Raw genomic sequence first — 72,089 nt, 5'->3', positions numbered from 1 at the left:
TGCAATTTGAGGAAGTTGATACTCATATCCAATCCCTGACTGGACCATGTCCCCTGTACCACACAGTGACTGAGGTGGGCACCAGATCTGAAAAGACTTACATCTGTTGTTAGAACGACCCACTCAGATTCCTTTAGACCAGTGTTTTTCAACTCTGATGTTGCTGGACTACAACTCACATTATCCTCAGCCAGCTTAGCCAATGGTCAGGGATGATGGGAGCTGTAATCCAATAACTTCTGGGGACCCAAATTTGAAGAACAATGCTCTAGACTGACCCTCATAGTCAGATCCTGAGGGACTAACCACCACTTGAGTTCTGCTTTCACATGGGGAGGAACTTCCACCAACAACCATCACGTCTGGAGAAACCGGTCCTGTTAAGGAAGAAGCAGCTGCTGAAGCACCCTGGAGCAGAACCAGGCCCACAATACTGTGTCGTAGGCAGACACCATCAGACTCTGAACGTTAGCCAGGACCATGAGATCAACAGTCCTCAGAGACAGTACCTGAGAAAGGAGATGGAAGATGAGTCTCTGCCCTGTGCTGTGACATACGCATGCAGAACTGCAGCTTATTCAGGAGAACGCCCAGATCGATAACACCCAGAGGACATTCTTTTCCTCGTTCACTACAAAACCTAGACTCCTCAGTCAACCCAAGGTATGATGTCTTTCCAACACTGGGACTCCAACAGGGCCCATCCAGGATGTTGTCCAGGTAAGGATGAATGCAAACTCTCATGGTGTGGACAAATGCAACCAGAGCCACTAACACCTTTGTGAATACCCTCAGTGCTGAAAAAGGCTGAAAGGCAACACCCAATACTGGTAGTGTCTGCTTCTGTACAAGAACTGGAGGAAGGCCGGGTTGGGATAAGAAGATATGCCTTGGAAAGGTCTATGGAGACCATGCAGTCTCCTTTTCTTAGTGCCACGACTATGATTTGAGCGTCTCCATCTTGGTGTTTCTTGGATAACCACTTATTGACCCGTTTGAAGTCTAAGATGGCTCTGATGTCACTGATACTTTTTGCATTAAGAAAAAGATTGAATAAATGCCTGATTTCCTCTGCGAAGGTAAAACTAGCTCGATGATGTAAGTACAACTAGCTCGATGATGTTTATCTCCAATAGGTGGTGGATCACTAGCAGGAAGTTTTCATATTTGCCAGGTTCCTGATGGGGTGTGTGGAAACAAAACAGTTCTGGGGAAACTTGGCTCAGCCCTTAGACACGGTGTCTAGCACCCATCTGTCTAAAGTGATCCATTCCCACAGATGAGCAAATGGTAATAGCCTGGTAAGTCCATTCTGTCTTACAAGTCATGATGAGAGATCCTTCTTCATTCCCTTTTGGAACTTTATAGAAGGGAAGGGAATGCCCCCAGGTCTAGAAGTGGAGTCATGATCTCCACCTCTGTCTTGTCGCCTTCTTTGAGGCTTGTAAGAGGAAAAACCTCTGAATTTGTTAAGTATCAGTAAAAGACAAAAAAAACTGACTACAGTGCCACCTACAGTCCTCTCTGCACCCTGAAGGCAGGGCTTTTTTCTTAATCCCTGGTGTATCAGATGTGGTTCCAAGGCATCACCAAACAACTTCCCCCCCCAAAGGAAAGAGCATTAAGGCACACCTGAGAAGCAATGTCCTCCACCCACTCATCACCCACTCATGAAGCCTGACATTCCACTGAACTACAGTGGAAGAAGCTACAGAACATGGCACAAACTATACTGCATCCATAGAAGCACCAGTAGAAAGAGTGGCCATTTTCTTAATAAACTTGGGCATGTTAGCCCTGGCACCCATTTCCTTCGTCCACATGAATAACACCCAGGAAAACACCAAGGAAGTGGCCAAGGCTCTAAAGGCCGGACCATCAGCCTCAAAACCCATTCTCAGAGCACCCTGTGATGTTCCTATATATTAGTGTATATATGGTAAGTGCTGGTTGTTTAGAGTATACATGGTAAGTAGTAAAAGAGGAGGGGGAGTGAATAGGCAATAGAATGCTTGATGATTGGCTGAATGTTTAAAATGGCTGACAGTATAAATGAAAGGATGACAGGTAAATCTGGGTGAATGTGAGGTGGTGAATTGTGGAATCTGGGGGGAGAAGAGAAAGAGTGGATTGCTTGGTGGGGTTTAGAGAGTTGTTTACCAGGAGGGAGGTGGAGTTCGGATTAGTATTGAGTAAAACCATATGCTTATGTGCCTTAAGAAGAAATCTTGTTAATCTTGTTAGCTTTGTTATCTTTAATAAATACTTAATTTGGTTTACCAAAGGCCTGATCCTTGGCTGGGGTTTCACAGACCAGAAGGGAGGGTAAGGTAATGACCAAGGCTGAAGGGGAACTGTAACAAATGGTGGCAGCGGTGAAGAGAATAACAATACCAGTATTCAGAGTCTCTGGGAATACTAGTATTGGGACGTGACTGGTGGTTGCCTAGCAGGGGGATCTGTTGAGATCTGTGCTAGAGCGGATAGGTAAACCATAAGAGAGTGCGGTCCAGACTGGTGGAGTCCCTGGTGGTGCCTAGAGACGGGCAGTAACCACGAGCAGGTAGGAACCTGACAGGGAGAGCCAGGGAAGGACGCATCACACACCCCCCCAATGTGTTTATCACATGGGTCTTTGTGGTCCTGCTCCCCATCAGAGAAAATCACAGAAGGACAAGCAAGGGCAACCGCCAGAGGATCTGCCACTGGAAAGCAAAGGCAGTTCAAAATCTGTTCTGCAAAAATGTAATGCTTGTTTGGCCATTTGGTTAGGCCAGAGCTTGGAAAAGTTACTTTTTTGAACTACAACTCCCATTTATTATTTTTATTTATTTAATTACGCTTTTAAACCGCCCTATAGCAACGAGCTCTCAGGGCGGTGTACAGCAAGATAAAGCCAGTGGGGCTGATGGGAGTTGTAGTTCAAAAAAGTAACTTTTCCAAGCTCTGGGTTAGGCACCTCAGGCTTATTAGGAGCAGCCCAGTTTGCATCCCATACCACATCAAAAGCCTGCAGAAAAGGAACTGTGACAGGGTTCATGTCAATCAATGGAAAAGCCTTCTTGTCCCCAACTGAACCCGAAGTGAAAGGAATCTCAGAACCCCCATCTGCTTCTGTAAACTGTAGCACCATGTCTGCCTTCACTAACAGGGAATGGAACACCTCAAAGGAGAACAACCTGGGTTGTGGCTGAACCGACTCTTCACCATAGCTTGCACCGTAGCTCTGCATCCTTGCCCACCATATCAGGGGGGGCATCAGAATCAGAGAGGATCCCCAGGTACCACAGTGGGTTGCTTTGCCCTCACCTCCCCAATGAGGGTAGGTGTCTGAACCTGCTACAAATCAAGGCACCGGAGACTCATGAACAACCATAGGCTCCTCCCTTGCCTGCTTAGAACAGGATATCAATCGCACAACAGAAACCTCCCTTATGGATTGAGCAGAAGAAAAGGAAGATATTGCAGAGCCGCTAGATCTGCAGAACCCCCCCCCCTTCCTGTGTCTCTCTGAGCTGGACCTGTGTCCTCTCTTTCATTTGTGAAAGTGCTTCCCCTTATGTTTTTGTACGAAACACAAATAGGTTCCTTAATCTCTGAAGAAATGTAACCTTGTATCCACAACATAAACTTTGGGAGCACGGATTGAGAGGGGAAATTCAAATGATCACGTAAAGAGTACTCACCCCCACACACCCACTGGCAACACCGGGAGCAGGTGAGCAAAACTGTTGCATGTCTGCCAAGGTCATCAGAGACAGAGGCATTGCCATCAGACACATTTCCCACTCGAGCAGAGTCATGGCAAGAGATGCCAGGCAGCGGGAGAAGCCATACTGGTAGATGTGTCACAATCCCTGCACACCACAAAAAGTATGGGAAAAACACATGCTGAGTCTCTGCCCTCAAAACCTCAGTTCAACCACCTGAGCAAGCACCATAGCACTAATAACACAGAATGGGAGGGACAGCACTGCCATGATCTCACAGCATGGCCTGCCAAGCCAATCCCTCCACAATTCCAAGGGAGCAAAAAAGACTGCTCCTGAGGCAGAAAATTGGCAGCCCTGCTTCACAGGGGGCATGAGAACAAGACAGGTGCTCAGTAAAGTAGAAGCATGGCCCAGGAGACACTGACAAAATGGCAGCCCCACTTCACAAGAGGAATCAGGACTGGCCAGGCGGGCAGACTATAATGTGGCTGAGGAAGGCAGTAGAAAATGGCGGCCCAACCTCACAAAGGGGAATGGAACAAACCCAGTTACTCCTCCATATTACCACTGAAGCAACCATTCTTGCACTTTAAAAGCACCTAGAAAGTACACTTCTTTTCCCCAGCCCACAGTAATGAAGTAGTGACCAGGAAAATAGGAGAAAGGTACTGGGAAATGAAGGGGAAAACCAGAGTGGGAGAAAAAAGGTGAAAGAAACTAGGAATGAAAAGGGCAGGAACTGATGTGAGGAAAATGCCAAGATGAAGAGGCAGGTAAAAAACCCCTACACAAATCAGACAAACTCAGTATCAAAGGCAGTCAAGCAACTGGCAACCACGGATCAAAGAAGCTAACAACTAAGGGGAAGAGGAGACAAAAATAACAAGCAAAAGGCAGAAAAACATCAGAGTTTGAACAGAGAGTGAAAAAGACCCCACCATCACAGACTGTAGGTGGGCCACTCTTGAGAGCAGGACTTCTTCCCCTTGGAGAGGAGGTAAAAGGCTTTGAAAACCCTGCCTGTCAAGTCCAGTAGGAGGAGTCATCCCAAATGAGATCATCCATCTCTATCTGGAAAACACAGGATTCCCTGGTTTAGATGGTCTACACATGCATGGTGATGGAAACAAGGGACTATGCACGCAAGCCCAAAGCTTGCCTCTGACCTCATCATGCACAGAAGCAGGAGACAGAGATAACATCTAAATAGGTCCACAGTCTCAAGTCTCTCCGTTCCTTATGTAAAGGTTCAATACGTGCACTATCCCTTATAAATGACAGCAGGAGTACAGACCTCTGTAAGTAAAGACAGGATAAGTATGCTTCAAAGAGGCATGGTTCTATTTCCACTCAGATGCAGAACAGGCAGCCAGACTGACAGTATTGCAATGAGGTAGGGAAGGCAGTTTTATTTCCCACTAATCCTAACTGGCAAGCTATGCCTTTAATATATTTTTTAAAACTAATAGTACAAAAATGGATACAATTAGAACAGCAACTTCTAAACTTTTGTGTAGTACCTAAACAGGAGAGCATTAGTAGAAATCTGCAGCCATTTACAATAAAGCATTAAATAGGGCATATCTTAACAGCAAATTCCATAAACCACAGAATGTGTGACATACGGGGCTTTAGCAGGTCACTACAGTAATTTTGTTTACTCTCAGCATAGTAAATTTCAGTCAATACACATTTTTCAATTTAATGGCAGACAGAGCAAGATGATTAAATATAACTTTTCTAAAACAAAAGTAATTACATGTTTGATAAGTGCCAAGTGCCTTGAATACAGTCAGTATATTATTATATTACTTTGCCAAAATCACAAACACAGTTAACACTAATATTTAGAACAAGATTGTGAGATTAACAACATTCAGCATTTTTCATGCTTTCATAAAATGAGATATTACACTAATCTTATTTGGCAATGTGCTTTGGATTTTTATTATGTAACAAAAACAGTCAAGTTTTTCAACATCTTCTCAATATTCTGTTACATTTAAATAATTTCTTAATATTTTAAACGTGGTGACTTCAAAGCCAGACCTATCAGAAGCTCCTTCCCTTCTGCAATTAGCTTCCTAAAGTGATGATCATTATAACTCCAGATATTTTAAATATGAGCTGACTGACAAAGAAGAAGTTCTCCTCCAGCTGACAATTTATACATGTGAAAGAGATCGTCAATACACATTCAAATCTACAGAAAGTTTTTAAGTGATCTTCATGACCTTATAAAAAGTTCCATCATCCATCTGAATGCTGATGCATGCTACATCCAAAATGATAATTTCTAGTTATTCCAAGCAGGTTAATGGAACTTATCCTTTGCTACAGATATCAATACAAGAAATGTACTTCAAAAGCTGCCTAGTGTTATACTATGTTTTGGCTGCCTAGAGTTTGCAATGTACTAGGCAAAGAAAAAAAATGTAGCGAGCATGCTAGTAAATGTTTACTCTTTAGCCAGGATAAAAGATTTCTACAATACCTTTGAATATTGTGGTTTTCCTTCTTCATAATGTATCTCCAGATAATCAGAGGATAATAAATCACTACAAAGAAATGAAAGTATACACAGTTTTTAAAACAGTAGTACTAAAAAAACGTGCATGTGCTCAACCTGATTATCTTTCCATTTAATATTTTAACATAATTCATCCTGGAAGTGTGAATCTAAAATAATGAAGAATATTTGCCTTGGCTATTATCACTGTCAATCTGCTATATCGTATAGATCTATAGTTTTTATTTTAATTTCTGTGAAATTTAAAATTAGGTTATTTGACTATGATGCTATTTTAGCTTTACATTATTGAACTAACACCCAACTAAACCATTTAATTGAAGAACTACATGTATACAGTAAATGTTATGAACAATAGCAAAAAAGAATAGTACAACTTTCGTAAGCCACCTTTCTGTTTTTCAGTGCTTAAGACAACAAATTAAAAGCAATAACACAGTACAACTATGAAACCTATACACCAAATCAGAAGACAGAAGTAGATAAAACAATTTAAAAAGTTAAATGAAGCAGTGAAACACCTTCAACCCAGTGAACTAAAAGCCTACCAGAAAGAAAAGTCTTAATGAAGAGGCAGAAGGCCACCAGAGGGCAGCTGATATCAGCACAGAAAGTAAAAGGAATGACGATGCTATGAAAAAGGCTGGTGGATACCAGATAGGAAAACACAAACTAGTAGATGAATTGAATTGTGAAAATGAACGGTATAATGATCTCTAACTGAACATGAACATCAGTCACAAGGCAGACATGGAAGAACAAGACTAGTGCCAGGCAGAATATTGAGAAAGTGGATAGAGAAAAGTTCTTCTCCCTCTCTCATAATACTAGAACTCGTGGACATTCAAAGAAGCTGAATGTTGGAAGATTCAGGACAGACAAAAGGAAGTACTTCTTTACTCAGCGCATAGTTAAACTATGGAATTTGCTCCCACAAGATGCAGTAATGGCCACCAGCTTGGATGGCTTTAAAAGAAGATTAGACAAATTCATGGAGGACAGGGCTATCAATGGCTACTAGCCGTGAAGGCTGTGCTCTGCCACCCTAGTCAGAGGCAGCATGCTTCTGAAAACCAGTTGCCGGAAGCCTCAGGAGGGGAGAGTGTTCTTGCACTCGGGTCCTGCTTGCGGGCTTCCCCCAGGCACCTGGTTGGCCGCTGTGAGAACAGGATGCTGGACTAGATGGGCCACTGGCCTGATCCAGCAGGCTCTTCTTATGTTCTTATGTTCTTAATATAATGGAAGTAAGGTCAGCAGTGGGAGTCAAATATCCCCCACACGCGCAAAAAAAAAAAGACACTGGAAATGGCACAGAAATCAGAGATGCAGCTCTATGCTCCAAAGGAAGCAGGGCATTGCTCCTTAAAGGAATTATTTGCCACCATAATTCTACATACAAGACAATTTGTTATTTTCTTAATAAAATTTATATACTTTTTTTAAAATGTCATGAAAATATTGACAAGGAGTATGAATCCCACAGGAACCAAAACAGCTGTTGAAAAGAGAAGAAAAAAGAATGAAGGATAGGACTGAAGAATTGTTGTAGTTCAGCAATCTTCCCATTACAAAGAAAAGGAAACATGATCAGAGTCTTTGGTTTACACCAGAGATCACCAACCTTTTGGGGACCATGGGCACAACTGCAAACCGGATAAATTGTTGTGGGCACCACACATATACCACAACCTGTTCAATTGGCTACAAGTGAATGTTTTTTTCAAGCCTAATCTCGGGGGGGTGATGCCAGGGAAGGCCTGTGAAGAAGCATGTGCCCCACTGGCAACTGAAAAAGCATGTGCCCGGTTGGCAACTCCTGGTTTATACAATTTAGTTACAACATGACAGGCTATATCCAGCTAAAACATATAAAGACTTAAGTGTAGGCTTCATACTAAAGATCTCAGCAGACGAGGGGATGGGGCTTGTGTGCACATCCATGCCCCTCCCCACTTTTAGTCTGAACACCTGCAGAGAACTCAGGAGGAATTGGGATCAGGCTCTGAAGAAAGAAGTGAATAACACTTAACAGCCATTATGCATTTTCCTTCTGCAATGTAATAGATATTATTACCAACTTTGGGGATTATGTAGAGAGCAGCAAATAGATGTGGTCCAATAGATCGGTCACACCACTTGGAAGTGGAAGGCATGAGGTGAAGATCTGATCCCTGTGTTTTTAGGCACCCTCTTCTACATCTTCTAATATCAGTTACCCATATAAAAAATAAAATGTCCTGTGCTGGCAGCACAACAATACAAGTCAAGAGTTGCCGAAGTACTGAGAGCTCTGAGAGAGCAACTTCCTTGAAGAAAGGCCAAAAGCGGGGGGACATGGCTTGCTGTGCAGCAAGCTGGCCACAGAGCTCCTTAGTTCTGCTCTCCAGTAAGGCCTTTAGTATCAAATAACAGTAATTTTTGAGTGACTTATCTTACAAAACATTGCCAAAGTACCAAGAGCTGAGTGAGCAACTTCTTTCACAAAAGGGCAAAAGTGGGGGACATGGCTTGCTGTGGAGCAAGATGTCCACATAGCTCTTTAGTTCCGCTCTCCAATAAGGCCTTTACTATCAAATAACAGTAATTTTTGAATGAATTAAATCTTACAAATCATTGAGCTCTCAAGGAATTCAGCCTGGCACCAGCAGAAAGCCTTGGAAGACATCAAAACAGTTTCCGATCAACAACACTGACATGGCGCCCAGCGGGAACAGAAATGGTAAGAACCTGAAATCGACAAACAGATCTGATGGTAGTAAACTTACAGTAGGGTCCAGAATCAATTGCTGTGCAATGCGCTTGCAGACAATCTGAAAGCAGCCCTGGCCCCAATCAGACACTAAAAGAGCTACAGTCTCAAATGCAGGACATAGTTACAATGGCTAATGAAGCAGCAGAACTGGGAATCAAACACAAGTCTCGTATAGAGAAGCTAAAAATGGCAACGTGAGATTTGTGCCTACATATGGAGAAGCAAGGGAATTTGGGGCACAGGGCCAATATTTGGATCAAGGGGATCCCTCAGTTGGAGGTGTCAAGAACGCTTGAACGTAATATGGCTCTTGTGAACAGAACTGTGGGATTTCATCTTGTCCAGAAATGAGGCCTCTGTGTGAGAGCAAAGATTTTGCCATTTCATTTCCCAGCTGCAGCTAATTAGAAGGCCAGAGGAGAACACCTGCTTATCTGTTAAGAGCCTGATACCCAAGGTCAGCCTGGCCTGGGAATGGTGGGGTTACGTGCTAGTTAGGCACAAAGACTAGAAGTATTACATCATGAGAAAGCCCCCTGATTGGCTAATTAGTTCTGGACTGTTACTAGGGGCTTTTCCATAAGTATAGGAGTGACATCTTTAGCCTTTGTTCCCCTGGGTTCCATCTTGCCTGTAGGTAGGTACCTGTGTGGGTTCTATGCCATTTACTACCCAAGCTGTGCTTCTCTGATGAGATGTGGGATTTTACAACTACCTTTTCTGTAAGTAGAGAATAGGTTAGTTAGTTTTCTTGTTTTGTTTTTGTGACTGAACTCTCTGTCTGTATTTTTACCTGGCCTCTTCTGGGTATGGGTTTTAAGGAACCATTTTGCTGCTATTAATTGTGCACTTATGAAAATGAAATGGACTGCCTTCAAGTCAATTCCAACTTATGAGCAACCCTATGAATAGGGTTTTCATGGTAAGTGGTATTCAGAGGGGGTTTTCCATTGCCTTCCTCTGAGGCTGAGAGGCAGTGACTGGCCCAAGGTCACCCAGTGTGCTTCATGGCTGTGTGGGGATTCGAACCCTGGTCTCCCAGGTCATAGTTCAGCACCTTAACCACTATATTTTATTCAATAAAGCTACTTATTTACCAGTGTGTGTTTATTGCAGGGGGAACTTGGCTCTGAATGTGGTACCTTGGCCACTGACCACAGACTACCGTGTATTTGGGTTTGCCTGAGGCTCCAGAACAAGGAGTGCCCTTCTAGCTCTTGTCCTTTGGAATCCCTAGCAGGTTTACTTCTGGGCTCTGGGTTTTCCCTTGATTCAGAGTGGTTACCAGTTTAAGGGGTGATGGTAGTCTACCTACCTACCTTGCAGGGTTGTTGTTGGATTACTTACACCTTGACAAAGGGAGATATTTTGCCACGATCAATTCCCATGGGTGGGAAGTTGAGTCCTGGGACTGCACAGAGTGCCAGGCTGGAGGCACTGGTGCATGACAGGAGGAAGGGGAGACCAAGCAGCTTTCATCATCCAATGGTTTAAAGATTTTGGAACAGGCTGTGAACTATCTAAAAGGGACTATCTAAAGAGAATGCAACTATAGAACACCAGGCTTGAAAGCTCAAAATGGAAGGAAGGCCCATGATCTTGTGGTAAGATTTGATTGGTGCAATCTGAAGTGTAGAGTGTATCAAGCTCTTCGCAATTTTACAGAAATTAAGTACCAAGACTTTCAAATTCAGATATATCAAAGCTAGGTTTGCCAATTCTCCAGTTTTCACCCAGAGACTCCAATTTTGGAGGGGACTTCTCTGGGTCTCCAGGTAAGGCACCCCAATCTCTGGGCTCTTAGCTTTCATTTAAAAAAAAATAGTTTCTAGGTGGTCTGGTTCAAGAGATATACACCAAAATATCAGCCCCCCACAACTTCTATTAGTACTGGCTGTTCAAATCCCTTTCAGGTTTTTAGCCAATAAGTGAAGTCAGGGTTGTGATTGACAAGGGATTTGTTGATCTCCAGGCAATAACTAAACCCCACTGCAAGTTCTGAACACAGTTTCCTTTTCCTGCTTGTCTGCGCATCAGGAATTCAGTAAATGTATAGCTTTTAGCAATATAAAGAGTACTTTATCTATGCAGGAGATTTGAATACATTGGGACTTGCTTCTGAGTAAACATGTATATGATTACACTAGAACAGAAGATCACGGCAGGATCTTGGTAGGCATGCACAGTAAACAACTTCCGTTATGATTATAATAAAAATGTAAATATAGGTTTTTTAATTACTTGCAAAAAATAGCACATTATACATTTTATCTTTCAAATATATTTTGAACAGAAATTTTTAAAAGTGTATATGCTGCAGCTTATGGTGCCATTACAATGTGTTATACTTTTCTAATTATAAGGAGTGAAACAAGTTTAAATTTTCCTGGACTGTTGAAGAGGGCAGTTTATTTGTCTTATTCATAACCTGTTTTGAAAGCTTTCCCAATATGAAATTTTAATCCTATACTCACTCTTCTGGGAGCAAAGTTGCAATACTAATTCCACATACCCGGGAGTAAACTCCATTGAATTCAGTAGGACTGAATAGACATGGTTAAGATTGTGCTGTAAATCAGTGGGACTTTTGAGTGAACATAGCAAAGGATTGTGTTGTATATCTTTCTCTCCCCCACCAATCCTTTTCTTTTTAAGCAATTAGGCGGGGCTTATTTAGGTGTCACTGCTTTTATTTGGTAGGAAACTAATGTTGATTTTTAAAAAAAAATCTTCAGTGACCAACTGGTTTTGACAAACTATTATATGGGGTGTATGTATTTTTACATCTCTAGTGTGTGTGTATATGGAATCTTTCCAACAACCCTATGAGGTAGGGTTGGAAAAGAAGGTAGCTCACAACAAGAAATAAATCTATTTAAAATCCAATAACCATAAAACAAGTATAAAATAGTTGCAAAATAGCATAAAGTAGCATGATTCTGAATTTTGGGTTGGGTGAGTGAAGTTCCTTATCACTGAATTGCAGTCCAGTGTATGCTTCCCTGTTTGAGTAAGCCCCACTGAATACATTGGGAATTGCTTCTGAGTAAACATGCATAGCATTGCACTATAAATATCTTGACAGGTTGTGTAAATAATAAATATCTTTAACAGCCATGCTTATATAAATATTTATGTCTCGTTATGTATCTGATTTCACACTATGTACATTATTATTTCCTCGACATTTTAAGTTATTCCTTGGGGTGGTCCTGGTCCCTCTCTGTTGTTTTCACCCTGAGGGGCAGAATAGGCTGAGAGAGGGTGAGTAGCCCATGGTCACCCAGTTAACGTCATACCTTATTTCTATTTTAAAATTTAATTAAAATGATTTATATGTAGGCAAAGTTTATCAAGTAATGTAGATCCACAAAATACATTTAAAACACATCAAACTCACATTTAAAGTGTATGACTTCCCCTAAAGAATCCTGGGAAGTGTAGTTTCCCTCTCACAGTCATAATTCTCACCACCTGTAACAAACAGTTCCCATGACTTTGTGGTGGGATTCATGCACTTCAAATGTGTGTTGAATGTGCTTTAAATGCATGGTGTGGGTCTGCCCTAGTATGCTATGCATATATTAGTGAATTGAAAAGAAAAAAAATGAAAACTTTTTTAAACCGGGGAAGGGCTGTAGCTCAGAGCTAGGGCAAATGCTTTGCATGCAAAGGCCCAATATTCAATCTCTGGAAAAGACTATTGCCTGGAATCCTGGAGTGCCAATGCTAGTCCATGTCATTAGTACTGAGCTAGAAGGTACCAAATGGCCTGACTCGGAGGAAAGACACCCAAGGGCCACAGTGACTCTAAAATTTATTTATGTGTTACTTACAACATTTATATAATGCTTTATTTTAAAAAACCTCAAAGCGGTTTACAGAAGGAATTAAAACAATAAAATTATTGGCAACAACCATTAAAAACAGGTATTTAAAAACATTCAAACTAATAAAACCAACCAACAGATAAAAAGCTTCATAGCTTCCACATGCCTAGGTAGGTTTACCTAAACAAAAAATGTTTTTATCAGGTGTGAAAATGAGTACAGTGAAGGTACCTGCCTAATGCCAATAGGTAGGGAGTTCCAAAGTGTAGATGCTGCCACACTAAAGGACTGATTTCTTACAAAAGCTGAACAAGTACTATGTGTCACCTGTAACATGGAAAGCACATTTTGAACTTGACCTGGTAGCAAATCGGCAACCAGTGCAGATTTCAGAGCAGAGATATTATATGCTGATAGGGTGTCACTCTTGTCAGCAATTGCGCTGCAGCATTCTGCACTAACTGCAGTCCCCGGGTCAGGTTGTGCTTTATGGAGATTTCTGTGACCTTGACTGCCAGGATTGTTTACTTTTGATTTTTGGTTAGGAACCCTGACTGGTTGTGGGATGCTGAGTTTTCTGCCTTACTCATAGAATCTTGTTGTGGTTGGTATGGTATTGCATTTAAGAAATCATCACTGTCTTTTGTTTTTCTTTTTCTGTTTGCATTTCAGTTACCTCTGACCTCGCTCCCTTACATCCACAAAAGCAACAACAGTGGTTCCATGCACTCAGCTCAACCCCCTTAAACCCACTGATGATGCACCTTGTTGGTTGCATGATGGTTTCTTTCTTGCCCAATAGTGGTAAAAGAATTCACATACTGGGAAGTGTGACTTCAACTGCTGTTGTTCCCAAGCTACTGCCTGTGATGCTAGACCAAACAATGAGTGTTTTCTCTCTGTCAATTATTACTCACTGGAATTGTGTTAGCTGTCAAACTGAGTTTATACCAGCCCAAAGGGTACGCAAGAAAGGACAGAGAATCTTCTTCCACTTATTCATTTCTCAAACCTCTCTCTGCAGTGAAGGATCAAGTCTGTAAAGAGGTTTGGAGCAGCCACATTAAAAGGCAGGGGCAGAGAATTCCAGGCAAGGGGTTGTCAACCCTGCTTTGATATCATTATCTTTGCAGAGGATCCATAGACAAGCCTTACCAACAGCACAATCCTAACAATATCTACTCAGAAGTAAGTCCTGTTGAGTTCTATGGGGCTTAGTCTCTTAGTGTGTTTAGAATTGCAGTCTTCAGGGGCATCCATCTTTACTCCTGAGTGCTCCCATCTAACATCTCCACAACACTAGGCTTTTTTCCTACAATGTCCTTCTGGTGACTGGTCTGGCCTGAGGGCACTTAAACCCTTCTTGCCAAAAGAAAGTAGGCTAGATTAAATGTTTCCTACTCAGGCTCCATCTTTTAGCTAAGATTTCTTCATTTCCAATCAGAGAAATGTTTTTGTTTGAATTGTATGCGCCAAGCAACTGTGGTTGATGCTTAATGTATCATGCTTAATGACATCAATCGGGCCTGCCCCTGTGACATCACTAGGGCCCACCCTTGAAATCTCAGGGTTTGGGATGCAATTGCTGCACCACAACCCTCTCTTGCAGGTCCAGCCTCCAAGAGGTCTTCTGTAGCTTTAAAAGTTGTGCGGGGGGAAGGGAGAATTTAACCTTGTGGTTTTTCCCATTACAGTGTTGAGAAAACCTGCACTCGGCTGAATGTTCTCCTTTTAAAGATACAGAGTCATTCTCAGGCCCTGAGCCTGGCAACCCTGTATAGGATATAATTAGGCAAGATAAGGTCTGGTTGCAGCTGTACCAATTTGTGGGCGGGAGGGGGGAGAGAAAAAAATATGACCCTTTATAGTACAAAGATGCATCAATCTGGTTAAGGTAAGTAAAATGTGGTGCAATCCAGTACTTGTCTACTCAGAAGTAAGTCCCATTGGGTTTAATGGGACTTACTCCCAGACGAGTATGTATTGTGTACACACTGACCTGGGAGTAAGTCCTGTTGAACCCAATAAAGCTTACTTCTGAGTAGACATGTATTGCATTGCAGCCTTAGTTTCCTTTTCCCCCATTTTAATTCTGCCTTCTGTATTTTCTACCTATTCTCTACCTATTCTGGAATTAAATTAATATGTTAACAAAATGCTTTCTGTGATCATTATAACTAAAATATTTTTTTATCACTTGCAGTGTAAAACTGAGAAAGTGCAGTGGAACATGTACCCTGAGTAGGAGGACTTTTATTAATGGAGACCCATGCTTCCTGCTCATCACATTGGCAATCAAGTCAAAACCAACATATAAGGAACAGATTAGTGTTAATGACATTAGGTAAGTGTACTTTATGACTTACAATTCTTTCCTGCCAACCTTCAAGTTGAAGATGCTGAAGGGGATACACTAAAATAATGCACAACAATGTACAAATAGAAGAAGATGCTGTTAGTTTTTATTTTGGCATCTCCAACTTTGAGAGCAAACCTAAGGTACCAGCCACTATAAATCACCTTGTTAGGAAATGTTCAGTAAGCACACGTGTACAGTTCCAACATGCAACCTTGACACCCTTTTTACAATCTTTTGTCATTGTCACTCGAATACATTGTAGAATTTGGGCACCCAAGAGTTAGCCAGGAAAGCAAAGGTAAACCCAGTGTTCATTTAATTGTATGAAGAGGGAATTAGCATACATATCTGAACATGTGTTAATTGACAGAAACAGAACTTAATAGTGTTGTGCACACCCTTAATTTTGGGGGTGTGAGACTTCCAGGGGTTCCTGCACTTACCCTGGGTTTGTTTTCCTTTGAATGAAGGTCAGTGGAGACTGTGTTGTCTTTAGGAGATATGGTTTTATTTACCATAAAATTGAAAGACTCACAGCATTAACAACCCAACATATCTTGCTACCACATTAGGTGTCTTGGGGAGTCCCACAAAGCCATTGCCTTGGGATTCAGTATATAGAACAGGGCAAGCCTTTGTGTCTCTCCAGTTCTCAAGTACAGTTCAGACTAAAACAAAAATCTACCTCCAGGAGGGTGAGATCACTCATCTGTCAGAGTCCATATAGCAACAGTACCACTGTCAACCACATCTGTAGACATGTACATCGACCACTCAACAGTCCCATTAACTCACAAAGTGAGTGGTTTGGCCAAAACAATTAACAAGTTGGTATAACCTGTTCAGCTGCTGTATCTCTACTACAAACTGCATCACTATAAATTCAAAATCACAGGCTGAAGGGGAGAAAAATACATAATCAGTACCAAGAATAGTATACTAACAAGAGACAAATTTTATAGACTTAAAGTAAAGCATACAGGCACCAGTTTTAAAAAGCATGCACGAAAACCCATAGAAACTCTAGGATGCAGTCAGGGAAAGAGACTGGGGTAGGGAGAAGGATGTTGGGTGACATGAAGGGTTAAGGTGGTATCAGAAGATAAAAGGATGCTGGCTAGGGCTAGTTACTTTAGAAACAGAAGAGGGGCTTGTCAGTAGAGTAATGGTGATTGGGCCATGGTTTTCTGGGGCTTTCTGAAAGCTTCAAGGCAAGATTCAAGATAAAGAATTTTTTGGGTCTGAGTCATCAGTGAGAAGCTTGGAAACCCCAGCACCATTGTGGATCGTTCCTTGGCCATGTTAAACCCAAGCCAGGACCCATATCTTGGGCAAGTCAGTTGGCTTTGGACCACTAGATAAAAAGTCATTTTATTCCACATTTGGAGGAAAACTACGTTAGCACAGCAAGGGAGATGGATTATTTCTTTTTCCTCTCAATGGAGGTGAAGGGATAGATTGTGTTCATTCTTTAAAGAAAGAGGTACTGGCAGGGAAAGAAAGAGTCCCATTTTCCTGTCCAGCGCAAACCCAGCAGGGCTTTGGAAGTGGTGGTTCTTCCACTACAGTCTCTCCTCCTCCAATCTTTTCTACTGTTTTCCAATCCACAAGTGCAACAGAAACAGGAAAATTGCAGACCTTGTAATGGTATGTAAACTAACTACAAATTAAGCCATAACATCTCAGCTGTCTCTGTATAGGTATATTTATGAGTATTTTTAAAAAACCAGCTGATGGAAAACACATGTGAGGAGTGTGCTGTTGCGTTCATAATCTTCTTTGGGATTCCAAAAGGCATCTACTTGGTCACTGGGAGGACAGGAAGCTGGGCTATATGTGACTTTGTGAACTGCAAAAATGTACTTAATTTTAAAACTGTTTACTATTTTTTCCCAGATACAAAGTGGTAGGGATCACTTTCAACACTGGAAATCACTTTGTTTCTTTCCACAATCTGGGAAATGCAAGTGATTGGAACTTCTGCGATGGAATTAGGGAGCTTCAAAACACAGGCTGTGGTGATGTTTGTGCAACAGATGAGTTGTTCCAAGACTTCACAAAGAAAAATAGTACTCCAAGTCATATTGTAGCAATGAGGCTATAAAGGACCAAATAATAACAATGATGTGCAATGTGCAGTTTAGAAGGTGCTCTTCTAAATCTCCTACCATTTCAGAGATGATTGAAAACCAGGAGATTATTTCGAATGGGTGAAATTGTTTAATTCCACCCCCTGTGAAATGGGGTTGATTTTGTAAACTGCAAACAGGAAAGCTCTTGTCTGTAGTTTTTATGGTTGTTCAGTGGAAATGTGTGTAGCTCAGTATCAAAAAGTTGAATTTGGGCATTCATAAAAAATTCCTTTGCTAAATTTTTTTTTACTCTAAGTACATATTTTTGGTGGCTTGCTCTGGTTGGCGGATCTTGGGTATCGTTAGTAATAATAGAAATAAAATTAAATACCAAAAACCTGAAGTTTAACCATCCTGATATACAGTATTAGATCCTGATGTAGTCTAACCAGGAAGTCCAGCCATCCTGATCTAGAGTATGTGGCACCCTGTGCTCCTGCTGGGAGGAAGGACAGGATATAAATCAAATAATAAATACATAAATAAATTATTACAGCCCTACAAGGGAGCCTTGTGTTACCATAAAACCATGTGATGCAGCTCCTTCGGATAGCAGTTTATGATGAAGCGAGACATTATCATGCGTTTGACCATCCGTTGTGTCTAATTTTGATGCATGACACTTGACACAGAAGGTAAGAGCTGCACGGAGATGAGAAAACCCTCTTTTTTCTCATCTCTTTCTCTGGATACACAGTGGAAAGGTGACATTGTTTTTTTGTCAATGTCTTCTTTGGCAATGTTTCAAACAATCTTACCTCTGCTACTGTAGTTTCATTTTTTCTAGCTCTCCTTTGAACTATGGAACAACAACCCTGCAAGGTAGGCCTGTGCCCATACAAATGAATTAGTGCATGGATGGTCATAAGGCAGATTGTAATGTATTTGTAGATCCCTGGGAGATTTGCATATTTTTCCACCATATGTGACTGCAGATATCAAACACATACAAGGGGAGGGGAATGCACAGGTCATTTGGTCACATATTGTTATGGGTTTTAGGGAAAAGACAGATGATACCAGGCTATGTTCTGAAGGCACATGATGCCAGCACCCTGTTGAATCAAATCATGGCCTGGTCTGATCAGTGCTTGGATGGTATACTGCCTGTGAACCAGATGAAAGCCGCTAGGGTTTATGTCATGAAAAAGAATGTGGGGTACAAATGTGACAAAAAAGGGAAAAAAGTTTGTAGGGGTAGCCTCTGATTTTGAACCCTGCAAGTGTGAGAAAGAAACCCACTATGATGTTGACATTATTCCTCCTTTTGTTACTCTAATAGAGTGGCTGGGTGAGTTAATTGCATTGCCCATTAGCTGGTGAATGGGCGTGGGAGATCCTATTGTTATTGAAACTATTCCGTAGTCCACCCCCCTTCCAGTGGCCAAGGACAGGCTGGTGTGTTTTTAGTTGTGTCAGAGGGAAAGTATGGGAAATGGAGGCGGGCAGAGATGATGGATCTCTGCACAATGACTTTCGGCTGCTAGCGTTAACCTTGATGGAAAATGCACCATCTCATGGACTGCTGATGCTCATACCCCCCCCCCATCTTAAGCTGAGGTGGCTATGTGTGTAAACAAATGAAACATGTCATAAACACAGCACTTTGCAGGAACTGGTCAAACCCCATCACTTATGAAGATTTTCTGTGCTGCATTCAGAACTGTTTCTAGTATTCAAGCAATTGGCTGGAATCCAAGCCTGACTCGTGAAAAGAGCTACTGGGAGACCTTTGTCATGACAGGGGATTGTGTTTACCACTGAGAAGAGTCTTCTCAGTGGCCTTAATCTTGCCTTACACAAAAAATGGTCAAGGAAAAGATTTCTGGTCTATGACCGTAATAAAGTTGTTGTTGTTGTTGGTCAAGGAAAAGCAGTCCCCTGCTTTCTTCATTTTTGTACTGAAAGTGGGCCTTCAGGTGGGACTTTAAACCAAGGAGACCTGCACAGGGGTCAGAAAGCACAGAGAGTCTAGATCAAGACAGTCTGTCCTTCAAACCGCACAACACACATGCTGATTTTTGTTGCTATTGTTTGTAGCTTTAATTTATAAATAAAGAGTAACCATTGCAGGGGGGGGAGATGTAGGGGCGCTGCTGAACACGATGTTTTATGTGGCATGCCTTTTTTTTACTGTGGGTCCAGAATGAAAACGTTAACATGCAGAAATGTTTACGATGGCATCACATGACAATGCGTCACCTCCACTGCCAGGCCCCCACATTATGACCAAAAAATCTAAAAGACCAGCTGTGTGTATATCGAGGAAGTTTATTATGCAGGAAAGGAAAGACACATACAGTCAATTTAGAGAAATAGTTGGAACTCAAGCAAACAGAAGTAGACCTTCTCTGGGGGGGGGTGTCTGTGCCTTGTGACCTATCACTAATAGGAGACTGTTGCCACCCATGCTGGTATCCAATCCTGATTCCCCAAAAGAGCTACTGGGCAGAATTATTCCCATCAGGAAATATTCCTTTTAAAAACACTGTGGCTGGACACTCCGGAAGCATGCTAGAAGACTCTTCGCAGTGGCTAAAACATTTTCCTCTCATTCTTCCATTCTTTCTTTGACTATATCCTCTTCACACATGTCCATGCGGCTGCCTTCCACCTTTCTTGTGACCTAGCACTAATAGATCCAATCAGCAGGAACGGGCAAAGAAGCATGCTAGAAGACTCTTCACAGTGGCTAAAACATTTTCCTCTCATTCTTCCATTCTTTCTTTGACTATAGCCTCTTCACACATGTCCATGTGGCTGCCTTCCACCTTTCTTGTTACCTATCACTAGTAGGAGATTGTTGCCACTCATGCTGGTATCCGAACCTGATTCCCCAAAAGAGCTACTGGGCAGAATTATCCCCATCAGGCAATATTCCTTTTAAAAACACTGTGGCTGGGCACTCCGGGTGTGTGTGTGTGTCTGTGCCTGCACAGGAGATCCCCGAACTGCTCCAATTCTGACACTTGACTGGATTGGGTCTCATGGCTATCACAACAACAGACATCCCTGGGAGACCTTTATCATGACAGGGGATTGTGTTTACCACTGAGAAGAGTCTTTTCAGTGGCTGACTGACCTCCATTCACTACAATGAGATCCAATCAGCAAGAACGGGCAAGGAAGCATGCTAGAAGACTCTTCGCAGTGGCTAAGACATGTTCCTTTCATTCTTCCATTCTTCCTTTGGCTATAGCCTCTTCACACATGTCCATGCGGCTGCCTTCCACCTTTCTTGTCACCTAGCACTAATAGCAGACTGTTGCCATCCATGGCAATCACAACAACAGAGAAGAGTCTTTCTCTGACAGCCTGTTTCGTCTTCCACTGCGCTGCAAGCCCCCACCCCCCAAAAAGTTGCAGAGGGGCCCCCATGCATGCCCGGGAGATCAGCACTGAGGGGTGCAGCGAAAGGGTACTGTTTCATGGTTGCTGCTGGGTTTGAAAGCAGGCACCGCAGGGATGGGTGGCGGCTTTCAGCGAGCATGGGGTGGGGAACGTTTGCCTGTAACACAGGGACGGGTTTTTTGCCTGGATGAAACTAACAGCAGAAAAGAGGAGAGTAGCACCCCCTAGTGTCTGCAGACTTTACCTGCACTGCACAGGGAAACACCGCCCCTTCCATGCCTTCGCAGTTGACATTTTAATATGGGGACGCAGCAAGAAAACCCCCGAAAACAATTAACGCGAGCGCATGTGAACACTAAAAAGGAAAAGAGCAAGTTTATATCCATAGCGAGGATGGACATATATGAACCGTCCAAATCAATCCCCCTGCAAAAAGCAGCATTTATAATGTGGATCGAGGGCCACATGTAAACAGGCCCTCCTGCTATAGCAGGAAAAGTAGCTGTTTGTACCCAGCTAAGCAGCAGTAAGACATGCAAGCATTCATCACTTCTTCCCTGCAGCAGAAGAGCACTATACTTGGATAGGATTTTGCAATAATTTTTCAAAAGGAGACTTCTCCAGCCTGTCAGATTCTCATATTGATACAGAATAAATTATGGAAGTGAAGATAGCTTCTGGAAAATCTGGACCTCTATAACAACCTCCATAAAGATAATTGCTGCTGGACTTTGCCCATTGGCTCCGACTCTAACCTCAGATCCAGTCTCATCTCCAGGGTCTACTCAGATACCAGAAAATTTAAATGTAGGATCAGGCAACCTTAGAAGTCAGCTGACAAAAGAGGACCACTCCAGTGCCTCTTGCCAGTATAGAGACTCTCAGATCTGTTGTCCCATGAGCAACCTGTTGGGGGAAGCCACTCTGTGTACTCCCAAACTCTTGGCTTTCAGCTTGCCTCTCTTCAGCCCTGTGTATCCTGCACAAGGCACGTGCCCATCATTGGACCTTCATGCCTGACATAGTTTCTACAAGTATGGAAACCACACTTAAATTCCATTTTTCCCCTCAGTTTGAATTAGAGCTGTGTCAAAAAATTATTGTTTAACTCTCATAAGACCGGGTGGAGAAATTTCTCTCAACTTTTTAAGAAGGTTGCTATGTGCTGACCATAGTTCTCACTGGCCACACTTCCTGAAATGCCTTGTGACATCACATCACATGGCACAGCATTGCTCCCAAGGCATTCCAGAAACTGTGGCCAGCAGAATATAGTGTAAGGCTCTTTTCACAGCTTCCCATTTGCTGCACTTTCTGGTAAGACCCAATAAGGTTAGTGGCAATCCTATCCCAAAAACATCTGAGAAATCTCCAGCACCCCAGAAAGCGGAGTCATCGTTAAATTTAACTATATCAATGTGCTGATCTTGGAGGGTCGTGGTGGTGGTGGGAAGAGCATCTGAGGAACCCACCAAGATGTCCAGCTGCGAGGCTGACTCCAGCACCTGCCACCCTCCTTCCCCTTTCTCCTCCACTCCAAGGCCACGCAGGAGGGCCCTGCGGCCCAGCAGGAACAGATGAGCAGCAATAGTAAGAAGTGAGCACTCACAACAGCCACCCAGAGACACAAAGAGGACTGAGTACCTGAGCATTAAAAAAGACTCAGTGCTAAGCCTCTACAGTCAATTACCCTTGAATGGCATTACAGTGAGGAAGGGCAGGATATCAATCAATCAATCAATCAATCAATCAATCAATCTAGAAAGAAAGAAAGAAAGAAAGAAAGAAAGAAAGAAAGAAAGAAAGAAAGAAAGAAAGAAAGAAAGAAAGAAAAAGTCATACAGGGACCTGAGATGACTCGGTACAAAGGTAAATCACAGCTGGCGTTTCAAACACAAAATAAAACTAAACGAGACCGTGAAGTCAAGAAGCCTTCCTCAAAATGTCCTAACATCATGAGCGCTTGCCATAGGTACTTTTGACTTGTGATGTTGCCAGTGTTGCTTGCTGACTTTCCCCTTCTGTTATCTAAAACATTTTTATCTCTCTCTTTGGCCAAAAATAATTAAAAAGAAAAGGCTCCCAGAGTGACATACAAATATCAGTGGCGGAGTGATGTGTCACAGTTGGCATTGGGAAGCTGGCTGAAGCAACAGGAGAGATGCTACAGTCCAGGGTAAGGGGTGGGGATTTGATCGTACCCTTAATGATTTATTGTAATTGATGAAGGTATTTTTGTTTTGTTGTCATTTATGGATATTTTGTCACTATGATAATATGTGAAATGGATCCTTGAATTTTGCCAATTGTTTATTTTCAGTTAGTTATATTTTGAATTATTATAGGATGACAGTGCGGGGAGGTTGTATATTTTGTCATTTCTATGGTTGTAAACCACCTTGAGTACAGTAATGTAGAAATGCAGTATACAAATTAAAAATGAACTGATATGAATGAACATTGCTCAAAATCTTGCTCCTCACTGTGAAGTCTCTTGTTCCCTTCACTGAGATAAAAATCTGTGTCTCTTCCCTGCTACACAGTGAAATATTTGCCATACAAGTTGAAGGAAATCCAGTCACTGAGGGACAAATTACACACACATAGCCTCATGCATCTTTTCTCAGACATTTTCTGAGAAAGAATTTCTGAAGCGGAAAGTTTCAGTGTAGGAATGGTAAGAGTTTGTGCAACACTTGCAGCTGTTTTCCCACTAAAAGTCACACACAGATCCAGCTGCTTTTCAGCCCACATAGGAAAAGATATGGGTACCTGTATCTGTGCCCCCACAGATTAAAAGCTCTCTCTCTCTCTCTCTCTCTCTCTCTCTCTCTCTCTCTCTCTCTCTGTGTGTGTGTGTGTGTGTGTGTGTTGTGCTGGTCTCATTTGAGCAGGGAGGAAGCAACAATATAAAGATAGCACAGCACATGTCTTGTTTCTGTTATTTGGGCTGATTGCAGGTGTTGCCAGCACTCATCATATGCTCAGAGGCACATGTCACCAAATTCTTCCAAGCTACACAGGAAGTGCATTGGACTGTGAAAGACCAATCCAAATTGTGTTTGCATTTTGACAAATTTGTAGGGCAGTACAATATCTCAGAGAGGAGAGATCACGTTTCCTGCTCCCCTGGTGCATTCACTATAGCCACCCAATTTCCCTGCTTTGTAAAGTTTGATAGAAATATCTGTGGCTATAGCTATATTCTTAAACTGCAAGGTTTTTTTTGCCTATTAGTGAATTTCTCTGCTTTTTAATCCGGAAGGTAAGAAATGGGATCCTGTGCAAGTTTGCTGAGAATGGATTGATCATTTGCATGCTTATTGAGTTCAGGGGGATTCACTCCCCTGCAATCATGCTTAGAATAGGTGAAACTGACCACAGGGGATGGGGAGGGGCGGAGGGGGGAGGAAGGGCAAAGGGAAGGAGGGGGATGGGAGCAGGCAGGAGGGGAGGAGGACAGGCTTGATCATTTGCATATTTATTGAGTTCAGTGCAATTTACTCCCATGCAATCATGCTTAGGATAGGAAAAACTGACTGGGGGGGAGTGAGGGGGGAGTGAGGGGGCAGGGGAGGAGAAAGAAGGAAGAGGGGAGGGGAGGAGGAAGGGAGAGGAGAGGGGAAGGAGGGGAAAGGCAGGAATGATCATTTGCATGCTTATTGAGTTCAATGGGATTTATTCCTATGCAATCATGCTTAGGATAGGTAAAACTTACCATGGTGGAGGGGGAAGGGGAAGGAGCGTATTGGAGGGAGCAAAGGAAGAGGGAGGGATGGGCAGGTTTGATCATTTGCATGCTTATAGAGCTCAATGGTATTTACTCCCGTGCAATCATGCTTAAGATAGGTAAAACTGACCATGGGGAGGGGGCAGGGGAAGGAGGGGATTGGAATGGGGAGGGAGGGACAATGAAAGGGGGAAGGAAGGGGCAAGAGGGAGGAGAAGGGAGGGTGGGGTTGATCATTTGCATACTTTTTGAGTTCAATGGGATTTATTTCTGTGCAATCATGTTTGAAAATGGAAATGGACTGCCTTCAAGTCGATCCTGACTTATGGCGACCCTATGAATAGGGTTTTCATGGTAAACGGTATTCAGAGGTGGTTTTACCATTGCCTTCCTCTGAGGCTGAGAGGCAGTGATTGGCCCAAGGTCGCTCAGTGAGCTTCATAGCTGTGTGGGGATTCGAACCCTGGTCTCCCAGGTCATAGTCCAACATTGACCCGTGGGAGGAGCAGGGAGGGGAGGAGGAGGAGGGGGAGGGGAGGAGATTGGGTGGGTGGGCACTGGGCAGAGGCGAAGCCCCTTACCTTTCCAAAAGGAAAACATTGTGAACAGTATCACTGCTTTTCAGCATTTCCCTCACCTTTTTATTCACATGTAGCCTCCCACCCCAATTTAAACCAAAGCTGTCCCTGGCCACATCCACAGCAGGCCTTTACCTCACTTTGGAGAGTCATGGCTTTTCTGAAAGAATCCTGGGAAGTGCAGTAAGTGAAGGGTGCTGAGAGTTGCTAGGAGAGGCCCTGTTCCCCTCACAGACCTTCAATCGGAGTGGCTGACTGTTAAACCACTCTGGCCACCGAAGCTGTGTCAGGGGAATAGGAGTCTCCTCTCAGCGCCTTTCACAAACTACACTTCCCAGGGTTCTCTGAGGGAAGCCATGACTGTCTCAAGTGAAGTCAAAGTCTGGTGTGGGTGTGGCCCCCTGATTAGCCAAGCCCAGCAGCTGTGAGTCTGGCTTTTAGAACACTGACAGTTGGTTTTTACAGATCATTGGGTTCAAGCCAAAATTTCCAGGCATTTTTTTAACTTTTAAACTGCTGAAGATGAAGGCCAGAGTATGCGGCAAGGTCAGTAATAGGATTACATGTACTCTGTGAACATGGCTGATTTTTAATGAATTTCAAAACCTTATGAGAAAAAAATCAAAAGGGCTCTCAGTTTCCCCCCCTCTTTTTAGACTTTGAACTCTCTATTCTCTCTGACTGTTTTGTGTATAGCCATGAAAATTTACAGGGTTGTTAAGCAAGCGTTTCTGAGTTCAGGACTATAAATTTTGTAAGGTTTTCGTTTGAAATGAGCTTATGGGAAGTATCAGAATGATGACGCTGAAGTTGGTTCCCAGTTTCTTATTTGCTTGAAATTTCAAAACACTAACAAAGAAGAAAAGTTGACAGCTACACCAACTTCAAGCCAAACTTAACATGTCTCTGAACCCCAAAATATATGTTGGGGTACCCTGTGTGATATATCACTGTGATCGGGGGACTCTCCCCGTCAAGAATAACAATACATTTATGCAATCAAAATCATCAGGCTTCTGAGATTATCATAAATACATATTGATGTCATAAAATCATAAAAAATAAGTAACTGGGGGTGCCAACCCCAAAATCTAATCTGGGCCGGGAGACATCATACACCCCATGAAAGGGGAGGGTGTCCTCTACGAGATGCCACTGCAGCCCACCTGGCCCAGAGTTTCTGTTGGGCGCAGGGCACGGAGGAGGGCATCTATGCAAAACCAAAGCAAACAAAAGCATACAAGAAAATATAAGTAACTGGGGGTGCCCACCCTAAAATCTGCTCTGGGCCAGGACAAATCATATATCAAGGAAAGGGGAGGGTGTCCTCTACAAGATGCCAGTGCATCCCATCTGGCCCAGAGCTTCTGCTGGGCATCGGGCATGCACGAGTGCATCAATGCAAAATCAAAATGGACAAAAACACGCAGAAAAAAATAAGTAACTGGGGTGCCCACCCCAAACTCTGCTCTGGGCCAGGACAAATCATATACCCCAGAAAAGGGGAGGGTGTCCTCTACAAGATGCCAGTGCATCCCATCTGGCCCAGAGCTTCTGCTGGGCATCGGGCATGCACAAGTGCATCAATGCAAAATCAAAATGGACAAAAAACAGGCAGAAAACAGTAACTGGGGGTACCCACCCCAAAATCCGCTCTGGGCCAGGACAAATCATATACCCCAGGAAAGGGAAGGGTGTCCGCTACAAGATGCCACTGCATCCCACCTGGTCCAGAGCTTCTGATGGGCGCAGGGCATGCGGAAGTGCATCTACACAAAACCAAAGCAGACAAAAACATACAGGAAAAAATAAGGAACTGGGGGTACCCACCCCAAAATCCGCTCTGGGCCAGGACAAATCATATACCCCAGGAAAGAGAAGGGTGTCCGCTACAAGATGCCACTGCATCCCACCTGGTCCAGAGCTTCTGATGGGCGCAGGGCATGTGGAAGTGCATCTACACAAAACCAAAGCAGACAAAAACATACAGGAAAAAATAAGGAACTGGGGGTACCCACCACAAAATCTGCTCTGGGCCAGGACAAATCATATACCCCAGGAAAGGGAAGGGTGTTCTCCACGAGATGCCACTGTGTCCTACCCTGCGCAGAGCTTCTGCTGGGTGCACAGCACAGATGTGGGCATCTATGCAAAACCAAAGCAGGCAAATACAGGAAAAAATAAGTAACTGGGGTGCCCACCCTAAAATCTTCTCTGGGCCAGGACAAATCATGCAGCCCAGGAAACGGGAGGGTGTCCTCTATAACATACCACTGCATCCTGCCTGGCCCAGAGCTTCTGCAGGGTGCAGGGTGCGGATGAGGGCATCTACGTACCACTAATATGTACAAAAATGGACAAAAACATCCTCTATGAGAATCCATGGCTTCCTGACTGGCCCAGAGTTTCTTGTGGGTAGAAGGAGTGGATCTGAGCAACTATACACATCCAAATATTTAAATATGGTAGGGGGGGGGAAGGATCTGGTGTTGCCCACTCCAAAACATTCTTCGAAATAAATCATACACATATTCATACAGGACAGGGTCCTCTGCAAGATGGCATTTGTTCCAACCCAGGTCAGAGCTTTTTGTTCAGTCATGGCACAGACAAGGTCATTTATCATTTCTGATTTTAGAGTGTTTTTAACTGTATTTAATTATGCATTTTTAAACTTTTGTGATCCACCCGGGAAAGTTTAAGTTAACGGCAGGGAATAAATCTAAACAACACCAACAACATTAATTTATGTATCAGAAGAATTGCCAAAATATATAGGAAAGATTATAAGGAACTTGGATGCCCATCCCAAAATATGATTTGGGGCACCACAAATCATAGCTCCGCACATCAGGGATACTGTCTTCTATTAGATGTGGTCCATGCATAGTTTAGAATCTCATCTATGAAATTACATCTTTATGCTTCTTGAGTGAATCATTGTCTGGTGATCCGGCCACGTTTCCTTCTGCCATGGCACCAGATATCATAGAGTCATACTTTGAGAAGAATTGTTGTGCATTTGATTTATTATATCTCTAAATAACTTACTACATATATATATTATATTTCTCCACCAGGTAACAACCAAGTATACAAATGAACACGTAAACAAGTGCAGACTTAATTTTTTAAAAAAAGAAATAAGGAAGTCATTATCAGAACTGGTAAAACAGTAAAAAACTTTTTTCTTAGAAATATATTAGAACATTTTTGCAGTTTACAAAATCAACACCATTTCACATGGGCTGGAGTTAAACAGTTTCACCCATTTGAAATAATCTCCTGGTTTTCAATCATCTCTGAAATGGTAGGAGATTTAGAAGAGCACCTTCTAAGTTGCACATTGCACATCATCATTATTATTTGGTCCTTTATAGCCTCATTGCTACAATATGACTTGGAGTACTATTTTTCTTTGTGAAGTCTTGGAACAACTCATCTGTTGCACAAACATCACCACAGCCTGTGTTTTGAAGCTCCCTAATTCCATCGCAGAAGTTCCAATCACTTGCATTTCCCAGATTGTGGAAAGAAACAAGTGATTTCCAGTGTCGAAAGTTATCCTTACCACTTTGTACCTGGAAATCTCTGGCATCTCGTAGAGGACACCCTCCACTTTCCTGGGGTATATGATTTGTCCTGGCCCAGAGCAGAGTTTGGGGTAGGCACCCCCAGTTACTTATTTTTCCCTTCCTGTTTTTCTCTATTTTGGTTTTGCATAGATGCCCTCCTCCATGCCCTGCGCCCAGTAGTTCTGGGCCAGATGGGCACAGTGGCATCTTGTAGAGGACACCCTCCCCTTTCTTGGGGTATATGATTTGTCCTGGGCCGGAGCAGATTTTGTGGTGGGCACGCCGAGTAACTTTTTTCCTGTATGTTTTTGTCTGCTTCGATTTTCCATAGATGCCCTCCTCCGTGCCCTGCACCCAGCAGAAGCTCTGGTCCAGATGGAACACACTGGCATCTCAAAGAGGACACCCTCCCCTTTCCTGGGGTATATGATTTGTCCTGGCCCAGAGCAGATTTTGTGGTGGGCACCCCCAGTTACTTATTTTTTCCTGTTTTTGTCTCCTTGCATAGATGCCCTCCTTCGTGCCCTGCACCCAGCATCTTGTAGAGGATATCCTCCCCTTTTATGGGATATATGATTTGTCCTGGCCCAGAGCAGAGTTTGGGGTGGGTACCCCAGTTACTTATTTTTTCCTGCATGTTTTTGTCCATTTTGATTTTGCATTGATGCACTCGTGCATGCCCGGTGCCCAGCAGAAGCTCTGGGCCGGATGGGATGCACTGGCATCTCATAGAGGACACCCTCCCCTTTCCTTGGTATATGATGTGTCCTGGCCCAGAGCAGATTTTGGGGTGGGTACCCCCAGTTACTTATATTTTTCTGCCTGTTTTTGTCTATTTTGATGTTGCATAGATGCTCCCTTGGGTGCCCTGTGCCCAGCAGAAGCTCTGGGCTGGATGGGATGCACTGGCATCTCGTAGAGGACACCCTCCCCTTTCCTGGGATATATGATTTGTCCTGGCCCAGAGCAGATTTTGGGGTGGACACACGAAGTTACTTATTGTTTCCTGTATGTTTTTGTCTGCTTTGATTTTCCATAGATGCCCTCTGCCATGCCCTGCGCCCAACAGAAACTCTGGGTCAGGCAGGATGCTGTGGCATCTCATAGAGAACACCCTCCCCTTTCATGGGGTGTATGATTTGTCTTGGCCCAGAGCAGATTTTGGGGTGGGCACCCTCAGTTACTTATTTTTTATGATTTTATGACATCAATATGTATTTATGATAATCTCAGAAGCCTGATGATTTTGATTGCATAAATGTATTGTTATTCCTAACGAGGAGAGTCCCCCAATCACAGTGATATATCATACAGGGTACCCCAACATATATTTTGGGGTTCAGAGACATGTTAAGTTTGGCTTGAAGTTGGTGTAGCTGTCAACTTTTCTTCTTTGTTAGTGTTTTGGACTTTCAAGCAAATAAGGAACTGGGAACCAACTTCAGCGTCGTTAGAATTACAGCCTTACAATGCAATTCTATACATGTCTATTCAGAAGTGAGTCCCATAGAATTCCAAGGGCCTGCAATCCCAGCTACCTTGGTTGATTTCATGGGTCTTACTTCTGCGTATATATGTGTAGGACTGCACTGTTAAGTTTTGCAGGATTGGAACCTTTGTAAAAAATACCAGATTTCTCCTGCACTGCAAAAATCAAAAGGACTTCCACAGTGGCGGACTATGTGTGCCTTTTTCTTTATGTTTGACAACACAACTCTTAAAAAAAACAAAGAGTATGTCTGCCTGTCAGTTTGGGGAATGTTTTTTGCTTTATACAAAATATTTGTTCTCTTCAGAATATCTCCTTGGTACTGCATCCTTCTCTATACTTATCAGATCAGCCAAAGTCTATTTGGGCTCCACCCCCCTTCCCCAATTGCTTTCTCATTGCTGCAGTGAGCTGGGCCTCTGGATCACAAAAAACTATCCGAATGTTCCACTAATAAATTGAAAGGCAAGTGAGACTATTTCTGATTGGATTCAATGTGAAGAACAATGCATGCCTGCAGTTTAATGTTATGATAAGAAGGTATAATTTAAAAATGTTTTCCTGGTTATTGCTACAGTGGGTAGATTGGTTATGAAAAGATAACAAAATCGTCTAGTGTAATGCTTAGAACACAGCACCAGGCAGCAGCTGCGGGTCACAAATGATCCGGGCAGCTTAGATTTTACAATTCCAGTGCATCAATACACCATCAACATACAGAATTCTCTTTTAATATAGAAGTACATGGGTGCCACACTCTGGATGATACCTAAAGGGCTATCCTGTTTGCCCCACTCTTTGAAGCCCCTCCACAGGCAGCATAGCAAAAGGAGCAAAGCTCCACCTCGACTGCTGGGAGGGATAGCTGGGCACATCCTCAAGCCCAACTGAAATGGCAGGGAACCCTTTCCTCCAAACACAGAAATCACTCCCAGAAGCAGCACCGCATCACGTGTTCACCAATTTGATACATCTTGTAGGCTGTAGTAATAACCCTACACAATGCCAGACCATAAATGCCCTGGAGATGTCTGCTGTAAGACTGAAAAACAGTTTCCACAAAGGCTGGCTTTAAAGAGCCATTGCTAGACAATATACATTGAAGATGTATTTTTATATGCATCAGTCCCCCCCCCATCACAACATCTTTTTCCTATCAAGCAATATTTCTTAAGTCTAGTTCTTCATGCACACATCACCTTGGGCTTCTACTAAGATCCTGAGATGGGAGCACAAACTTTAATCCAAATGAAACAGGGTCCTGCCCTGTAATGTCAAGCTTTCTGACATTCATCTTGCAAGTTTCTCCCATATATATATATATTAAAAGAAACCTCCCAGAGGAATGCAGCAAGAGTATGCATTTTGTATATTAGTCCGCAGGGACAGAAGCAGTTGGTAAAATGATGTTGTACTTCCCCATCTTCTAGTCCTGCTAGAACATTACACAGCAGAGGCTTTCTCCAATTTTACTGGCTCATGGTGGCTTCACTGGGGAGGGGGGGAGGGCTGACATGCAGATATGACCTGCATCCCAAGTGCCAGCCAGCACAATACGATGCCCTGTCTCTTAACAGATAAGCAAACTGAAAGGGTCTTGAATGTCATGGAAAGGGATATGGGCACAGGCATTTATCTGATGCTCCACAACTGAGGTGTCAAGCCAGCAGATCAAACTCTCGAGTCTATTTTTAATGGGTTCGCAACTCCCTCCAGTGTCTTGTCTACCGCTTCTTCTTCTGCTTTAAGGACTTTCTGCGCTTGAGGATCATCTCGTAGAGTTTGTCCATGCCTTCGGTGAGCCCCTCACCAATGATGGCACAAGCTGGCTGGATGTGGTATGTTGTGGATGGGGTGAGCTCGTGCAGAGCCAGCTGCTTTTCTATTTCTACCACAGGCAGCGATCTGGGCAGGTCTTGCTTGTTGGCGATCACCAGCAAGGGAGTGCCTTGGTTCTCAGCAAACTTGGTGACTTTGTGCAGCTCGGTCTTGGCTTCCTCCAGCCTGTCCACGTCTACCGAGTCCACCACGTAAATGATGCCATCCGTGCAGCGACTGTAGGACTTCCAAAGCGGCCGCAGTTTCTCCTGGCCACCCACGTCCCAGAAGTGGCAGCTGATGCCCTTGGCAGTGCCGTTGCTCAGCTTGATCTTCTCCGTGTTGAAGCCAATGGTGGGCACCGTGTTGACAAACTCGTTGAATTTGAGCCGGTAGAGCACCGTGGTTTTGCCGGCAGAGTCCAAGCCCAGCATGACAATATGCAGGGACTGGAAGGCGGAGATGTTGGAAGAGATATTCCCCATGGTGTTGAGGGGATGGCTCAGCAATCGCTGCAGAAAGAGCCTCGCCTGGCTCCGTTTCAAGCCCTCTCTCCCGTAGCTGCCCTTACACCATCCCCCCCTTCCGGCAGGCGCCGGGCCGGAGCGTAATTAAAATGCAACCTCACCGCCAGCCATCCCTGAGGCACCGCAGGAGATCAGGAGCAATCCGGATCCTGCAGGAAGGCAAGCTGGCTGGGAAGAGACGGAGATCAGCGCAGGGAGCATCCAATCACCACGCGCCCGGGGTCCAAGCGGCGGCTGACCGTGTCGCCATGAATCATTTATTCAGCAGCAACCTGAAGAGCAGCCTCGAGGCGCGGTCAGGCTGTGAAAAGCCGCAGAACAAAGCCGGACCCGCTCGCCAAATCTTGCCTGCTTCGCGCCTTGCGAGAAAGAGAGAGAGAAGCAGAGCCTCGCCTGCCTCGATCAGCGGCTCAAACAGGCTCGGCGAGAATCGAGCGGCATCCCCCGGCGGACTCATTCATTCTTCAGAGGGGAAGCGGCAGCTTGCTCTTCCTTCCCACTTTCTTGGCTGGGTTTGGGTGAGGGCCGCCTCCCTCTCCCGACGGCGATCCGCCTGGGAGGAAAACCCCGATCGCGCCTTCTCCAAACGGCTTCTCCAGCCTCCAGCTAAGCAACTGCAGTTCAATCCATCAAACCCCTCCTCCCCTCCGGAGCGCGCAGTCACACGCCCAGCCGGAGATCGGCGAAGGGAGGGGCTTTGAAAGGGCAACAGGGAGCGCTTCAGTGCTCGCTCTTCCCCCCCCCTTTGATTCTCTTCCTCTTCCTTCTCCAGGAGTTCCGCCGCCCCCTTCCCTCTTGTCTTTCCCAGCCCTTTCCCGCCCCTTCAGCGCTGCTTAGCCCTTCGTGAAAGGCTCATTCAGTTAATTCACGAAAAGGCCTTCCATTCCCATCTCCGTATCTGGGTGGGTTTGGGGAGAGGGCGAAGGCTTGGGCCTGCTTCTCACGGAGGTGTCTGGGCTCTACCGCTTCAGGCTGTAGGTGAGGACTTACGAGATGGAATGCTCCTCCCCCATACCGATAAAAAAGAAACAAAACCGTGCATATGGAGAAAACAACAATAAGGACACGTTAGGAACAAAGCTAGACTAGAACGCTTCTTCCTGGTATCTAGTTAAATATGTGCAGGGGTTTTGTGTGGGTGAGCCCCCATTCACAGACTGATCGGAAGCGGTACAGAGCAGGCACAGAGATACCACCTCAGGGACAAGTTTTACTTGTTTGGATTGACTTCTACCCCACTTACTGATTCAGAAGGACCCTGACGCAACTTGCACAAAATAATAAAAGTGCAATTATATTGAGACTACCTGCATCATCTAGGCTAGAGATGAGAAATCTCAGATGCAGGGGTGGGGGCAAATGAGGCCTTTTAGGCCTCTGTATCTGGCCCTCTGGCTCCTCCAGCCATGTCCCTCCCCAGCCCTAGGTCATACCTTCTTTGATGGCTTTTGCCTGGCTAGAATGTGATTGAGAAGACAGGTGCAGCTGGTGTCATGGGTGCAAATTATAATGATCACTCACATTAACTTACCTTGTGGGGTTGTGAAAATAAAATGGGAAAGAGGAGAACCGTCAATGCCACTCTAAGCTCCTATCAAGGGTGGGGTGAGATCACTGGTCAACACTATTTTTATTGCCAATGATGTTTGATCGATTTTAGGGTAACTTTGTGTCGCTGATTCAGAATATGGCATTGGTTTTGCTAGAGTGGCTCTAATTTTTGAGATAATGGATGCCCCCATTGAAAAACATAACAAATTCAAAAAAATTAATGGTCAGGCATAGCCTACCCACAAATGACATGGAAACTGTCTCAAATCATACAAAAGTAAACACATGAAATACCTAATGGCGTTGTATGCAGTACAATAACATTAAAACAAAGTAAGCTGATTCAGATAATCACAATTAATGCATAGAAAAACGCTGTGTGTACGATTTTCTTTTATGTGGGGCATCAGGACAATCACGTTGGAGGCTCCAGCAGTAGTCTGCCATCATGTGTCTGTCCCATCTGCCTTAATACCTTTCCTTCATCACCTTTATATCCTGATGGAACCTCTCCTCTTGTTCCTCACTAAAATCACCAAGATTATCCGGAAATCTGTCTAAGTGGCTATGGAGATAGTGCACCTTTATGCTCATATTAGAACCCAAATGTTTAAAGTTAGCGAGCATGTTTTGCACCAATTCTTCTTAATTGTCTGCTTTGTGGTTACCCAAGAAGTTCTTGACAACTGAGACATAACTACACCAGGCAGAAGCTTCAACATCATTCATAAATTTAGTGAAATTCAAATCATTGATGAGTTTACAAATTTTAGGTCCATCAAAGATTCCTGCTTCTAGTTTTTCCATAGACAGTCCAAGGAACGATCTACAAATGTATTTGAAGCAATCACCATCTTTGTCCAAGGCCTTAACAAATTGCTTCATCAGTCCAGGCTTGATATGGAGTGGTGGGAGAATGATTTTTTCTCTGACAACCAATGGCTTGTTAATGATGTTCGCTGCACCTACAGTCATGTGTTCCCTTGAAGGCCATGTCACTTTTTCCCAATGATCTCGCTTTGCCCTACTATCCCACAAGCAGATGAAACAAGGGTACTTCGTGTATCCACTTTGCTGCCCAAGCAAGAAGTTCACCATCTTTAGATCAACACAAATAGACCACTGGTGCTCATGATAGCAGAGCTTCTGCAAGACCATTTTGATATTTTCATATTCTTCTTTAAGTTTTGTTGAGTGAGCAATTGGAAGAGATGCATAGCGGTTACCATTGTGCAATAAAACACATTTCAAGCTTCTGGTGGAGCTGTCTATAAAAAGCCGTCAATCTTCTGGTCAATATTCTGGTAGTCCCATCTGGAGAAGAAGTCCAGGAATGTTATTGCAGTATACAAGTTCTTCATCTTGGCTGAAGTATGGAAGAAGTCCCTCCTCTCTTGTCCGATAAGCTGTTATGTTAGCTTCCGGCTGTAGACAGTTCTTTTCCATTAGCCTGGATGCTAAAAGTTCAGATGCTTGCTTTGACAGACTGAGGTCTCGTATCAGATCATTGAGTTCTTTTTGGGAGAACTGCTCAGGTGTTGAAAAGCTTTCTTCATATCCACTTCCAGGGCTACCACCTGTGCTACACTCCACGTCCAGCATTTCTTCAACATCTGACAATGGAAGGTCAGGCAGTGAGGTAAACACTGGTATGGGAACGTCTTCGCTGTGTGGCACAGGTTGCCTTGCTGAGTCCAAATCAGGATACTCCCACTTATGTTTCTTGTAGCGATTGAAGCCTTTCACATTCACAACACAAAAATAACAATCATCGTGATGGTTTTGCGGCTCTCTCCACACCATAGGCACACCAAAGTTTAAACGTTTCCTTTCTCCATTTTTCCACTGTCGTAGGCACTCTACACAGGTTTTGCAAACCTTGTGGGGAGCCCAAGACTTACCTTGATCTCCAAGCTTCACTCCAAAATAAGCAAGATATGCTTGTTTTACAAAGTCAGTGATGTTTTTTCTTTGTTTTCGCAGAGTGTATTCGCCACAGATGTAGCAGAATGCATTAGGATTGTTTAAGCAGCCTCTTCGTGACGAACTCATATTCCTCTTAAAAAAAAAAAAAAGTATCAATATGATATTATATGCAATGGATAAACCTGCAAAACAATGTTCAAGAGTAAAAAGACCAAACCCTGCTGCATATGTCAGCAGCTACAGGTCATATTGGGGTACAATAGTCATTTGAGGGGTATCCATTATCTCAAAAACTAGAGCCAATTCGGCAAAAGTAATGTCATTTTTAGATTTAGCACCCCCAAAATACCCTAAAGTCATTCAAACATCCTTGGCAACTAAAAAAAAATTTTTTTTTGTTGCGCTGTGATCTGTATCTTCCTCACCTTGCTCAATGTGACTTATGAGGTCTTATCAGTCAGTCACTCCTCCCTTTTTTAATCTTCATAGCAATGCAGGTGTGGAGTGGAGAATTTCATCTTTTTCCCCCTTCTGTGGTCCTGAGGAAAATCCTTCTGAAGAATTTGCTTTAGGAATAACTCTTCCTCCCCCCTGCAACTGGTGTAAAGAATTTGCTTCAGGAGTAATTCTTCCTCCCCCCTGTGACTGGCTCCCTCTTTCTAAAGCAAGACAAAACACAGCATGGAGAGGTAGTTCACCAGTCCTCATGAACTGTCCCAAATATCATCCCCATTCACACTTTACCCAGGCAACCATGGCTGTGGCCTGCAGCAGTTTCAGTGATCGCAGCAGGTGGGAAATGTGCTGCTGTGATCATGGGAACTGGTGGGTTGACCATACTGATGTTAGATCACGTGAATGAAACACTGAGTTAATACATTGCATTTTTTTTTTTTACAGTTGCATAAGAAACAGCAAATGTAGCAATTCCTTACTTGGAGGTGTTGCTTATTTTGCTCCATACCAGACAAATCCAAAGAAACATAGGGAGAGTTCTTTAAAGCCCAGAAGATACTTGGTTACAAGGAAGCAACAGGACTGGCCATAATTAGAGGTTGCTATCAGGCTTCTGCTATCAATCTGATCAGAGGCCCAGTGTAAATGCCCATCCTTCTCCCCCTCCCATTATTTCTCACACCTGCCATCATATCTCCTGCTGCTTCCTAGTGCGGTAAGGCAGAGATAGGGAATGTATTTCTGCTTGAGTGCCACATTCTTCCATGGCTAACCTTCAGGGACCAGTATACCAGCAGTGGATGAAACTACCCACCTCTCTCTCATGTACGTACATATGTATGTATGTATGTACACACACACACACACAGCTTTTGTGGTTAAACAAAGAAGAGCCAGTACTCAGCTCTTGATGAAAGTGCAGCGGGTGCCAGCACAAAATGGCTGCCATGGGCAGCAAAAAAAGAGGTGCTGGTATTCCATACTGGTGAGTACTGTCACAAAAAAAGCCCTGCACAACACCATTCATTTATTCATGCACATATCCAGGCCACATTCACACCATACATTTATTCTACTATTCCGCTGTAAACATTTGTGGCTTCCTCCAAAGAATCCTGTGAAGTGTGCTAAAAGTTGTTGGGAGACTCCTATTCTCACAGAGGTTTAATGATCAATCCCTCTTCCCAGAGAACTCGGAGAATTGTAGCTCTGTGGGGGGAATAGGGCATCTCCTAGCAACTCTCACCACCCTTCACAAACTACACTTCCCAGGATTCTCTGGGGGAAACCATGACTGTTTAAAGTGGAATAATAGTGGAATAAATCTATGGTGTGAATGTGACTCCATTCATTCTCTCTCTCACACACACACATCCAGACCCTCACTCATAACAGGTAAGGGATTGTGTCTTGAGTTTGCTTAACTGCAAAATGTTCAACTCTCCTTTCTCACCATAGGTTTGGAAAGCCACAGCTGAAAATAACTATGAGTTTAGGTGGCTGACACTTTGCTGTTTGGTACCCCTTTGTAAAGCTGGCACTCCAGTTAATCATCTTATTTGCATACTGAGTCAGTATGCAGCCTTAGCACCTCCCTGCATAGTGCTGAGTGAGAATAGCTGGAGGTTGGCAGATGAGGAGCACATGCAAGTCTGGGCTGAGGAAGAAAGGAAGTAATGTTGGGACAAGGACGGAGGGAAGTTCCTTTACAGTCTAAAGTCCTAAGCTGCCCAAGTTAGAACACAGATTTCCCTTCTTATGCAAAGCAGATACACAAATAGGTATACATAAATAGAGACTTCCCAAGGAAGAGATAAAACTTGGTTAGTTTATCCAGAGGGTTACATTGCAGAGAAAGACACTGTACATCTCCCCATATTTCTAAGATCAGTTTATATTCTGGTTGGACTACATGAGTCAAGTTTCAGGTTACATATTAAAATTATGTAGGTGAGCTTCTAGGAAACAAAACAAATTCTGAGGATAATAGCAAATATAACATTCTTGAATAAGGAATGTATACACCCATGTTGACCAAACTATCTTTAAATTAAAGCATAGGTCAAAAGTTGAGGAAAACATTTTGCCTAACAGTTATATATCAGTAGCATTTTCCACATTCAGTAGTTTCCCAGATAATGTCTTAGGGCTTATCCACATGGGAGCATAACTTTGTGCTACAGATGATGTTTTGACCTCCTTTTTCTGTTTGCACTGTCTACAGTAAAGGATCAATGCCAGCTGCAAACACGGTGTTTTCTAATCACACTTGAGGGCAAGCATCAATCATGCAGTTTCCTAAAGACCACACCCTCTAATTTAATATTCCCACGCCCTCTCGTTACCTGGCAACCAAGCATGCTCAGTTTGTTCTACCAGTAAGTTTCATTTAAAAACAACAACCTGGAAGTGTGATTATTTGTATTTTCACTGGTACAATACAGATGAAATACAAATCTTTGAGCTGTGTTATGGTTTTGTGCACAAATGGGGGGGGGGGGGAGAGAAAGGCACCGTTTGCAGCAACATAAAAGAATCTTACAGAACAGGAGAGAGAAATGGAGTTTCTCTTCATCACACAGGAAATGAAATGACGGAAAGGAGGAGGAGGGAGTGGGCATGGAGAGGAGAATGATTGACACACCCACCTACAAGCATCGGAGCAAAGCGTCTGCAAGCCCTAGAGATACAGAGTGGAGATGTTTTTTCCTTCCCCTTTTGGGTTATCAGAGGATTGGGTTAGTATGGATTTACAGGAGGGAAACTGTGTGATAGCTTCTGTTTACCAGACACGTCATGTGAACCATTCAAATTAAAAGGGGATCCAAGTAGCACTAGTAAATCGCCATGTGGATAAGCCCATAGTTGCTCACCAGTTATGTCATCATCTATAGCCATGACGATGGGCTCCTGCAACTCATAATCTTTTGTAGCAAACTGCGTCTTCATTTTAAACCAAATTTTGATAAGCAATAGAGGACCTTGGTTGCTTCTACACTAGAGCCCTTTAATGTTGCTGAGGGATTGCTCTATTGGGCATTTAGATGGAAGGAAAGCATAAAACAGAGCTTATCTTTGCACTTGTCACATCTAGGCTAGATTACTGAAATACACTTTACATAGGACTGCGTCTGAAGACGTTCGGCAGTAGCAGCTGGTACAGTGGTGTTGCTCACCTGCCTTCCCAATGCCAAGCATTGCTGCTCGTTCCTGAGAGGGAGAGGAAGAGGGTAGAGTGCTCAGCGCAGTGCAGGCATGGCAGCAGGAGTGCTGGATTGGCTCTGCTGCTACACCAGCACCGCACTGAGTTTGCTGTGCCTTGTCCTTTCTCAGGAACCAGCAGTGACACTCAGCATTGGGAAAGCAGGTAAGCAATGCTGCCCTACCTGCACCCTCCCCCCTGCCTAGCACTACTGCTGTTTGGAAGATTCAGCTGGTTCAAAATTTCACTGCCCAGCGTCCTGCTGGGGCTGGGTGATCAGAAAGTATTACACGTCGGTTGCACTGGTTGCCAGGGCATTTTCAGGCTCAATTCAAAGTGCTGGTTCTGAATTTTAAAGCCCTGGGCAGTTTGGAACCAGGTTATATGAGACCATCTGTACCCACATGAAACTCTCTGTACCTAGATATCTTGCTTAAATGCCCACTGGTAAAGGTTGGTGGGCATGCCTCAGACATCCTTTTCAGTGGTGAGTTCCTTCAGAGTTTTGGCAGGCCTCATCCCTGTTAATGTTTAAGAGGGCCTTGAAAACTTATTTTTTCTTGATGACCTTTGGAAGTTAATGTGTATTTATGTTTTACGCTAGGCCTTGGCTTTTTTAATGGTTTTATTGTTGGCTCAATGACTACTCTAAAAATAAAACCAATAGCCAAAATAAATATTTTATTATTACTTACTATAATATTGTTGTGATTTTAAATATTGTTGTAAGCTGCTTTGAGGAGAAGCTTTCTTGAAAGGTGGGGTTTTAATTTATGATTAATTGTACTCAGCTGTATGTAACCTGCCCTGGGACTGCACGGTGAAGGGCAGGCTATAAATGCCTATAAATAAATAAATTTAAAGGTTACACATCTACTCTAGGAAACAATAAAATGAGCAAATAGAAAGCTTTTAGTTTAAGGCACAGTAGTCTTTAAAACCCTTAAGAGTATTTTGCTTGTCCACACTACACAGGCTGATGCATCATTTGTGTTTTATTAACCCAAATCAACATAATTTAGTTCTTCAAAAAGAGAGCCAGACATAAAAATTCAACGTATTACTAACAATGTTATATGGATCCTCCATAAAAGCTGAGTGAACAAAAAAAGCAAGTACTAAGGAAGGAACTCCTATGTGCCTAAGAGAAACAACATCCTATAAGCCAAGGGTGGCCAACTTGTAGTCTTCCTGCTCTCCTCCACACGGCCAATCAATCATCAGGGATGATGGATGCAATCTAGCAACATCTGAGCCACAGATTTCCTGCTCTTGCTATAAGCCTTCCTTGCAGCTCCTCACTGTAGGTCATATTATATGTGAAATATAATATGAATATATGGCAAGGAGATGTAAATCCAAACCCACACTCCTACAATGCTTTCCCTGACAATCACCTCAACTCTGCCTGCTTTGCCCTTGGAGAGCCTTCTATTAATAACTAAAATTAATCAGTGTTAACTCAAATAGAATTTAAATTCTACTGGCTGCTGTGGCATTGTGCAAATAATTCCATGTGAACTGTATTGCATTTCTTCAGCTGTTAATGCTGTAGGAGCTTGTTGGTGGGAATACGCCTTACTATAGCTAGGGAGGAAAAAAAATCACTGGAGTTTCAACAGCTTTCTAAAATAGGTTATGAATGGACATGTTTACTTGCATGTGCACACGTGCGCACACACATACACGCAGAGAGTTATTTCAGGCCTTTACCCTGACTCAGACATGCTTGTTCACACGACGCCATCGAGGTTCTCAGTTCATCACAAGCCTTTCCCACCTTCTCTCCCAGGCCAATGTGAAGGACAGAATTCTAACTATCTCAGCATACTCAAGATGAACCTTCTCCAACCTGGTGCCCTCTAGATGTTTTGGACTACAACTTCCATCAGCATGATTGTGCTGGAGTGTGGAAGCAGTAGCATCCTTCTGGTGGCGGCAGCACTGCACTCATTGGGATGGGGCTGAGGCTGGACAATGCAGCAGTGGTCAGATTGGGGGAAATCATAGAACCATAGAATTGGAAGGGGTCTGTAAGGCCATTGAGTCCAACCTTCTGCTCAATGCAGGAATCCAGGTTGGTGATGGCACCCCACAGGTATGTGTGTACCTGCAGGGTTGGCATTTCCTCAGATCTCCCACAGCCCCACTAGGGCCACCTTTCCCTGTTCTAGCCAACACCCAAGGAGTGCAGCAGTGCCACCTCCGGAAGGACACCAGTGCTTGCACCCTGCGGCACAGCTACGTTGGCTGTGGGGCTGATGGGAGTTGTAGTCCAAAACATCTGGAGGGCATCAGGTTGGAGAAGGCTATGCTAGATAATGGCGGAGGGGTCCCAACTGGCTGGGCCTTTTTACCTTGCTTTCAACTCACTTCACTGTGCTGAAGCTGTGCATAAACAAACCTGAGAGACTTTGGCAAGGGTGTTGTTATACATATACCCTAAGAAATCCTGTGAGAGCTATGGGCAAAAAGAACTATTATCTGTTATACTGTGTTTCATGAGCCATAGAATGTCACCCGCTGAGCTGTTAGTTGTCATTACTACAAAACGGCAAAATGCTCTACCCTGAATTCAGAAAACCTATTATAGAAGAGAAATTGAAATGGACATAGTTTCCACTCCGCTGCTGCAAGAGAAAATGTAAGATATTTCCTCAGAATGGTCTGCCTTGTGCAGAACTTCACATCAAGAGGCTTTGAGGCAAAATAGGGTCTACTGGTGAGACAACAAAGTGTATGTATGTATGGCACTGTACTATTATGCTGCAACCCTCCAGTGGATAATTATTGGCTGTTAATATGTATGAAGGTTCAATCTGAAATATAACAATAGTATGAGCAGGTCCTGCTCTCATTATGTTACTGGGATTTTTGGACTCCAGGAGGAAGCTTTGCCCATGTGACTCGTGCCTCATTCATAGCTGTGAAACACAACAAAGTCCAGTTCAGCACTGCTGCCAAATTTTTTAGCTGTTTTGTTTTCTTTTTTTTAGAGAGCCGGTGTGGTGTAGTGGTTAAGGTGTTGGGCTACGACCTGAGAGAACAGGGTTCGAATCCCCACACAGCCATGAAACTCACTGGGTGACTTTGGGCCAGTCACTGCCCCTCAGCCTCAGAGGAAGGGAATCAGAGTCAGAATTGACTTGAAGGCAGGCCATTTCATTTCGTTTTCTTCTTTACTAGGGGAGCTTCTACAAAGTCCTGTATTTTTCAGTTAGTTTGTGAAGATGATGTTGAATTAGCAGTAGCCCCCACTGCTTCTCTGCTGCTGTCCCCAGCTGTACCAGAAATGCACCCCATATATGGAAGCATGCGTATTTAACAACACTGTCATATATGGCTGATCACAAAAGTCCAGTTTAAAATCAAACCAGAACTTAAGGCCAATTCACACAGTCCATGCTATACAAAATGATCTTTCATGTAGAGAATTAAAGTATTACTGGCTTAAAGAGCATAGTGTGTGATAACCCTGCACATATGTCAAACCTTGCATGCACATGCAGTGCATTCACTTTGGGAAACCATGGCCAATTGTGGCTTCCTAGTGCTTGTTTATGCACATACTTAGGATCATCAACCACAATGTGGTTAACATGTTAAATATTTTATTTAGCAAGTATTTGTTTAGACAATTGGTTGTAACAAAGCTTTACAAGTTTTAAAATATAGTAAACTAGGGACTTTACCCCTGTACACTTTGTGTGTCTACCCCCCTCCCCGAGACTCCCAAACACACACAGACTCCCAAAAGCACACACTCCCCCCACCCTCAGGCAACTCCCCAAACATCCCATCCACTCCCCAAAGGCCTCCCAGGCACTTGTTGCTGCCCAGTTTAGACGGCTTACCAGCCTCCCACCTGGCCAGGCTGCTGCCGCCACTGCCCTGCCTCAACTGCTTACCTACCTTCCACATTATTGTTGCTGCCACCCGCTCACCTGCCCCTCTGATGCCTGTTCACATGCTCACTCCTGCTGATTGGTTGCCTGCCCGCTCACCAACGCTGGTTCACCCGCTTGTTTACCCAATCACCCCCCTGCCATCCTTGCTTCGCTTGCTCACCCCTTGCCAACCCCCCTGTCCCTTCGCTATCCCACATGCACCCACAGTACCCACCCCAACCCGCTTTTCTCGGCTGTTGGTTTAGCTGTTTTTGTGGCTTACCACTCAGCCGCCACGCCCTGTCCCCAATGTCATATAGTTAGAATTCTCCTGAGCAGGAATTTAGCATTACTGCTGAAATAATGCACAACTAGCTCCTTAAAAGAATTTTGTGATGTGCACATTGCAACAAAAACCCCAAAAGCCACCTTTTCATTTATTGCCTATTTCTGTTTGCTAAGGGAAACTCAAATACTTTGATGGTTTGATATACGAACAATATGAGAAAGATGCAGTGCATTATAGTAGGCACACGAGTCTGTCGCTCCTCCTTGCCCTGGGATCAAGCAGCATGATAGGCGTGCTTCATTTTTTCTTATATGGGGATAAGTTAATAGGGATCGGGCTGTGCTTCTCCTAAATAGCTCCTCTAAATTCCAAACCCCTTCAGAGCTTCTTTCTGTTTATAGTGCTCATAGTATTTGAAGTGCTAAGTGCTTGGTAACATTGCCTCAAAGTAAAGCTGTGTTCCACTTATTTTTACCTGGCAGAAATGACATGAAAGTGGGAATTGAAAAAGTTAAAGTTAATTGAAGGAAGATCATTTTTAGTTAGTACCAAATAACCCGTAGAACCTTGAAAAAAGGGTTACAGACATTTGTTTTTTGCCACCTTAGGATATGGCAGACAGGATGCTAAAGAAAAGCACAGCCACAGAGCTCAGCTAGGCGCCTTCCTTGGCTCAGCACCCCAGGTGACTGCCCAGCTCACCCACCCTTAAGGCTGGCCTTGCTCACAGTGCCTATGTTTTAGCAGGATTTAGGCTCTCATCCATCCCACTACTGCATCCAGGCACTGGTTCAGCTGGTGCACGATGAAAAAAAGGAGGGAAAAACACCAAGATAAGAAAATAAAAAGGAAACATGCTCTGGTCTTCTGTAGCTCTGGAACATGTCTCCTTTTTCTTTTCCTCAGTTTGTGCTCTGATTTAATGGAGGAATAGAACTGGACGTCATCCGTGTACTTATGACACTGTTATTTATTTATTTATTTATTGAATTTATATCTCGCCCTTCCTCCCAGAGTGAGCAAGAGTCAAGAGAGTGAGCAGGGAGATGGTGAGCAAAACACATCTTGTCCACAGGCCTCAATCAAATGAGATTGAGACAAGAGCATTTAACACCTTGCCAGAGACTGCATTAACAGCAGCGCAGAATGCCTCACAGACTTATCAGAGCAGGCCTTTCATGGTTCCATTGCTCCACTAACAGGAGCAGGTGATACTAACTTTTCTACCACTTAGATTTAGAAAGATGAATGATGGTTGTGTGTTTCGCTACCTTTTTAACTGTTAATTAACAGTTCAGTGTTTATTGTGGCAACAATTGAGAAAACATGCCATATCAGGTATATTTGAAATCACAGACATGCATGCATTTTTCTATAATCAAGGATAGAACAATTAGTGAGTTAATTACCAGACAATATAATACTACTTTTTTGGCAGCCCTTCTAATAATGAAACATAGGCATACTATAAACAAGCAACAGACCTTAACAATGTTAATGTGCATCTGTTGTTGGGCAAGCCTTGAGTGCATCCTTTCTAACACAGAAAACTTTTAAGGCTACTTGGAACTGAGGGAGAAGTGGCAACAGCAGTAACATGCAACCTTTCATGCATCAGAAATGGTTACTCACTCTGAAAAGTGAAAATGAGCTAGCTTCTTTCGGCCACTCCCTAATGCTTCTTACATGTTGGGGACATGTCTTTCACCAAGGCAACCTGCCAAATGCACATAGGTTGTCATCCCTCTCAGATGGAATCCTCAGTTCCAGCTCAAAGGGACAGCTTATGCATGTTTGGCAGGCTACACCACTCCACACATATCCCCAACATGTAGACATTGTTGGGGTGGGGCTACCATGGGGCACAACAACAGGGGCAGGGCAAGAACATGCAGCTCTGCTGTCTTCTCCCTCTGCTCTGAATATTCAGCCTATGCCTGAATAGGGCTATTGTTAATGGAAGTTCAGCCCTCGGGGTCAAAGCATCTTGTGTTGGATGTTGGATCGGGCACAAGCAGATGCCCAGGATGCAGAACAGAATAGTGACAGGCTAGATCCCAGTTGAATCACTCAGCCAGACAAGACATAGGTTTTAAGAGTCACTTTTACTGACATTAGAGGTTTTTAGAATACAGTACAAGCTCTCTCTCTATACAAGCGCTTTTCTCCTTTCTCTTGCCCCCACACCAACTGGCCAGATCTGCCAAGTCTTATAGATAAGGCCAGCTGGTTGCCTTGGATACTTGTCCTTGAGATCTGCACGGACTCTGAGCGTCTTGGCCTTGTAACTCTGCCATGGAAAAAATACTCTCAGGAACCCTTTACTTGCCAACATTCCCCCACCTATTTTTTCCATAGCCTTCTTGCTTAGCATTTCACACATTATATCACATTTCAACAATACATTTCAGATTATGTTACAGATTCACATTTTCACTTCTTTTCATGTCATTTACATTTACATTTCTTGGTTTTATACTTCTGATACATTTCCTTTTATTTCAGTTTACATCACTTTCATTTGTAAGACAGTTACTCCATTGCAATCTCAGCATTATTGTCATTATGTTTCATTACTCTTCCTGATTTCCATCATCCCACTTTTTCCAGTCACTGACGTCTATATGTTTAATGGAATTTATTTTAAATCTAACAGGTGGAATACCTTTGGTTGTTCTCTCTGATCTGCGTGGTTGTATTTCTGCCTTAGTGTCTGTGTCTGTGTCAAGCGATTCCTCTGTTTCTCTCTCAGAGCTAGAACTTGATTCACTACTGCTGCCTGTTTCTTCTTGTTTTATTGGTACTGTATCTGCCTGTTCTTGTTCATTACTAACTTCAGTGTTTCCCAACTCCACATATGTTTTCTCTTCCCAATCCTGCTCTATTGCTTGCACGCTTCTGCTTAATACCACAGACCTTTGTTTTGGCATCCAAATTCTGTAATACGTGTTTTCAAATCCCAGCATGTACCCTTTGTCTGCTCTCCTTTGCAGCTTCCCTGTCCTTTTATTTTTGGGAACATGTACCCAGCATTCTGCTCCAAACCTAATCAAATGTTTTAATCTGGGTTTTCTGTCATACAATTTCTGATAAGGAGACATTCCAGTGGCCTTATGGAATATTCTGTTTTGAATGTAAGCTGAATACAGAACACACTCTCCCCAGAAACCTTGTGTTAAAGAGGAGTCACACAGCATTGATCTTATTGAGTCCTGAAGCAACCTGTTCCAGCGTTCAGCTAACCCATTCTGATGAGGACTATAAGGGGCTGTTAACTCCTGTTTTATTCCTCTTTTATCCAAGTATTCAGTAAAAGAGTGTCCTAAGAACTCTCCTCCTTGATCTGATCTTATTCTCTGTATTTTGACACCAAACTGCACTTCAATTTTTGTAATAAATCTTTTCAGTTTCTCTGCAGCTTCACTTTTAGCTTTTAGTAAATAAACAGTGCAGAATTTTGAAAAATCATCAACTATTGTCAGGAAATATCTTGCACCCCCCTGAGTAGGTTGAAATGGCCCCACTAAGTCCACGTGTATTAACTGATAAGGTGCATTTGTGCTGGGCATGGCTTCTTTGTTCTTTGCAGCCACAACTGCCCTAGTTTGTTTACACACGTGGTAGTCTACATATTTTTCACAGTTTCTCAATGTCACATCATTACTGTTCTCTGTTGTTTTCACCACATTTTCATATCCTATATGGCCTAGTTTTCTGTGCCATAAATGAACACAATTATTATGGGGTTTCTTATTAGCACACATGAGTACATGATTTGTTTGTTTCACGTGTAAGAAGAACAATGAGTTCCTCACTATTCCTTTCATGAATATTTTTTCTCCTCTCATTACATGCACTGAACCCCTTTTGAGCATTACTGTGAACCCCATTTCATTGAGTTTCGACACAGCCATAATGTTACATTCGATATCAGGAACAAACAGCACATCTGTCATAATGGTATTGAAACCTGCTAATTTCACTGTACCCCTACTTTTGATGTTTCTTAGATCCATCAGCCATTATTACATGATCCTCTACGTCACAAAATGTATGAAACATAGATTTATCTTTGATTATACTATTTGTTGCCCCACTGTCAATTGCCCATAAATCTTTACAGTTATTTCCCTGCTCATTGTTAATACATTGCTTATTCTTACTAGCATAGATCACCTGTACACATGGTTTTCTTCCTCTTTCTCTTCTTCTTGCTTCACAATTCCTTTGAAGCTGTTGCCTGGAACCACAAAAATAACACGCCTTTTGTCCATACAGTCTCTCTTGTGCAGCTTTGTTGTTCTGTTTTTCCACGTTGTGTTTAGACTCAGTCCTTTCTTGCTTTGCCATTTCTTGCCTTCTTTGAAATTCTTGTAAAAGTTTTCCTTCAATATAATCCATATTGAGATTAGCATCGTCCATTGCTTCCAAAGAGCTCACCAGACTATCATAACTTGAATCTAGTGAAGATAATGTGATATACACTTTTTGTGTTTGAGAATGTTCAATTTCACGTTCTGACAACTCAGTAAACAGTCTGTTTATTTCCAACAAATGCTCTGACATGGTTGTATCTCCAGATAAGCGCATCTGATACAATTTTCTGGCAAGATATATTTTAGAACTAGCAGTCTTTTTCACATGAATATTTTTCAAAGTTTCCCAGGTTTCCTTTGCTGTTACTGTGTCACGTACGTGCAGTAGTTGAGAATCATCAATAGCAAGAACAATTAACGCCTTTGCCCTCTCATCCAGCCTTCTCCAATCTGGAATTGGCACTACGGCGGGTGGGTCTTCTGCGATAGCTTTCCACAGGTCTTCTTTCACTAGAAAAACCTGCATTCTCTGTTTCCAAGTGCCATAATTTTTCCCTGTCAGCCTTTCCAAGGGAATCCCGGCCGATAACGTAACTGACATACTTTCACTTTTCACAGTTCACCGCCTTTGTAATTAGAGCTTCTCACCTCTGTACTTCAGTCCCACGGCTCTCTCACAGCTTTCAGCTCAGCTTTCGGTTTCTCCGTCTCTCTGCTGTTTTACTCGCTGGTCTGCAGTTCTGGCTTTTCTCTGCCGCTTTTCTGCAATCCTCAGCACCAGGTAACCATCAGCACCAGGTAACCATCCTCTGCTACCACTTGTTGGATGTTGGATCGGGCACAAGCAGATGCCCAGGATGCAGAACAGAATAGTGACAGGCTAGATCCCAGTTGAATCACTCAGCCAGACAAGACATAGGTTTTAAGAGTCACTTTTACTGACATTAGAGGTTTTTAGAATACAGTACAAGCTCTCTCTCTATACAAGCGCTTTTCTCCTTTCTCTTGCCCCCACACCAACTGGCCAGATCTGCCAAGTCTTATAGATAAGGCCAGCTGGTTGCCTTGGATACTTGTCCTTGAGATCTGCACGGACTCTGAGCGTCTTGGCCTTGTAACTCTGCCATGGAAAAAATACTCTCAGGAACCCTTTACTTGCCAACATCTTGCATCAGCTGGGCTCATTATGGGTAGAGAAAGACAACTAACCAATAATATTTTCAAATGTTCTTGTCATCACTAAAACAACCCCTCAAGATGGGTCAGTATGACTAACTCCATATTGCAAATATGGAGGTTATATTGAGATAAATGGCTTGGCTAAAGCGACATTGAAAGTTCACAGCAGGTGTGAGATTTGCACTAGGAATGCCTTGAATCATAGTTCATCTTAGTTACTATACTGCACCAACTATATGGTGGCAACCTTTAAATGAATCATGATGTGATTGTAGCCCCCGGGCATGGGAAGCCCATCATTACTAACTCTCGAGTATCTCTTTAGAAATCTAAAGAAGAATGATAACGCCACACACTTGCCACATGCTTGGAGGTAATAGATGCCTGCCTCTTTGGGTGAAAACCTGTGTAATGTTTTCTGGAGCAAGGAGTCTACTTTGAAGCACCTTCAAATGTACCTGATGCCTCTTCCTCCTAGGTTCTAAGAAATGGCTTTTCGAGTTTCAAGCTGACCCCTGTGTCCCAATCCATGGAGCTGTTTTATACTTAATTCCCCTTCCCCCACACCTCTAAAAATATTTAACAATGCAGTGAATGAATGAATGGATAGGTGGATATGTGCATGAACATTAATTTTTTTTAAAAAGCTGACACCCCATCTGAAGCCCCCCTGAAACACTGGGGGTGGGGAAGACTGGTAGATGAACCATTGTTTGAGTCAATGGTATGCACATCTGAAATTCCAGTGCTTGGGTGAAGCCAACAGGCTGTATACACCCTAGGCTCTGTCAGAGCTTGGAAAAGTTACTGTTTTGAACTACAACTCCCATCAGCCCCAGCCACCATGGCCACTGGATTGGGCTGATGGGAGTTGTAGTTCAAAAAAGTAACTTTTCCAAGCTCTGGGCTCTGTATGCATGACCAGACCCTCTCCTTTTAGCAGAGTACCTGATATTGCCCAGAGACGTTGGCCTTTTTCAGTCATTAGGTGGATAGAAGCAGGCTCCAGTCCTGCCATCTGCATGTTGCTCAGTGTCCATAAATACAAGTGTATACATGGAATCCTACCTATGCACATATAGTGCATCACGTGTCTTTCAGTGTGCAGGGTTATTGGTTTCTTGTACACATGAAGAGCCCTAATGCCTGAAAAGAGTATGTATCAGTGCTATGCATATGAAACAAGTGCATAATAATAATTTTTTAAAAGTCAATTGAAAGGAACCTCAAGTTTAGTATGATCCCGTTATGTGCCATACTTTATTTTTTGCATTTGGAAATGGATTCTTGATTAGTACAAAATGCATGCAGATAAAATCAGTTATGTATGGCAATCATGAACTATGGCTTTTGTCAGTACAGTAAACATGAATAGCAGCCTGGTATAAATGAAGATTGTGTGTTTTGTGTGTGTATTTTGTACCTAAGAATAGGTTTTTGACCAGATTCTGCTGAATGACAGTCTGTTTTTTGTCTGATTATTGGGTAAAGCAGGATATTTAAGCCCCTCACAACTATTTATATTTATATATTGTATTTGTTTTCAGTTTTGTGATTGGAAAATTTAAAAGGGAAGTTGAATAAAACTCTTTCAAATAAATGTAAAGGTACTTTAATGTTTCATGGCTTCCCCCCAAATACTGCCCTTTTATGGACTATCACGGCTAACTTTGCTTTTTATATTGCCAGAGTTGTACACACTGGCTTTCACAAATTCTTTCCTCAAAGATAATTGAAAACGTAGCAGCAAACTGAAAACAAAGTGTTAATATGCCATCAGCTTTAATTTTTAAAAACAGCATCCCTGGCCAGTTAGAAGATGCTAAGCTTCAACTAGAAAGGATTTGGCAGGTTGAGTCTGTGCCAATATCAGAATAACACCAGAGTGCCATCTACTGAGGCTCTGATGTAAGCAACCCAAATTCCCATTTTCTCTACAAAGGCCTGCTTTTAATTTCCTCTCCCTGAAAGAAATGCTAAATAGAAAGCACAAAGGGATGGGAGACAGAAATTTTCACAGTCATAATGTCGTTGAAGAGAAAAACATTGCGCTGCAATCAGATTACAATGGACGACTCTATTAGCATTTTTATAGTGTTGAAACACCTGCTGCTAGATAATTAAGGAGCCCAAAGGGTATTAAAGAACATTGTGCAGATCCTTTCCCCAGTTTCAGAAACAATTGTTTTTCAGTTTAGTAAAACAATTCATGATGTTACCCAAAAGAATGCCTATCTGATATAATGGTTAAAATGTAGTACCTCTTTCAAATGGTTGAAATACTTCACCATTTCTTTCACCAGTGAAACAGTCATAGGGGACCAAATAAAATATAACAACATAAAACTGGCAGGAAACTTTGGATTCATAAACCCACGCTATGGCAGAAATACAGCCAGCAGATGATGTAGGGTTTAAAATAAAAAATAAGTAAAATGTAGCAAAAGAGGAAAGGTGGCAATATTTGGGGCATTTTAGTTTAGAAAATAAGAAAGGGGGCACACAATAGCAGCTGCTGAAGATTATGCATTGTTTGGATAAAGTGGATGGGGAAAAGTTTTTTCCCCTCTCATAATACATGAATTGGGGGCCATCCAGTAAAGGCAGAAGATTTAGGATAAAGGTTCAGAAAAGTGCAATAAAAATGATCAAAGGGGTGGAGCAATTCATCTACGAGGAAAGTTTTCAACAGTTCAACAGAGTGAGGCTGTGTGTGTTTGGTGGGAGGAGATTTCCCTGGGGCTCCTGACTTGAGATCAAGGCTGCTTCCTTCCCCTCTTCTGCCTTCCCAGGTACTACAGCTAAGGCTCATGCCTGGCAAGGGTGAGAACCAAAGGTCTCTTGTCCCATGGTTCTCAGCTGGAGTGGAAGGAGATGCTGAGAAGATGTGGATGGGGCAGGCCAACTGGCAGTATTTTACCAGTCAACTTTGGCTTGTAATTTCTAAGTGCCGTGAAAATAGTGTTGGCAGGGAAGTTCAGAGACTGAGCAGTATCAAAACTGTGACGGTATGTGAAAGAACGGCTGGGAATCTTTACTTCCCCAAAGGAGATGTGGGGAAGTCATTGAGAGAGGAGACCCAGGTGAGAGAGCTGGGAGGGAAGGATATCACAAGTAGGGTTGTCAGGCTCAGGGCCTGAGAATGATTCTGTATCTTCAAGAGAAGAGAAATTCAGCCAAGTGCAGGTTTTCTTGCAACACTGTAATGGGAAAAACCACAAGGTGAAATTCTCCCTTCCCCCTGCACAACTTTTAGAGACACAGAAGACCTCTTGGTTGCCAGGCCCGGCCTCCCAGAGGTCTTCTGTATCTTTAAAAGTTGTGCAGGGGGAAGGGAGAATTTCACCTTGTGGTTTTTCCCATTACAGTAGTGCAAGAAAACCTGCACTTGGCTGAATTTTCTCTTCTCTTAAAGATACAGAATCATTCTTGGGCCCTGAGCCTGGCAACCCTAATGTTGCCAGGTCAAAAACATCCCAAATCCTGAGATTTCAGCATCAGGCACAAGTGATGTCATGGGGCGGGTCCTAGTGATGTCACAGGGGTGGGCCCTAGTGACATCATTAAGCATGATATATTAAGCATCAACCACAGTTGCTTGGAGCATACCACTCAAACAAACAAAAAATCTCTGATTGGAAATTAAGATAGAAATGAGGGTGTTCCCAGGTCAATCTGAAGTGACGGGATCATTCCTTCTCATCTGTTTAGGGAGCCTGGGTAGGGAACATTTAATCTAGCCTACTTGCTTCTGGCAAGAAGGGTTTAAGTGCTCTCACTTCCCTTTGGGAGTAAGTCATGCACTTTAAATGCAAGTTGGATGTGCTTGAAATGTATTGGGTGGATCTCCTTAATAAACTTTGCCTGCATGTAAATCATTTTAATTAATTTTGGAGAATGGAAATCAGCTACAAAGTTTATTGGGTGACCATGTTTCAGCCTAATCTTTCCTTCAGGGTGAAAGCAACAGAGGGGGACCATGACTACCCCAAAGAAGAAGGGCACACTCAAAATGTAGAGGAAATGATAATGTACAACCATTATGTGAAATCAGATACAAATCAGAATATAGTATGAAGAAATATTTGTATAAGCATGACTGTGAAACATGTTTATAATTTACACAACCTGTAAAGATTTTTATAGTGCAATCCTATGCATGTTTACTTAGCAGCAAGCCCCAACCCAAATTTCAGAATCATGGTACTTTAAGCTGTTTTGCAACTGTTTTATACTTGGTTTTATGGTTATTGGATTTTAAATGGATTTATTTCTTGTTGTGAGCTGCCTTGGTTTCCAGTTGGCAGCCCTACCTCACAGGGTTGTTGGAAAGACTCCATATAGACACACACTGGAGATGTAAAAATACATATGCCCCATATAATAGTTTATTGTCAAGACCAGTTGGTCATTGCAGAGTATTTTTCAAAAAATACAAAATCAGTATTAGTTTCCTACAAAATAAAAGCAGTGACACTCAGGTAAGCCCTGCCTAATTGCTTTAAAAAATAGGATTGGAGGGGGAGAGAAAAATTTACAACACAAATACAATCCTTTGCTACATTCACTCAAAAGTCCGTTGATTTACAGCACAATCCTAACCATGTCTACTCAAAAGTAAGTCCTATTGAATTCTGTTATGTGGGATTAGCATTGCAGCTTTACTCCCAGAAAAGTGAGTATAGGATTCAAGCTTCATATTGGGAAGGTTTTCAAAACTGGCTATGAATTAAACAAATAAACAGCCCTCTTCAACAGCCCAGGAAAATTTAAACTGGTTCAACTCCTTATAATTAGAAAACTATAACACATTATAATGGCATCATAAGCTGCATGTATACATCATCATCAGTCATCATAATCTATATCCCACCCTGCCTCAGGGCAGCAAACAAAACACAAAAAACACTCTAAACATCATAAAAACAAACTTTAAAATATATTAAAACAAAACATCTTTAAAAAAACCTTTTTTTAAAAAAGCTTTAAAAACATATTAAAAAGGAATTCCAACATAGATGCAGACTGGGGTAAGATCTCTACTTAAAATGCTTGTTGAAAGAAGAAGGTCTTCAGTAGGCACCGAAAAGATAACAGAAATGGTGTGCCTGTCTAATATTTAAGGGGAGGGAATTCCAAAGGGTTGGTGCCACTACACTAAAGGTCCACTTCCTATGTTGTGTGGAACAGACCTGATAAGATAGTATCTACAGGAGGCCCTCTCCTGCAGAGTGTAGTGATTGACTGGGTATATAAGGGGTAAGATGATCTTTTGGGTATTCTGGTCCCAAACTACATAGGGCTTTGTACACCAAACCAGAACCTTGAACTTAGCCTGGTAGCTAATGGGCAGCTAGTGCAATTCTTTCAGCAGCAGCATGACATGTTGGTGATACTCTGCCCCAGTGACTAGTCACACTGCTGCATTTTGCACCAGCTGCAGCTTCCGGAGCAACCTCAAGGGCAGCCCCACCAAGAATGCATTACAGTAATCCAGCCTGGAGGTTACCAGTACATGGACAACAGTGGTCAGGCTAACAGGGTCCAGAAATGGCTGCAGCTGTCTTACCAGACAAAGCTAGTAAAAGGCACTCCTAGCCGCTGAGGTCACCTGGGCCTCTAGCAACAAAGGTGGATCCAGGAGCACCCCCAGACTACAAACCTGCTCTTTTAGTGGGAATACAACCCCATCCAAAGTAGGCAACTGACCAATTATCCGACCTCAGGAACCACCAACCCACAGTGCCTCCGTCTCACTAGGATTTTAAAATTTCTGTTCAAACATTATTTGAAAGATAAAAGGCTACCATCCAACACATTTATTTATTACATTTATATCCCATCTTTTTTTCATAGAAACCCAAGGCAGCTTACATATGGTTCCCATTCGGGCACTGACCAGACCTGACCCTGCTCAGCTTCAGCAGAGTGCTGGCCTCATGTGCCTTCAGACCATAGCCTGGGAACACATGCAAGTTGCTGAGCTTCTGTCCAACTTTCACATCCATACACAGAGATCAGAAATACATGGTGTGAATGATCCTGACTTTGGTGTTCAGTGATACATCTTTGCATTTGAGGACCTTTTCTAGTTCTCTCACAGCTGCCCTACCCAGTCCTAGCCTTCCTCTGATTTCTGATTTCTTGACTATTGTCTCCATTTTGGTTAATGACTGTGCTGAGGTATCGATAATCCTTGACAAGTTCAATGTCCTCATTGTCAACTGTAAAGTTACATAAATCTTCTGCTGTCATTACTTTTGTCTTTTTGACGTTCAGCTGTAGTCCTGCTTTTGTGCTTTCCTCTTTAACTTTCATCAGCATTCATTTCAAATCATTACTTGTTCCTGCTAAGAGTATAGTATCATCTGCATATCTTAAATTATTGATGTTTCTCCCTCCAATTTTCACACTTCCTTCTTCTTGGTCCAATCCTGCTTTCCGTATGATATGTTCTGCGTATAGATTAAATAAATAGGGTGATAAAATATACCTGTCTCACACCCTTTCCGATGGGGAACCAATCAGTTTCTCCATATTCTGTCCTTACAGTAGCCTCTTGTCCAGAGTATAGTTTGCGCATCAGGACAATCAGTTGCTGTGGCACCCCCATTTCTTTTAAAGCATTCCATAGTTTTTCATGATCTACACAGTCAAAGGCTTTGCTGTAGTCTATAAAGCACAGGGTGATTTTCTTCTGAAATTCCTTGCTCTGTTCCATTATCCAACGTATGTTTGTGATATGATCTCTGGTACCTCTTCCCTTTCTAAATCTAGCTTGGACGTCTGGCATTTCTCGCTCCATATATAGTAAGAACCTTTGTTGTAGAATCTTGAGCATTACTTTACTTGCATGGGATATTAAGGCAACAGTTCGGTAATTACTGCATTCTCTGGGATCCCCTTTCTTTGGAATTGGGATATATATTGAACGCTTCAAGTCTGTGGGCCATTGTTTAGTTTTCCATATTTCTTGACAAATTTTTGTCAAAATTTGGACAGATTCAGTCTCAGTAGCTTGTAGCAACTCTATTGATATGCCGTCTATTCCTGGTGATTTGTTTTTTCCAAGAATTTTAAGAGCAGCTTTCACCTCACATTCTAACATTTCTGGTTCTTCATCATATTATCTGGAGCCATTTCAATAGGGCTTCAGGCCTGGACATGGGACTGAAACAGCCTTGGTCGCCTTGGTAGATGATATGAGGAGGGCATGGGATAGAGGTGAATGCACCTTCCTTGTCCTCCTCGACCTCTTAGCGGCTTTTGATACTGTTGACCACGCTATCCTCTTGGACCGCCTGAGGAGGTTGGGTATGGGGGGCACTGTTTGGCAGTGGTTCCGTTCCTTCCTCTCCGGTAGGTACCAAGGAATAGCATTGGAGGAGGAGGTTTCGGATCCCTGGCCTCTCACTTGTGGGGTGCCACAGGGTTCCATCCTCTCCCCGTTGCTGTTTAACATCTATATAAAGCCGCTGGGGGCAATCATCAGGAGATTTGGGCTGCAGTGTCATCAATATGCAGATGACACGCAGCTTTATCTCTCATTTAGATCTTCACCTAGGTTGGCTGTTGAAACCATGTCCAAATGTCTGGAGGCGGTGAGTGGCTGGATGGGAAGGAATAGGCTGAAGCTGAACCCGGACAAGACCGAGGTACTGTTTGTGGGTGACAAGGGAAGGTTGGGGGATGTGGACCTTGTGCTTAATGGGGTACGATTGCCCCTGAAAGAACAGGTCCGCAGCCTGGGGGTCATTCTTGACTCCCAGCTGTCCATGGAGCCTCAAATCTCGGCTGTAAGCCAGACGGCGCTGTATCAACTCCATCTGATACGGCGGCTGCGCCCCTACCTCCCCAATCATCTGCTCCCACCAGTAGTGCATGCCCTGGTCACCTCTCGCCTAGACTACTGTAATGCGCTCTACGTGGGGTTACCCTTGAAAACGGTCCAGAAGTTGCAGCTGGTACAGAATGCGGCGGCTCGTCTGATTAAAGGTAGCCGCCGACAAGATCACATCACTCCTGTATTGAAGGAGTTGCACTGGCTACCGGTTGCTTACCGAACCCATTTCAAGGTGTTGGCTTTGACCTTTAAAACCCTATACGGTTTTGGACCAATCTATCTGAAGAAGCGCCTCCAACATCGTCAGGGATGCCGCTCAACAAGATCAGCCTCAGAAGACCTTCTCTCGATCCCACCGGTTAAAATAGCCAGACTGGTGAGGACCAGAGAGAGGGCTTTTTCAATACTGGCCCCCACCCTTTGGAATTCTCTCCCAAATGATCTCCGTCATGCCCCTTCTTTGATGAGCTTCCGCCAGACCCTGAAGACATGGCTCTTCAGGAAGGCTTTTGGGATGGCCTAGGCTTTTACTGTTGTTTTTAAATTTTAATGTTTAATGTATTGTTTATTCTGTATGTCGCCCAGTGGCTGGTGAACCAGCCAGATTGGCGACTAATAAATTAAATAATAATAATAATAATAATATGGTTCCTCTGTGAATAAATCTGTCATCCTGGCATCTCTTTTATAGAGTTCTTCAGTGTATTGCTTCCATCTTCCTTTTATTTCATCTTGGTCAGTTAGTGTGTTCCCCTGTTGATCAACATCCCTACTCGTGGTTTAAATTTCCCTTTCATTTCTCTAATCTTTTGGAATAGGGCTCTTGTTCTTCCCATTTTGTTGTCCTTTTCTATTTCTATACAATAACTATTGTAATAGTTTTCTTTGTCCCTACGTACTAGTCGTTGTATAGTTGCATTTAGTGTTCTGACCGTGTTTCTATCTCCTTTTCCTTTCCTTCTCTCTTTAACCATTTTAAGAGTTTCTTCAGTCATCCATTGAGGTCTTTCTCTCTTTTTAACAAGAGGTATTGTCTTTTTGCATTCTTCCCTGATAATGTCCCTGACTTCAGTCCATAGTTCTTCTGGTTCTCTGTCAACTAAGTTTAAAGCCTCAAACCTGTTCCTTATTTGATCTTTATATGCTTCTGGGATGTTATTTAAATTGTATTTTGGCATTATGAGTGCTTTGTTGTTCTTCTTTAGCTTTACTCTGATTTTCGATACGATCAGTTCATGATCTGTACTGCAGTCTGCTCCTGGTCTTGTTTTTGCAGAAAGTATGGAACTTCTCCATCTTCTGTTTCCAATAATACAATCAATTTGATTCATATATTGACCATCTGGTGATGTCCACATGTACAGTCATCTTTTTGGTTGCTCAAAAAATGTGTTGGCAAGAAACAAATCGTTGGCTTCACAGAATTCAATAAGTGTTTCACCTGCTTCATTTGTCACCTAAGCCCCATTTCCCCAGAATTCCTAGTTCTTCTCTGTTCCCTACTTTTGCATTCCAGTCCCCCATGATTATCATCATATCTTGTTTTGGTGTGTGATCAATTTCCTCCTGAACTTCTGCGTAAAATCTCTCCAATTCTTCTTCTTCTTCTTCTGCATTGGATGTTGGAGCATAGACTTGGATAATGGTTATGTTAATAGGTTTCCCGTTTAATCTCATTGATATCACTCACTCAGACCTTGCATTGTAGCTCCTAATTGCTTTTGCTACATCACTTCTCACTATTAAAGCAACCCCGTTTCTTCTTGATTTCTCATTTCCTGCATAAAATATTTTGTAGTTGCCTGATTGAAAATGTCCCATTCCAGTCCATTTTAATTCACTCACGCCAAGTATTGTAATGTTGATACGCTCCATTTCTTGCTTGACAATTTCTAACTTTCCCTGGTTCATGCTTCTCACATTCCATGTTCCTATTGTGTGCGTCGTACAACTCCGGACTCTCCTTTCACATCTGTGCACATCAGCCTCTGGGCTTCCTTTCGGCTTTGACCCAGCTGCGTCATTAGTCACAGCACTACTCGTACTTGTCCTTTGTTCTTCCCCAGTAGCTCAGTGAGTGCCTTCTGACCTGGGGGTTTCATCTTCCAGCACTATATCGTGTTGTATTTTGGATACTCTGTTCATAGGGTTTTCGTGGTAAGAGGTATTCAGAGGTGGTTTACCATTGCCTTCCTCTGAGTTTGGTTGCATCTTAGTCAGGTGTTTCAGCTTTGACCATCCCACCTTGGGTGCCCCTGCTGGGAGTCTAGCCTCTTGGTCTAGACTCCTGACGGCATTGCTCTCAGCTTCTTCAACACTCTCAAACCCCCTCACCACGTTAAGCTGTGCATTCTAAAGGGGTGGGACATGATAGAAGTGTATATACGATGCATGGTGTGGAGAAAGTGGATAGGGAGAAACCCCTCCTCCCAATCTCTCATAATACTAGAACTTGGGTTATCCAATGAAGCTGAATGTTAGAACATTCAGAACATACAAAAGAGAGTACAGTACTACACACAGTGCATAGTCAAACTATAGAATTCACTCCTGTAGGTAACAGTGATGGCCACCAACTTGGATGACATTAAAAGAGGATTAGACAAATTCATGGAGGATAAGCTATCAGTAGCTGCTAGCCACAATGACTATTCTCTTCCTTCACAGTTGGAGGCAGTATGTTTCAGAATATGCTGGAAAATGCAGGAGAGGAGAGCACTGTTGCATTTGGATCCTGCTTGTGAGGTTTCCATAGGCATTCGACTGGCAACTATGAAAACAGAATGAGATAGGTGAGCCCATCTCCTTATATTCTTATAAATCAAAACAAACAGCAGTGAGAACAAAGAAGAACAATTGGATTTTCCAAATTACAAGTACCTTGGTAAAGCAAACAGGACATTCAACCAAAATAATCAAATGGCTTTAGTAACTTTGTCCACACTACCTCTCACCTGGGGCAGTCCACTCCCCCCCCCTTGCTCTCTTACCCAAAGAAATCCCCACTCTGTGTCAACAGGTTCTCACTCTTATGAACAACTTGATGCCTGTCACCCCAACTCTCCAAACTCAGGCTCTCACCCTGAGTGGCATGACTCATATGACCACAAGTATCCACAGCAGAACCCCCACCCCCTTTCCCCCACAATAGTCACAGAGCAAAACAAAACACAAAAGAGAAGGAATTGTTGGAACTTTTGTGGTGACCCCAAAGTGGAGACCCTCTGCACTCATTGAAGTCAGTCAGTGAGCCACTGCTAGTGTTTCTCTCCTCCTCCCAGTTCTGGCAAGACTCATGGGCTTCAAAGTTACTAGGGAGAAAAGCGCAGTGCTTGGAAGTAATTCATTAATTTTTTGAGGAATGAGGGGGTAATTCCTTTACATTTTGATTGTAATAGAACTAGGAGTAATTTTATTACTTTTAAGGAGTAATTGTAATGTTTCCAGCATTACTTTTGGGCATTACTTCCTGGGGGGGGGGAAGCAGGGGAAGTCTTCTGCTCCTCTGATTTATGGATGAAAATCATGTGCCTCAAACTGGGCTTCTGCGCAGCATTGCTCTTCCCTCATGCTCTGTGGGTGGGTAGGAGGCGACGAGGAAGGAGGTGGAGAGTGAGACGGGGTGGAGTGGAGAAAACAATTGTTTTAAAAAATGGTTGATGGTGGTAAAGAATGGAGTGGAGGGAAAAAGGAGCCGGAGGGCAAGAACATGGATAAAGGAGGAGAAGGAGGCTGCAGCAGAATGGAGATAAAGTGTTTGCTTGGGTGAGTGTCCCTTAGTTGGTGGCAGGGCAGGGTCCGGCAGGTGGTTAAGTGAGAGAGGTTTACACTTTATGCTCGTGTAGATGCTAAGAACATGGACTATGAAATGGATCTTAGTTCAGATCTTAGTTCAGTGATGGGGAACCTGTGGCCCTTAATACACTGTTGGGCTCCAACTCCCATCAGCCCAGCCAAAATGGTCAATGGTCAGTAATGATGGGAATTGTAGTCCAGCAACATTTGGAGGTCCACAGGTTCCCATGTGTAACATGGGGAAAATTATACTTGTGTGCTAGGATGAGAAGGGATTAGTGTAGGTTGGCAGATCCTAAATCCTGTTGCTCTTTCCTCTTGAAGTGCAGACTAAGGGTGAACCAGACAGCAAGCTTCTTTTCCCTGGCGGCAGTGGGTGTAACAGAGCCAGCCAGATGAGAATTAACACACACACATGTTCTCTCATTAGGAGGAGATTATCAGTCATGAATTATTAGCAGAGTCATATCTCATGATGAGTTCAACTGAAAATGTTCACCAGATCAGGCTGCCTGTTTTAAAATGGGCCTTTTGATGTACTCAAAGGCTTTAGTCAGCCTGGTAGTGTCTCCTACATTGTTTACTATACAAGAAAGCAGATCCGGGGCTGTCCTGTTTTAAAGATGAGCTAGATATCCTGGATCTCAGCTGAGCAATGTCTTTACTGGAATTAGTTGCTTAGCTTTGGCAGATGGTGCAGAAGCTTTGTTGATGATAAAGCATCCATTGAACTCCTAAAATCAAATGGGCAAGTTCAGTGACCTTCATTACACAAATGAAATTACTTGTTGAATGTATTTTTTCTTCACAGTTAATTTTATTAAATGATGTAAATATATAATACTTGACAAGTATTAGTACATGTAAAATCAGTCAGGAATGGTCAGGAATGACGGGAATTGTAGTCCAGCAACATCTGGGGACCCAAAACTTGGGAAAGCTGAACAAATTTGGAGCAAAGGATCAAGAGGCAAAGCAAGGTGAGAAACAACCAGCATAGCTACTCCATACAAATCCCCATCATTTTGTGACATTTTGCTAGCATTAATGCTTATAACAACGCAACTGATTTATTACTTCCTCAGACTGAGAATATTGCTATGTGGCACCATCTGTCTTGGCTAGACCAAGTTGCTGTAGACATGCACCACAGTGTTTCTGGGTTCATAGCTGGCCATCAAACTATTCTATTTATGTCAGCCCCAGAAAGCCACAGTAACCCCACTTAGTTGCTCTGTTGCACTGGATCATTGTTAAATAGTACTGACATTTAACTTGTTATTTAGCCAATTTTTATCTGGTTCCCCAAAGTTCTGATCTGTGTCTTTCAAAGCAAACCGCTCTATTTCCACCTATTTTTTTTCTATTAGTAAAACCCCATGCACCAGCACACTGTCATTGAATGGCAATTGGAATTCCTTCTGTCTTCTCTGCGGAAGATGGAGGGCAGATACTTGCACATGAACAGGTTTTTTGGGGGGAAGGAAGCCTGAAGAACTGAATCAAATAATGGTGACAAAAGAACTTCTAAGGCTTATCAACAAGTTAAAAATGAATGAGTTCTTGGAGTCATATGGTATTTACCCAAGGGGTCTTAAACATAAAATTCCTGATCTTCTAACAAAAATGTGCATTTTGACCCTACAAATCAGTTTCCACCCTGGAAGACTGGAAAGCAGCCAGTTTAATGTCAAATTTAAAAAGTGATCTAGGGGAGATCCAGGAAATTACAGGCCAGATTGCTTAAGATCCGTTCCAGGTAAACTTGTGGATAGCGTGATTAAAACCTGCATTATGATGAATACAAAATACATACGAGCAACCTGAGGTCCATGGGCTGCAAGTGGCTCTCATGGAGCTCTCCTGTGTACCCCTGAATTTCAGCCAGTAATTTCTACAATTGCTACAAGATTGTCTTTCCCCACCATCCTGCCCACTGCCAAATTGAGCTGAAGCTTTCCTGCCTTTTCCTTCTACTGATTTTCCTGTTTCTTTAATCTGCGCTTTGCTACTTCCGCCTGTTTGTGCTTCTTCCTTAGAGCAGACAAAAAATATTTCCTGAACACAGAACATTAGCTATAATGACGGCTCACTCCTTCTCCCACTCCCTGAAAGCATCATCTAGCAAATGGTCTGGTAGTGTGCTCTATGGCTGGCTCTCTGCATGCGGCTGCCCGAGTATCTGCTATGCTTGGGGGGTGCGGGAGAGAAGAAACAAGCAACACTCTGGTTGGGTGAGATCTTTTGCCCAATCTAAGGCAGTGTATATACCATACATTTAGAGCACATCCCCCTCCCCCCGTCCTGGGAACTCCAGTTTACCCTGCACAGAGTTACAATTCCCAGCACTCTTAGCAAACTACAGTTGCCAGGATTGTTTGAGGAGGAAATGTGCTTTTAATGTGTGGCATATATGCAACATAAGGAGAAGTGGGAGTTGGAGAAGACCTAGAGATTTTTTTTCCACATCTTAGATACTTTGCCTGATCTAAAGAGGAGGCAGAGGGTGACTGGGGTAGGGACCTGAAGCAGATTTTTTTGGAGAGTGTGAGATCTTTTGCCTGATCTAAAGAGAAGGAAAATGGGTGTATGAACGAGTGATTGTCATGGTGTTCGTATGAATTTGTGCAAGTGTGACTGCATGTGGCTTCTAACTGGCTACCCACTGTTACATGTGGCCCTAAGGGGCAAAAATGTTCCCCACACATGATGTAGAAGAAAAAGCCTTGCTGAGGAAGAATGAGCATGGCTTCTGCAAAGGAAAGACCTGCCCCACCAACTTTTTGGAGTTCTTTCAGAAAGTCAACAGGCTTGTGAAAGGAGTGATCAAATAGCCATTATAAACTTACAATGTAATCCTAAACATGTCTACTCAGAAGTAGAAGGGATGTACAATGTATAAATAAACAAACAAGTCTCATTGAATTAAATGGGACTTAATTCCCAGATGTGCACAGAGGACTGCAGCTTCTCAAATACTTGAGAGGATGGTGTGGAGAAAATGACGAATGAGAAGTTTTTTCTTCCTCTCTCAAAGTACTACAGTGTGGGATCATCTAGTGAAACCGATCAGCAGGAAGCAGACAAAAGGAAGTACTTCTTCATAGAATATGGAATTAATTTATGGAATTCACTTACACAAAACTTACAGGTAGCCACAAGTTTGGATGGCTTTAAAAACGGGGGTTAGACAAATTCATAGATGACATGCCTCTCAATTGTTAATATTTATGTTGCTGATATGGAACCTCCAGGTCCATACGCAGAACACCATTGGGAAGCAACTTTGGGAAATGACTCTCGCCAAAGGGTTGGCCATTTTAGGGACCAGGATGCCAGACTAGATGGAATTCCATTGTTTTGGCTCCTTCTGTCAGATGGTACATTCTTGCGCTTGTGCTGCGCCTTAAAGTGCAGGATTGATGTCTCTGGACTAAATTGCTCCTAATGCTAAACATGTGATTTGGAAGCATGTAATAGTTTGGGGGGGGCAGATTTCAACTGGGAACACTGCATGCAGGGAGGGAAAGCTGAACTCTTCCTTCCCCAGCTGCAATCCCAATGAAAAATGGGTTTATTTTATGATTGCCCCTTGGCATAAGCTATTTCGAATCTACCATTCTTGGGCAAGGTCATTGAACGAGTGGTGGCTAATCAGCTGCAGACACACTTGGATGAAATGGATTATCTAGATCCATACCAATCAGGTTTCAGGACTGGACATGGAACTGAAACAGCCTTGGTCGCTCTGGTAGATGATATGAGGAGGGCATTGGATAGGGGAGAATTCACCTTCCTTGTCCTCCTAGATCTCTCAGTGGCTTTTGATACCGTCGACCACGGTATCCTTTTAGATCGCCTGGAGAGTTTGGGATTGGGAGGCACGGTTTTACGGTGGTTCCATTCCTTTCTCTCCGATAGGCGTCAACAGGTAGCATTGGGTGATGAGGTTTCAGACCCTTGGCCTCTCAATTGTGGTGTGCCACAGAGTTCTATCCTCTCTCCCATGCTATTTAACATCTATGTAAAGCTGCTGGGAGCGATCATCAGGAGATTTGGGCTGCAGTGCCACCAATATGCGGATGACACTCAGCTCTATCTCTCATTCAAATCTTCACCGGAGAGGGCTGTGGAGACCGTATCCAAGTGCCTGGAATCCGTGAGTGGATGGATGGGCAGGAACAGGCTGAAGCTGAACCCTGACAAGACCGAGGTACTACTTGTGGGAAACAAGGGAAGGTTGGGAGATGTTGACCTGGTGTTTGGCGGGATGAGGCTGCCCCTACAGGACCAGGTCCGTAGCCTTGGGGTCATTCTTGATTCCAAGCTGTCCATGGAGGCTCAGATTTCGGCCGTGAGCCGGGCAGCTTGGTATCAGTTACACCTTATACGTAGGCTACAACCCTACCTCCCTGTTCAACAGCTCCCACTCGTAATACATGCCCTGGTCACCTCTCGATTGGACTACTGTAATGCGCTCTACGTGGGGTTACCCTTGAAAACGACCCGGAAATTGCAACTTATACAGAATGCAGCAGCGCGCTTACTTACCAACAGCCGCTGCCGTGATCACATTACGCCGGTGTTATTTGATCTACACTGGCTGCCGGTTGTTTTCTGGGCCCGATTCAGGGTGTTGGTATTAGCCTTTAAAACCCTGTACGGTTTCGGCCCAGTTTACCTGAAAGAGCGCCTCCACTGCCACCAATTATGGCGCCCAACCAGATCAGCCACGCAAGGCCTTCTCTCAATCCCACCAACCAAAACAGCTAGGTTGGTGTGTACAAGGGAGAGGGCTTTTTCTGTGGTGGCCCCCACTCTCTGGAACTCCCTCCCGTTTGATCTCCAACATGCCCCTTCCCTGGATGTATTCCGCAAGGCCCTGAAGACGTGGCTATTTCAACAGGCCTTTGAGATCTTTGGGATGGGTTAATCTCCATGATTTTGTCATCTATTATATGCTGTATATGTAAATGTTTTTATAAATGTACTGATGACTGTCCAGTATTTTATTTATTGAGATTAATGTGACTGCATTTGATACTATTGTATTTTATCCCATTTTAATGTACGTCGCCTAGAGTGGCTATCTGCCAGATAGGCGACACACAAATTAAATATTATTATTTATTATTATTATATGTTTCTATTTTTATGTTGTAAGCTGCTCTGTGAATTAGATATTGAAAAGCAGCCTAGAAATAAGTAAGTAAATAAGTAAGTAAACTTACAGCAGGTAAGCTTCCAGCGGATTAAAAATGCCCATGGCTCAACTGCATAAACTAATTTACTCAGAGATCTGCAATTTTGACATTGATCCATTGACTACAATTGAAGGGGATTTAAAGTAATAAGAGCAATAATTCAGTCAAATGGCATATTTTCAATTTTCACATTTCTTCAGGTGATTTTAATGATCTTATCAAGTGTTTTTTTCTATATGTTTTATTTTTAAAATATGCTTGCTTGTGGGGCAACCTAGTAATAGATTGAACCCTAAAGGAAGCAAATGAAGACATCGAGCCTTTTGATGGTAAAAATACCCCTCAGGAAATGTCACATTTATAAATTATTAATACTTTACTGCACAATAAATGTAGAAATAACCTTCAGGCTAAGCTAGGGGTAGAATCTGGGGGAACCCTTTGAACTACAGGTTTATGGGGATAAAAAATTCTCTTCTGAAGCTGGATCTTTCTGCTGCTTCAAGGTTATGCAGAGAAGGGTGAATTGCTCATTAGCATTTAAATGTGGTGTATGTGTGCGTGCGCACACACTTCCTCTTGTCTATCACAGAGAGGAGAAGAATGCTGTCATAGTAACAGCATGTTGACATCTCGGTCTCCCCATCCCCCTTCCAATCAGCCTTGCACTCTGAGGTACATGCCATTTTCCTGGTGAAATGCAAAATTATAGCAAATACGCATGCAACAGATGCTAAGGAGATTGGTTGTGACTGGAATAGCTTTATAGTGTCTGCTCTTTGTGATTGCAAATTACATTTAATAGTGACACTTAATCTGCATTCAATTAACACTTTTCCTTATAGGAAATAAGCATCTGGAAAGCAGTTTTCTAACACAGGCAATATATTGAATGACATTCATTTTAGGGTGCAACATTGCTGAATGGATGCCCACTTATTGGATGCAATAAGGCCTGCAATAAGTTGGAACTTCAGGAGTCTGCCTTCCCCGGCATTCCCTTTGCTGCTGTTAGTCTCCTTTGGAGGAAAGAAGAGGAAGCCACTTGTAAATATCCCATCTGACCCAATGAGAAAACCCTTCCCTCTCCAAGGGAAGCTGCTGAGGCTTCTTGGGGAGTAAACTAAGACCTTAACCAACAGTCAGAACTTTATTGTTCGTTCACTTTCTTTTTGCTCTGATTGCTTTTATAATGTTGAATTTATTCTGTTTGCTAAGTTGTTCATTTTTGACCTATTTGGATTTATTAGTATGTTTAGTAAACTGACATCTCCCCCCCACCCCAATGCTTTGAATTTTGGTAAGTGAATATTTGTTGTAAGCTGCTTGGCACAGCTCACTGTAGAAAGGGGCCGTATAAATAAACAAAACTGAATTAAATCACATTATGCCCACCTGCCTGCTCCCATACTATTTATTTATTTACTAGCATAATTTTCTTTAAAAAGGGGGGAGCAGAGGCCACTAGGGTTGTCAATGATAGAGTTTTAATGTCAGAGAAAAGCCATAGAATATATGAAGCGTATATGAATAAAAAGAAATCTCTGAGGATGTGCAGAATATCTTTCTTACACCTTTGAGGAAGCACATCGAGGTCTCTCACCCCCACCCACCCCCATCTGAGTTTAGAGTTTTCTTGCCTGAGGAAATGGCTTCAAAACAAGTTTGAATACAAGAACTTCTCATTTTAAAAATGAAACTCTGCTTTTAGTCTTTAGTTATTTTGTATTTGCTGTGTCTCCTTTGAGTTGCTGTTTTGACTCTAATAATCCTTGCACCCTGATCAAATGGTAATGGACTGCCTTCAAGTCGATCCCGTCTTATGGCAACGCTATGAATAGGGTTTTCATGGTACAAGGTATTTGGAGGTGTTTTACCATTGCCTTCCTCTGAGGCTGAGAGGCAGTGACTGGCCCAGGGGCACCCAGTGAGCTTCAGGGCTGTGTGGGGATCCGAACCCTGGTCTCCCAGGTTGTAGTCCAGCACTCTAACCACTACACCACACTGGCTCTCACTGCAACCTGATAATGTCCTGTGAAACTTCAACCAGCTTCAGTACATGAAAGAATTTTAGTCCTTGAATAAATTTGAGATTTGTGGAACTACTGCCTGTGTTTAGATGAGAAATTGATGACCTGAGAGCAGTCCTCCTGAACCATATCTGCCAAGAAGGAAGAATGGATGGCCTTCCCAGAGGCCTGTGGCAGGCCATGGCTGGAAACAGGATGCCAGGATATGTTGGACCTTTGGCCTGGTCCAGCAGAGCTCTTCTAAGCTTTCCATGTGCTTATTCTCACTAAATGTGGCAGAGATGCATTCCAATGCTTACCTTGCACATACTACAGTTGCTTAATATGGATTCATTACACAACATCAACCACATCAATGGCAATAATTATTTATGCTCAAAACTCTTTATGTACATTGTCCTGTTGTAATGAGGTAGGTCAGTATTACTATTCCCTATTCCAGATGGTGGACAAAAGGCAACAGAATGATGGCATATACAAGACTACCCAAGGTAGAGGCAAAATCTTAACCAGGAACTTCTTTGCCCATAGCTGAGTTGCCATTCCTCTACATTATCTTAGTTCTTTTTATCCCTGATAGCCTTGCTGCACTCAAAATTAAAGAGCAAAAGAATGGTAACCCCCTCTGATTTCTACACATTCCAGTGAGTGGGGGATTCTAATCTACATTAATGACTGTGTCTAGGATCCAGGAGGGTGCCTAGTTGTTATGGATTAACTGATTAACATGATTCTGGGTGTATGACACTTGAAACTAGCCCAATCATTGGATTTGCTTTCTCTCATGCTGAAAAGCACATGGGCCTTTCATTATTTTCTTTGGAATCTATTTGCTGCCGGAATGAGGCTGCAAACTGCATGTCCATTTATCTTCAACAGTCATCAGTTCATTCACAGAGGTCATAAAACACTGTTATGAGAACTAATGCTGTTGACCCCTGCCTCCATTAATAGGGATATCATTAAAGACACTTCAGACATCCTGCATTTCTTACCTTTTGAAATCCTCAGTACCATTTCTCAGTCTGACACTGTCTATGGAAGTGACTCCAACACCTTGCAGTGCTTGCAGCCATGTTTTTCCTGCATTGCTATGGCAACATCAAAGGCTTAGGAAGGGTCAAGCAGATTTCATAGCACAACAGGGGTTTTGCACTTTGGTGAGTCATGTGGTGAAGTCCTCTTTAACTGAAGAATGAGCAAAGGATAAAGATTTTTACATAGGGTTGTAAGGTTTTTTCCTTTTTTTTTTCTCCCTTGGATATACAATAATTTGTGACGTTTGCCTTCGTCTTATCATTGTCATCTCCAGACTGGCCTTATTGTAAAGCATGCTAACTGGTGCTACTCTGCATTGTTCTGTTCCATTTGGGTTTACTTGTTTTATAATTGTCATGGTTTTATCATTTTTCTAGTGCTATATAACATGCCTTGGAATCTTATGGTGAAGAGGCGTAAGAAATCTTATAAATACAGACAAAATCAGGAAACTTGAGCTTGTGGACAATACACCAGTTTGGCTATGCTTTCCCTTTCCTTTCTGAGTTGTTTCCAGTTGCCCACCCCGCTACGTGGAATTCAAAGCATTGAGTTTAATATGGGAAGCTCGCTTTTTGTTGTTTTGGCATACCACTTCAGCTGTAGTTATCTTAGGGCCAAACTAGATATGACAGGGAAGACATATTTGCTCACAGGGGGGTAGATTCAGACATGCACTAGAGTGGATCTTCCGTGAATTGTTGTGCAGGTTCTGGAGCTAGCAGAGGATATTCTGTGATGTTGTGAAATACTTTTCTGCACAGCGCTTTGCACAAAAAGAAACACACTTCTGGATTTTGGTTCTTTTTTTTTCTCACATAAGGATCTTGTGAAAAATTGAAAAAGCCGTCACAGAAGGGCACATTTCAGTCAAACACAGGGTTTGGTGGCCTGAACCCTCTCCCATCTTACCTCTCATTGACATCACTTCAAGTACTCCCCCCCTCACCAACCCAGTTTACTTTCAGTATCCTAGACAATATTCTGAGAGAAAAGTGCCGATAGCACTGGAGAATAGAGAGATAAAGGGAGGGGCAGTATTCAGCTTCTCTCACCTCTGTTGTTTTGAAAAGTAGACTTCCGGCTCCATGTTTTTGATGCGAATGGGGCAAGACATTTGGGGAGGGGGGTTACTAGTCATATCTACTTTGCCCCTTGCAGTTTCCCTTTCTCATGCAGCAGTGGAACCTTTCTTGACAACTGTCATTCCTTCTCCAGAGAACTGATGAGAGGGACTTTGCTTTTGGACAGTTTTCAGTGTTCAGTGACCGGGGGGGGGCAGTGAGTGCCCAACCCCTTACCTTTTTATTACTAGTACATGGGGATGATTTGAGAGGGTCAGAGGGTGAGGCTCATGGGTTTCTCTAAACTCTACTTCCCCCACTCCCCTCAATAACGCATGCACCGCTTTGGGGAATCGGTGCCTGCTCTGGCTCATCAAAATCTCTGTCTGGATTTGTTTTAGGTGAGGGAATCTATCTGCTTTTGGGTTTTAGTGAGTAGGCATTGGGTTTCTTGTCAGTGGTAATATTCTATATATACACCAAATCCTTTAAAAATTGTACATTTTAACTTGCCTCAACCCAGAGATCTTTTGGCATAGACCTCAGAAGAACAAATTAATAAAGGAATTTGGTCTGACAGTTTGTCCTCATTACTAGTATTGAAATCCACCTGTTTTAACAATAGAGATCAACCACATACATTGCTGAGCAGATGTTATGTCTTCACCCCTCACCTCAGGCAGGGAGAGAGCCACAGCTGTTCACACACCGTCCTCCTCACTCAAAAACTAAAAACACTGCACAAAATAATAAAAGTCTATAGTGACAATTAGGCATCAGTGACCTGTTTCCACTCTCAAATTTAGTATTGAAATAATTGAAAAGATGTGACTCATTACCTGCAATTACACAGTGGTAGCAAAATGTCCCATGATATCCTACTCATTTTTATCCCACGGAAACAGGAGAATAATCTGCTTGTTTACAATGTAGGAGAAACCTCGTTGAAGTTTTCAAAAGGTCCAGAAGATGGCAATAAAGATTCCAGCAGCAACAACGTAAATTAATGTTGTGTTTCCTCACCACCTTCTCCCCCAAGTATCAACAAATACCGGCAATTTACATAATAATGGGGATGGCTGCAGCAAACCAATAAACTAGGGCAACTTCAAGCATTTGGCCTGGTGGGATGGTCCTACCTATGGTGAGTAGTGGGCCACTGTATAAATAACATTACATAAGAACCAGGCAGCATGGAGAAATGAATGTATGATTTCCCCAATTTCTGTGATCCTTCCCAGAGGATAAATTCTGTATACATTAGCATGTGTGGACACCCAGCTCATGCATGAAAAAATTTACAAAAGCAGTGCAGCACTTACGTTGCTAAAGCCAAGGTCCACTCAGGCTCACCCCTATGACAGCAATTCCTGCCCACACAGAATGCCTGAATCAGCCCTTAGTGCAGCTTTTGATCATCTCAATGTGTCCAGTCTAATAGTCAAGCCCCACATCATAATTCCCACTGAATTTAGGGGGAGGGAGACGTAAACTTGGTGGTAATGACTGATGAAGGCTTGTGCACAGTAACGCGAACAGAGAGATCGACTCTAATAGGGCCCAGTAGCAGTCCTCAGAAAAATGTAGTAAGGAAGCCAAGCCACAAATCACATGGTCTTCGATGTTTGTATACTAATGTGCAGAGCATGGGAAACAAGCAGGACGAACTTGAACTCTTAATACAGGAGGGCAATTACGACTTGATAGGTACAACTGAAACTTGGTGGGATGGCTCCCATGACTGGAATACAGCAATTGAAGGATACAACTTGTTCAAAAAGAACAGAAGAAATAAAAAGGGAGGTGGAGACGCGCTATATGTTAAAAATATATTATTTTATTTTATTTTATTCAATTTTTATACCGCCCAAAGCCAAAGGCTCTCTGGGCGGTGCACAACATAAAGTAAATACAATACAATAAAT

General features: G+C 43.0%; 1 protein-coding gene across 1 annotated transcript; it reads right to left on the bottom strand.

Annotated features, from left to right (window-relative positions):
- Positions 1–30,517: 30,517 nt before the first annotated feature.
- On the bottom strand, positions 30,518–33,158 carry ARL4C (ADP ribosylation factor like GTPase 4C). Its single transcript, XM_061607795.1, has one exon. The coding sequence runs from the start codon at positions 32,340–32,342 to the stop codon at positions 31,764–31,766; it is 579 nt and encodes a 192-aa protein (XP_061463779.1). The 5' UTR covers positions 32,343–33,158; the 3' UTR covers positions 30,518–31,763.
- Positions 33,159–72,089: the final 38,931 nt, after the last annotated feature.

The sequence above is a fragment of the Rhineura floridana genome, chromosome 2 (assembly GCF_030035675.1).
Source record: "Rhineura floridana isolate rRhiFlo1 chromosome 2, rRhiFlo1.hap2, whole genome shotgun sequence".
Taxonomy (NCBI): Eukaryota; Metazoa; Chordata; class Lepidosauria; order Squamata; family Rhineuridae; genus Rhineura; species Rhineura floridana.
Note: the sequence above shows the minus strand (reverse complement) of the source record. Positions and strands in the feature narration are given on the sequence as shown.

Excerpts from the sequence above, each read along its gene's own strand:
- ARL4C (XM_061607795.1), bottom strand. The coding sequence starts at position 32,342 with ATGGGGAATATCTCTTCCAACATCTCCGCCTTCCAGTCCCTGCATATT.